This window comes from Pygocentrus nattereri, chromosome 23 (assembly GCF_015220715.1).
Source record: "Pygocentrus nattereri isolate fPygNat1 chromosome 23, fPygNat1.pri, whole genome shotgun sequence".
Classification (NCBI taxonomy): Eukaryota; Metazoa; Chordata; class Actinopteri; order Characiformes; family Serrasalmidae; genus Pygocentrus; species Pygocentrus nattereri.
The window spans coordinates 18,752,315-18,824,403 of record NC_051233.1 but is presented as its reverse complement, the minus strand read 5'-3'; the positions used below and the strand labels follow the sequence as shown (position 1 = coordinate 18,824,403).

Here is a 72,089-nt window from a genome sequence, read left to right as displayed (position 1 = left end):
CGTCAGGCCTGTTTTCTATTCGTTGGGATTCACAGCAGATAAAGGAAATATGAAGGAACCATTAAGGGCCTAAGCCACAGGGGGAAAAGATACAAAAACCAGGATTAAGAATCAAGAGTGCTACACCAAAAGAATTTCATAAACTGGAATGTGCACTTAACAACCTACACACACATGGATTTTCTCTCTCACAGGCATGTATAACTTTCCTTGCCAACACTAATAGCATCTTTAATTAACGCAGCTACAGTGCACTCAGGTTGTGTGGTTTGGATCTGGTTCCAACGCAGGACGTCTATAGCTCCACGGAAAGACGGGGCATGAGTGCCGTACATTTTGAGGTGAAGGGTTTCAGCTTGAGCTTATAAGAAAAGACAGAAGAGAAACAAGATTGAAACCCAGCCTCAGAAAAATACACTTGCAATACTTTTTTCAATTCCATACAAATGTCAATATTAATGAAAGGATCAAAGCAGAAACCTCACTGCACATGTACAAAAAACGGAGAACTGTCCCACTGACAGAACTACACTGAAAAAAAATGAACTTAAATTTTACATAATAAAATTGTGCTTTTGCTTCAACTAAATAATAATTAGCAATGTTGAAAACCAGTAAACATATGAAACCTGCTTAAAGTGAATTAGAAATAATTATGTGTCAAGGGGTAGAAACTACGCATGCTTTCCCCCGAGCTGACGGCAGCTATTTTCTATACCTCGTCTCTGGGAAGATTTCACTTACCTGAGGAAATTCTATCATCTTACATTTACAGGGTAGGATATTGTATATTGTCTGTTTGTCATTATGGCCATATAACACATTCATGACATTCACGCAGGAAAAACTGGCAAAAATGTAGAGTTAAGGGAGGAGCTAGCATGGCTTAAAATTCGCTAGCTTAGCTAACTTAGCTAGCTAGTCAGTTTAGTTTAGCATATTCAAAGTACACGTAACGTTACTCAGTCACTAAACTTACTAAAGCTGATCGCAGTGTTTTAATTTAATTTGTCCTTAATAAGTATCTATGTTCGAGTCCTCACTAAGTTTGCTCATGAACACAACCATTAGCTAACATTACTGTTGACCTAACAGCACCATTTTCTAGAGTTCACTGCAGACGACTGCCTTTTGCTGCTGTCATCGTACAACTGCGCTGTAAAATATTCTTCTGATGGTTGTAGACGCCGAACAGTACAGTGTTGGAGTGTCTTTGATGAAAACATACAGTTAAGGGACGACTGGCGTAGCGTAAGTTTGTGAGGGGCTCAATTCAACGCATATTCAAAGTGAACGGACCTAGTTGTGTCTCTTTGATGTGACCTCTAATAATCTTTTCCCAGCGAGGAGGGTATGTAAATGTAATTAGTTACTGTAGTTAAGTAGTTTTTTCGTGTATCTGTACTTTACTGAATATTTCCATTTTGGGCGGCTTTTTACTTTCACTCTACTACATTTCAAAGTCAAATATCTTACATTTTCACTCCACTACATTTTGAGAAATCTGTCGTTCCTTTTGGCTTTTGTGTGTATAAAAATGTAACATGTCAAAACAAAAGAAGCACAAAGCAAGAACACCAATCAGGGCACATCGGTCACTTTGTTCTGAGCTTGTTTTGATCTGTTGGTCATACCAACCCAGCACATGGTTCAACGTCAGCGCAGCAGCGTAAAACTACATACATCTACCTAAATGATGGAACTAACATAACTTTGTGTAAATAGGACACAATATAGAAATATGTACACATATGCAGTCATGACTGGCATGTTTCCTTTTCTCTGATTTCATACAAACACTTTCATTTCATAGTAAATTACTTTAGGTTAGTTTATGTTTATGAACAGAGACCTACAGATTAATACAGTAAAGGGAAACTTCTTTGTGACCCTGTGTTGAAAGCAAATTTTTTATTCAACTTGTAACTAATTTACAAAGTAATCTTAAACTGAAACTTTGTTTGTAAAAAGTGATTTCAGAGCCACTCGGTTCTACCTGATGGAAACTGCTTGCCTTCAGTGTTTTGTGCTTATGATCATTTTAATAGACATCAGCGTCACCTAACCCTAACCCTAACCCTAACCCTATTAAACAACTGGTTTACCAAGAGAAACACTGGAGGATTTTTACCTGAAATGAGTTCATGAAGCGAGTCTTGTTATAAAAATGATAACAGGACATCAGAGCCATAATTAATCTTTCAGTACTTTTACTTTCAATACTTAAGTACATTTGAAGGTAAATACTTTAGTACTTTTACTCAAGTGGAGGTCTAAAGGGAGGAAATTTTACTTTTACTGGAGGAATATTTTACCTTGGGTGTCTCTACTTTAACTCAAGTACATGATTTGTGTACATCATCTACCACTGACCATTTAACACTTAATGCTCTGATCTATGAACCCAGTGTGCAGTGTGGTGTTACAACATGGACTCTGATACCGTTAGCGCAGCTAGCTGGCTAATTTAGCTAGTAGGCTACAAGCACCATGAAGCAGGTTTAACACTAATTTCAGCTTTCTGTTTCTTCAACACCAATCGCTCGACTTTGCTCTATCAGAATTGTCAGTGAAGATATAGTTCAGCATAATCTGTTATCTTGTTAACTGTCAAGCTAATGGTAACTGTTCAGCTCTGTAGTAGAAAAGAGGTTTATGTTTGGCCATAACTGCTCACTATTATAATAAGAATATAATTTTGTATATAATATGGTGCACACACATGCTCACACATGTATTTTGCTCAGGTAACCACACTGTCATTGTTACCAAGATGGGGTTTACCTTATGTTTAGTCAAACTGCATTTATGTCAAGTGGTAGAAGTAATTATACAATTATACATTGATTTTGATGCTCAATAATGCACAAACCCTAGACAGGGAATCCTGATAGCCATATTGATTAAAAGAACCATGATGTAACTTAAATATCATAATTGGCTTCATACTAAAATAACACTCAAATGATTAAAAGAAATGGCTAAATATGAGTAAAATAGTACATATTATTGTAAGACTTAAATTTCAGCCAAAATAATGCACTGTTATGTCCTTCCACATGATGAGATAAAACAGCAAAAAAAAAAAAAAATCAGTAAAGCTTATGTCTAAGATAAAGTGTTAGCATGGTCTTTCATTAAATTTTATTGAAATGTCCTCTTTGTTTATATGTTGATGCCTAACAAGGCTGTTGAGTGCCATGTTTTAAAGGATTCTCTGGCATGTTCTCTGGTAAGTGCATTTTTATGATCCAGATTTGATATTTGTATTTAACTATGAGGCTATTTGTTTTGTAAAGCTACATAGCTACATTATGGAACAATATTACAATGAAGTTTAGTATTAGTAACAATATTTCATTTGTGGGACATTCATGGTGAAGACATATTGAGAGACCAGCACAGCACTGAAATGGACATTTATGTCATCAGGAGAGGGTGGAGCTCTTGGAGAAGATGAAGACGTTGACGCTGATGGAAAAGTTATTGTAGGAAACATCAAATCACTTGTACCAGACTGCAGTATTGCTTGGAGTAATCTATACACTGAATATGGCTCACAATGGGCGGAAATGCTGCTATGAATCTGTACATTCCTCATGCCAAAGGACGGTGCAAAACTTGTCCCCTAATATTCTAGTTAGTCAAAGTAGGCTGTCCATTCTGGAAATATATGGAACATTTCACATTCACTTCTACTTTGATTGAAAAGCAATGGACCTTTGAACAATGCAACAATGCTTAAGTCACAGGAAACAAGAATGGCTGTATTTGTCGACATCTCTTACAGTTCAATGACATTTCAATGATTTTCTATACAACATGTCAAGACCCTGGTCATGTTTCAGAACAATATGTCTTAAAACGGCATGCAGTTAAATTTTTAACCTTTTTTGCTAAGACTGTACAAAGTAGCCTTTTGAAAAATTTAAGCTCTATACATTTTCACCCCAAACTTGCCTAGTCTAACAAGCAAAATATGGTTGTGAAAACTAGAGGCAGTGCTTTGACAAGAAGTTTGTGCTCTGTAGGCACTATTTATGGGGCATTATTTTGATCATTGATGACAATTGGATGTTGTATAAAGTCATATAACATTAATACTGTGTTATTGTGCTGTTCTATTTAAATATCTGCTGTAGTAAAGTTGCACTTAAGGGTGGTGTTATCATTACATAATTACTGATTTTACAAATTCTGGGCCCTTACTTAAGACTTAAGTGATTGTGATTAAAGGCACACACATTTAGGTGAATGTGTTTATAATTGCAGTGTTCTGTTTGAAGCTTGTTGTTGTATGTGACGTTGCATTTTAGCTTGTGTTGCGTGCAAGACAAGCAATCATTTATTGATACCTGTACAATTTTAGAGAAGTATTTAGTCTGCGTTTTACTCCTGCGCTTTATTTTGTGTTTTATTACTTAATATTCACTGTTTTTCTACAGTGGTAAAGCAAATGTGTATGTTAGTTGATCCTAATATGCACGTGCATTTGATGTACCTTATTAAAGTCACTGTAATTTTTTATTGTCATGATAGTCATTGTCTTGACCATGTATTTAAATAGATGGAACATAAGTGTAGTTTGAAGTTTAATTTGTGAAAATTGAGATTTAAAATTGTACATATAAATAAATAATAAATGCTCTGTGATATAATTAAACGGATGTATCTAATAAACAATGAGAAACTATTTGGAAATACGCCAGAATTGAGTAGTTTTACTAAAAGGTTATTTAACAATCTACATAATTTAATGAAATAGTATGAACATGATTAAATTTAGTTAAAATTACACTTCAAGGAAATTTTACAAAATATAATTAAGCTGACAAAACTTAAGTAATGAGTGTCACCAGAAAGGCATCAAATTTGAGTTGATTTAACAACAAAAAAAGTATAACAATCTACATTGCTTAAGTAGAAAGAACATGATTAATTTTAGTTGCAATTACGTGAAGTAAATCCTGCAAGTTGACATTACTTATAGGTAATAAGTAAATGTTACTCAGATTATATCTCTGAATGTAGATAAATTAATTTCATGTAACACTGATGAAAAAAAAATGAAGTAAATTCAAAGTCATTTCTTGAGTGTAGCTAATTTCATTTTGTTAATAAATACTAAAAGACAATAATGAAAGTTGCTATCCTAGAAGAAAAAGAAGATGCTCTATTTGACAATGTCTTTGATAGAAATTTGTTGGTGATTGTTTACTTGTATTTCTATTGTTGAACATCCTAATTTCTGTACATGTATATTAATAAAAAATCTTTTGATAAGAAGTGAATTCAGTCAACTGCCAGGAAAAAATATTCACAATACCATCTCTTTGCATCAGCTTGGAGACATTTCACTGTAGCTAATGCAAACGTTTAACGCCCCCTACTGTTCTGAGCAGTGTAAAGGTTTCAAAGCCGTCTGTGCAATTCAATGAAGTCAAAACTGTTTGGCCTATCATCAAAAAGGAACAAAAGCAAAGCATATTAATAGCCAACAGCTTGGGAGACCAAGGAAGATTACTGAAGTGTAAAACTTATATAAATCTTTTCAGTTGGAAATAAATATTTGAATAAAAAAAAAAAACAAACAGTTGGTCAGTTGCAGTTGCAGAGACCTCCAAGACCACCACATAGAGGATTTTTACAGCCTCAGAAAATCGGTACAGGATGCAAACCATTAGTGCATCAAGAACAAACAGCCAAAGCTCAGGTGTGTTCAGAATACATATTCTGGGTGACCTGTTCTGCAATGGAAGACCAGTGTTACATAGCTAAACATTTCCATGATGAACAGTAATGAAAAATTTAAATTTAGTGAGGATAAAGCCTTGACCATATCAGGGGCATGATGCATTTGTATAACTGCCACTGGACTAGAGCAATGGATCTTTAGAGATGTGGTTTCACCAGGAATCAGTAGTAATTTTCAAAGTTCAGCTCACAATCTATTTGAATGGACCCAAAAGTAAAGTAATTCATTTTTCATGGGATATTTCTAATGAAATTAGACATGAACTAATCCACTTGCATATGGAAATAAGTTGGGGGGGGTGGGGGGTATACAGGAATTTATAGTAAAAGTTATAGTAAAAAAAAAAGTTATAGTAAAAAATAATTTAAAAGATCCAGAGAAAATGTGACTAAACAACCGTGCAAGACCTCGAGAGAGGACAAAATCAGCTCCACTACTGCTTCAGACCTGAAACAATCCACAGGGGTTTCTGTCCATCCTCCCACTATGAGTGGAGAACAACACTCTAGGTCTTGAACCTATGGGTAGCTGTTAAAGAGAATGTACTAAAAAGAAGAAAATTTGTAACTCAATCAAAGTAGCTGCTGGTGTTTTCGGAAAAATGGACCACCCAGAGCCCAGACCTCAACATCACTGAATCTGCTCAGGATTGGATTCTGCATCTTGAGAAGCAGAAAATGCAACCAACTTCTAAAATCACTGGAGGTGTGGAAAATATCTTCTTTGCATGATACACCTTTCACTTGCATTTGTGGATTGCATGGCAATTTGTGTTCACAAACAATGATTTCTGGAAGTGTTCCTGAGCACTTGCAGTGATTTCCAGTACAGAATCATGCCTGTTTTCAGTGCAGTGCTGCCTGAGGGCCCAAAGATCACAAGCATCCAATATTGATCGTTGGCCTTGTCGCTTGTATACAGAGATTCTTTAGATTCTGTATCTCTAGATGTGCTGTAGATAGTGGGATATCCAAAGTCTTTGCAGTTTTACATTGAGGAACACTTCTGAAATTGTTACAAAATTGTTAGATGCAGTTTTTCAGTTTAGTGAACCTCTACCCATGTTTGCTTCTAAGAGACTCTGCATCTGTAAAATACTCCTTTTATACCCAGTCATGTTAGTTAGTCCCAAATTGCTCCTCCAGCTGTTTTTTTATTAGTACCACTTTTCCAGCCTTCCATTGCCCTGTCCCAACTTTTTTGAGATGCACTGCTGCCAGTAAATATTAAATTAGTTAATATTTTTTAGGAAATGGACAAATGTTTCACTTTCAACATCTGATATGTGTTCCATGTTCTATTGTGAATAAAATACGGGTCTATGTGATTTGAAAATCGTGTGCTCCACGCTATATATATATATATATATATATATATATATATATATATATTGCTCAAAAAAATAAAGGGAACACTTAAACAACACAATATAACTCCAAGTAAATCAAACTTCTGTGAAATCAAACTGTCCACTTAGGAAGCAACACTGCTTGACAATCAGTTTCACAGCTGTTGTGCAAATGGAATAGACAACAGGTGGAAATCATTGGCAATTAGCAAGACACACTCAATAAAGGAGTGGTTCTGCAGGTGGGCACCACAGACCACTTCTCAGCACCTTTCTGCTTTCTGGCTGATGTTTTGGTCACTTTTGAATGGTGGTGGTGCTTTCACACTCGTGGTAGCATGAGACGGACTCTACAACCCACACAAGTGGCTCAGGTAGTGCAGCTCATCCAGGATGGCACATCAATGTGAGCTGTGGCAAGAAGGTTTGCTGTGTCTGTCAGCGTAGTGTCCAGAGGCTGGAGGCGCTACCAGGAGACAGGCCAGTACACCAGGAGACGTGGAGGAGGCCGTAGGAGGGCAACAACCCAGCAGCAGGACTGCTACCACCTTTGTGCAAGGGCGAACAGGAGGAGCACTGCCAGAGCCCTGCAAAATGATCTCCTGCAGGCCACAAATGTGCATGTCTGCACAAACGGTTAGAAACCGACTCCATGAGGATGGTATGAGGGCCCGACGTCCACAGATGGGGGTTGTGCTCACAGCCCAACACTGTGCAGGACGCTTGGCATTTGCCAGAGAACACCAGAATTGGCAAATTCACCACTGGCGCCCTGTGCTCTTCACAGGTTCACACTGAGCACGTGACAGACGTGACGGAGTCTGGAGACGCCGTGGAGAGCGATCTGCTGCCTGCAACGTCCTTCAGCATGACCGGTTTGGCAGTGGGTCAGTGATGGTGTGGGGTGGCATTTCTTTGGAGGGCCACACAGCCCTCCATGTGCTCGAGGTAGCCTGACTGCCATTAGGTACCAAGATGAGATCCTCAGACCCCTTGTGAGACCATATGCTGGTGCGGTTGGCCCTGGGTTCCTCCTAATGCAGGACAATGCTAGACCTCATGTGGCTGGAGTGTGTCAGCAGTTCCTGCAAGATGAAGGCATTGAAGCTATGGACTGGCCCACCCATTCCCCAGACCTGAATCCGATTGATCATCATGTCTCGCTCCATCCACCAACGCCACGTTGCACCACACACTGTCCAGGAGTTGGCCAATGCTTTAGTCCAGGTCTGGGAGGAGATCCCTCAGGAGACCATCCGCCACCTCATCAGGAGCATGCCCAGGCGTTGTAGGGAGGTCATGCAGGCACATGGAGGCCACACACAATACTGAGCCTCATTTTGACTTGTTTTAAGGACATTACATCAAAGCTGGATCAGCCTGTAGTGTGTTTTTCCACTTTAATTTTGTGTGTGACTCCAAATCCAGGCCTCCATTGGTTAATAAATTTGATTTCCATTGATGATTTTTGTGTGATTTTGTTATCAGCACATTCAACTTCAACAAATTCAACAAAGTATTCAATGAGAATATTTCACTCATTCAGATCTAGGATGTGTTTTGAGTGTTCTCTTTAGCTTTTTGAGCTGTGTGTGTGTATGTATGTGTGTATGTATGTGTGTATATATACACACAAAATTCCAGAAAAGATGTCCATTTCAACAAGATAAAGGTGATATCATTTAAGTGACACCTGAAAGTGTAAGTGAAAGAAAATTTAAGTGACCCCCCCCCCCCCAAACATTTAATCCTTAAACAGAAATGCAATTTTCTTATGTAGAATATGTAAGTATACCCCTACATATATCACTGTTTCAAATGAGTCAAACTGTAATCAGATGCACATGATGAAGTGCTAATGATTAGCACAATTAGAAAATATATTGGAGGAACCTCTCATTTTAATCCTCAGATATGTGGTCTGGTTTTCTCTTTATTACTGGAGTTTGGGATCTCATCATACCTAAATCAAAAGAGCTCTCTGAGGTCTTCAGAGAGAAGGTTGTAGAAGGTTATGAATATGGAAAGGGGTTTGAGAACTGCTTTCATAAATATTAGAAATCAATCCTATCCAAAAGATCATTTACAGGGTAGGGAAGAAGACCAATTCACTGCCATCATGTCCAGGCCATACCACCCCAGCAAATGTCTAAGAGTAGAGCATAAAGACTTTTTTCCTAAGTACCCCAAAATTTCAAGACAGTATCTGCAAGTAGACATTCAAACTATCTGTAAAGCATGATAATGGAAATGTTATGGTTTGGGGCTGCTTTGCTGCCTAGCCAACTTGCAAACTACTATGAATTCTGCATCATACCAGAGTGCTTGAGGAGAATGTGAGACCATCTGCCAAAAAGGTGAAGAAGTGGACCTTCCAGCAGGATAAAGATCACAAACATACAAATAAACCCTCCAAGGAATGGCTCAAAAAGAAACAAAGGGTTGTGGATTGGCCTAGTCTGGCTTACTGGGTGGACTATTCCCATTCTAGCCACGACACAGAATTGTTTAAAAATTCAGCACCAGTGCTGTGTCTGATATGCTAAGTGGAAGTGATCAAATGGACAAAGAATATGGAGACATTATAATGTACTATATTATTATATAGTATTAGTATATTATTATATAGACATATTGGATGTATAATAAAATGGCCATTTAGTGTATATTGTTCTCAGTCACCCAAACAGAGCTGTGCATTTCTTTACAAAGCTGAACAACTGTCCATCCTGTACAGTCTGTTGCTTCACCTGCCTTGATCAGGTGAACTCACATCTTGGCTCCTCTCAAGTTCTCTTCTTCTACTCTCTTCTTCCTCTTAGGGTTGTAAAAAAGTGCTACATAAAGAAACTGACTTTGACTATGACTATACAGGTGACACACCAGATGAACAATGACGTTCATGTTAAACTGCAGAAAAATAAATGGGTCAGCATCTACCCACAGCTACTTTCATTTATTTGAAAGACAGCATATAATTAAATACAACCAACAGACCAGGAATTTGCTAATTGTGAATGGATGGCATTATTGTCTACAGTGGCATAAATGACTGTTACAGTGAGGTCTACATTTGAAAGAAGTGATGTGCCAACTACGCAGATGAAGGTCAAAGCCAGAGTTCCAGCATTAAAGCCTTGATGACATCAATAAATGTGCCTTTGCACAGATACTTGATTTCATTCTGTGTCATGGCTTAAAGCTTCCCCAACCACCATAACCAAAAGAGCTTTCCATATTCGCAAGCTGATGTTAAGAGAAAACTGCAAAAGCACTAAAGAAAATGTGCCAAATCTTGGGCTGCTACCAAAAGACAGAAAAAGCTATAGGCAGGTGTTTTCTCATGATTCAAGCAAAAAAAAACTATATCTACGGGGACCTGCAGAACTACAGGGTTGGAAAATATATATTTAAAATTACAACTGTAGCCTTGCTTTTATTTTCTGCTGAATTAGAGCAACCTTATAAAATGAAGATGTAAAAAAAATTTTGAGCAATATTCTCATGAAACACTTTCAAGCAAATTAGCCTGTGTAAATAATATAGTAAATAGTACATTTAGTGGTGTTGGTTACATTGGGTTATAAAAATAATGAAAGTGTATAAAATAACGTACTTTTCTTACTGAAGTTAGGGGTTGTATTAATGGATTTCAAGATTTGTCACATACGTAAAAAAAATTTAAAAGGCACATGACTAATTTCAAGTGAATATTTAAAACAAAGATTCAGTGTTAGTGAAACATGATGATTTCCATACAAACCAAGCTGCAGTTTATCACACCAATGTAAATACCTAAAAAGAACACATACTGCTGATGTCTGGGATGCAAGCTAGAGCGTGTGCATGTGGCCATCTGCAAAATTCTCTTCTAAAAAGTAAAACAAATTAAGGCAACATTTCCCTGTACTCCAAAAGTAAATTTTTGACCAACAAATACATTTTTTGTTTAATGAAAAAATACTATACTCAGACAAATTACTTTGTAACTTTTTTTTTTGTTGCAAGAATTGTGATTGTACCGCAGTGGGACATATTACTTTTCAGTCAAGTGCTTGGTTCCCTGTTGTCTTGCTGTTTCTATTTCTCTACCAATCACTTGTATGCAAATAAAACTAAAAGCAGGTTGAACTCATATAGTCAAACCTTCTGTCCATTGCCATATCCACAGACTCCTCTGCTAGATGCATGATGTTTGAATGTGCAAATATGATTCTGTACATGACCAAGAGAGAGTGAGCGAGCCAGTTTGTTCTTGAACCTAAAAGCAAAGAGAGCAGAGAGAAAAAAAGAAAGAAAAAGAAAAACTTTGGTCCATGCAATATCTAACTTAGTTGGCTGCGAGTTTCAGAAATCAAGAGCACCCTTTTCTTATTTTCAAAGTCCCTACAGTCAATCATAGCTGGGGTGCAACTGATTTCTAGCCGTTCTCCTTCCACAGAACCAGATGAATGCTATGGTCAGGCATGCTGGTGGCAAACACCAGGCCTGCATCGTTCTTGCCATCGAATCCATTGAGCCACGAAGTGATTCCTGGCAGGAAGCTGGAGCCCCTTTTGGATTTACGGTAGGCCGGCAACGGCCAGCGGCCAGTGATGGCCTCAGTCCTCAAGTCCATGACGTATAAGTGGTGGTTATCGAACAGGAGGGCAAACACCTCTCCGAAGCTGAGCAAGGAAGGACTGGCTGGGTCTTGCTGTGGTTTGATGACTCTAAGTGGCAAGAAAGACATATTACATCCTGGGCGAATCAACATGAATTCTTCATATATGTAGTAAGACAGTTTAAGATGTTAATTCATACAATAGCATGTCAGACAGTGGCTTGAAAGATCTAAATGCAAGCTACTGTGTGGGATACTTGGCAGTAGTATGGCTCAGTGCCCAGTGCTAGATGCTACAGCGAAAGCTATAAAATGAAAACAGAAAACAAGTATCTCAACCTGTAGCTAAAGACTAAGAGGGTACATCAGGACTAACTGGTCTGTTTAACATTATAACTACACTAGCAATTTGGCTTTAGCTTGTTTTTCTACAGTCACCAAGTTCCCCATTTATTTTCAGCTCATGACCCATCAGGAAAACATTTTTTAACAACTTAACTCACAATATACAGTGAGGAAGAAGAATGTGGACCATTGGGGGGCCCTGATGACAGGGTTGGGAAACACTTGGCTAAATGGATACTTGTTCATAAACTCTTACTGATGCTTGAAAATTAAAAACTCTGAGGTTTTCTAGCCTAATACACCAGGGTTCTCTTGAACACATACTAAACACAGTCTTGGACAAAACTTAAATGTCTGTTTTACCACTGACAATCCTTAAAGCCTAGGTTTAGTAATCTCAGTCTGTGAAACAGGCCTTATATTTTTCTCCAGCAAGTCAGTGCTGCCCAAATCTGTGCACTTGCAGTGCAGTAATATTTTTTTCTTTATGAAAACAAACAGCAGACATACAATTAGACAATTCTGTTTTCTAATTAAAAACATTTTTCAGTGGAGGTCCACATTGATAGGTCTCTATGCATCAGTTGCATTATACCCTAATTCAGGCTCCCACAGGGTGATTCATCTGCTTACATGTCAAAACTTTACCTTAGGACATCAAAACTGGCAAAATCCCACTGGTAGACACCTAGGTCTGAACTGCAGACAATGTAGCGGCCATCAAACTGTAACCGGGGCTGCAGGCAGACACTACGGTCCTCAGACACAGATAGTGTCTTTAAACATTTGCAGTTGATCTCTCGTCCTATTGGCCACACCTGTTTTGAACACAGAGACAGTCAAAAAGTGACAGTGACTAAGATTAACCAACTATGCCTTTTACTATGTGATGTTACACACATGAAATGGCAGCAAACATAAAAGTTTAGCCTGCAAACTTGAGTATATGGTCCATGTCGATTAAATAAATCCTAAAAGCCTTAGAGAAAATTCAAATTTATAGCATTTAAATTACCTTGATTTCATATTTATCTGCGCTCAGTAAAATGTAGTCACCAGGACTGTGCATCATGGACTCCACTTGGCTTTTCTGTAGGAGTACCTGTAATTAGAAAACGTTCAGAGCTTTGGATGCATGTCTCTTCCCTTACAGAAGACCTTTCCTGTCACAGGTTTTGCAGCACCGGCATGGAAAACAAAAGCACTCCGTCGCCCCCCCCCCTTTATTAATGGTATTACAAATTTATTTTAGCATATGCTGATATGCTGTCATTGTGTAGAGGGAGGACCACAAACTGCAAACATACAAGCAAACAAAAATTACAAGGGAGAATAAAGAAGAAAAAAAAAATGAATGGTATAAATAAAGAAACAGAAATTGTAAAAACATACAAAATGAAAAAGAGAAGCTATAGCTATTTATAATACCTGACATTTATTTGTGTGTGTGTGTTAGTATGCGACCAGGAACATTTGGGTAGAGGCACCACAGGTAGGTATAAAAGCCGATGGAAGTTAAGGTGGTTGTAGAATGTTAAGTGTTGACCATGTTTCTTTGTATTCCTGAGATTTGTTTGTGATAGACGCTGAGATTTTTCCACTGCTGTTCAAGTTTTTCCACTGATTGATGGTAATCTTTTTCCTTGTTTTGTAGTTTGTCAGAATATTCTTTTAAGCGATGGTTAGTGTCACCAAAAGTGTTCTGTTTTCTTTCTTGGACTGATGGGTCACCTAACAGACAGAGTGATGGGGATGGGGAGAAGGGTTGTTGTTTTTTTTTTTTTTCAATGGACTTAGTTGATTTATAACAAGTTGCCAGACGTACTTGACTGGTGTGCAGTACCACAAGACATGTATGTAATTGTCGGGAGTGTTTAGGGAACAGTTTATACAGATTTCAGAGTCTATTATTCACATTTTATAGAGTCTTTGCCCAGTGCAGCATTCTGAATTACCTTATATTGAATGAGCTAGAGGTTAGTATTGTTTTTCATACTAAATGACAAGTGTTGACAAGGTGGCTATTCAATTTTTATGCGCATATGTAATTAGGTGGCAGGGTTAATGCTACATAGCTCTTTCTCAGCATCCGTACATGCGACCAAGCTGAAACTTTGCATTCAGCATCTATTCCCCATACTATAGGTGATATTTTAAGGACAATTTAATACACTGAAATTTATGCTCGCCATCGGCCAATCAGTATTAAGCAGGGTTTTGACAGGCTTAACATTGACCAATCATCATGAAACTTGAATGGTGTTTACATGTATCCACTTCCTAATAACCAGTCAAGTTTCAAAAGATTTGACCACTGGGGGGGGGGGCTATTCATAAAAATAAACCTATTATTACATGTCATTACTATATTATTACAAGGTTGATGGAAGTTAAATATGAATCCACTGTAGTACATCTTGCCAAACAATTTAAGTATATGTTTATTAAAATACTTCACCGTTTTTTTAGTAATCATTAACTGTTTGAAAACCATACTTTTCGAACTAGTCTCTGGATTTTGATCCAATCTTTTCAAATTTGGTCTAGAATAATTCTGGGGCCTCTCTAGGTAAATAATTATCAAAAACATGTTGAGTTTTTACTCAGTGTTGTGTGGATAAATCAATTAATTACTGTGGTGATGGCACTGCTAACTTGATTTGCTATAACTCAACAGTCATTGGCCAGATCATCTCCAAACTGGAAGGACATACTGAGACTCTAACGGAGTGTACCACTTCTGCTCTAGATTGGCCTTTAGGGGGCGCTTTCTTATTGCATGTCATGTCAAAAATTTTACTGCTTGTCTGGTATTTTGCCTTATTTGTTCAAAGATTTCACTGTACAAAGGCTTATTAGACAAAGGTCAAAAGGTCATTCTCAGCAAAACCTGGTGAACATCTATGGTTTTAGTCCTTGATCAATAGTGATATCATATTGAGGCCTTTTGACTAATTCTGACCCAGTTTCACTGAGCTGCTCTACAACTAAAGGGCCCCTTATGACTGCATTAGGCCTCACTATGGCCTACATCAAGTCAATGGATTAAATATAGAACCAGTCCACTGTGCAAGTGGTACTACGTGAGAAATGCTGCCATTAGTCATGTAATTCTGACTTCTAAAAACCAGTGTAGATCAGTACATATGAATGGAAACTTATAATGTGGCTAAAGGCCTCTACTTGTTGTTTAGGGCAACTGAAGGCCTTTTGATGAATCAACATCATTTCAGTTCTATTCACTCTGCCTTTGAATAAGATCCAAACACCTTGAGGCCTTTTTAGGCCCAATGAACCAAACCTGCGGAAGGGCCTGAGCTGCTGGCGTGTGCTAGAAACCACTCTTCGCCCCTTGCAGCTATATTTATGTATTGTAATTGATTTGCTAGGAAGTACTGTTGGAAATTGGTGGCTTCGAGGCCTCCCTGGGTTCTGTGCTTCTGTAATGTAACTAATTTGATCCTAGGTGGTTTATTTTCCCAGTAAAATTTGGAGATAATAGAGTCTAAGGTTTTGAACCAGGTACAGTAGGGTTAAATTGCAATCACTGAGGAAAAAAAGTTTACTTGGTAAACGGTCATTTTAATTGTAGATATTCTGCCAATAAGTGATAGTGGAAAGTTCATCCAGCGTAGGCAGCTCTGACAGCTTGGAGGAAATTTTAATGCCCAGACATGTGACATATTGGGGGCTGAAGGGGATATGAAGAGACTGTGCTGCTGTATCTGATAAGTTTGTGTTGATTGACAGTATGGTAGATTTAGTATAGTTAATAGTTAGAGTATTTTTCAATAATTTGTATGGTTTGAGGAATTGATGTGGGGGATTCTGCAAAAACAGTAGGATGTCATCTGCATATAAACTGATTTGGTGTTCTAAAATTTGAGTTTGGATATCTTATATGTTTGTGTTTTGTCATATAGCTGCTGCCAACGGTTCTATAAAAATTGAGAATACGAGGGCTGAGAGAGGGATCCTTGCCTATTATCTCTGTGCAGTGTGAAATTTGGTGATTAGTCCATTAGTATTAACTGTGGCCTTGGGTGCAGTGTAAAGAATTTTTATCCAGTTAATAAATGATTCTCCTAACCCTAATTTGTGCAATGTGGTGAACAAGAGTTTCCAATTTACTTTATCAAAAGCTTTCTTTGCATCTAATGCAACTATTGCAGTTTCTGATTTGTGAATCGATGTGTGATGTATCAAGTTAAGTAGTCTGCACGTTAGTGGTTGAATGTCTTCATTTGATGAAGCCAGTCTGATCGGAATGTGTAAGCGATGGGATAACTGTTTCTAATCTAGTTGCCAAGGTTTTGCTTATCATTTTTATGTCTGTGTTAATGAGTGATAGTGGACAGTAGCTGGAGGGTAGGGTGGGATCTTTGTTAAGTGATACCTTTTTAATCCCACAACCAGGGGAAATTCCACCTCTGCATTTAACCCATCCGAGAAGTGAAACACCACATACACACTAGTGAATACACACACACTAGGGGGCAGTGAGCACACTTGCCCAGAATGGTGGGCAGCCCTATCCACGGCGCCTGGGGAGCAATTGTGGGTTAGGTGTCTTGCTCAAGGACACCTCAGTCATGGACTGTCGGTGCTGGGGATTGAACCGGCAACCTTCCGGCCAGCTCCCTAACCTCCAGCCCACGACTGCCCCACGACTGTAAGGTTTAAGATGAAGTGAAGTTATAGTGGTATTCCTTTCAGATGGTAAAATCTTGTTATGCTTTATTTCAGCAGTCATTCTATTGAATAGTGGGGTGAGTATTGTCCAGAAGTGTTTATAAAATTCAGTGGGAAACAAAAGCACTACTTAATACAGCTGATGGCCTGTCAGGTTATTTAACATCCACAGTACATGAGTAACCACTTTGTAGACACCACCTGCTCTGCATAATTGTCTGCACTGTATACTATTTGAAGTTGGAAGAAGTTTATGGAGTTAATTTTGTACCAAAGTTTAAAATAAAATCCACAAGCAAAATATTAAGTATAAATGTTCAAAATAAGTTGCAAACACAAATATTAAACTTAATTCTTCAAAAAAGATTACTACTCATTTTCTCTTATTCTAATAGAAATGTATTACTCATTGATGGTTCTTGCTTAAATTTTTTTTAGCACTGAAACTCATTGCTAAGTCCAACATTTGTCATATTTATTATTGTAATACACACTCAGGGTTCTGTGTCACCATAGGTAAAATATATATTTTGGATATTGAAGGACATAAACTTATTTGCTGACTAAGGCTGCACCATCTTTCAGGTTTGTAGCTCCTAGTGCTAACTAGCCTAGCTGTACCTACTTAAAGGCTAACTAGGTTTGCAGCTATTTAAATCAGTGACTACACTGACTACAGAGCCCCCATGAGCTGAATCAGGTGAACTGGGTCAAAAATAGTTGAATCTACAGCGGTGTTGGTCAAGGGCTGTAGCTAAATATAGTAAAAAGTTGAAAATAGCACAGATTGTTGAGTTACTGCTGCAGTGAGATCATATTAATGTAATGTACTACTTCAGATATTAAGCAGTTTAGTTTCACTGACAGCATGACTAACCTAGTTAGCGTGAGAGGACACTGCTAAGCTAACTAGCTCTAGCAAAAACTGGCTAAACAAAATTATATCAAAATGGAAAAAAAAAAGTATGAGCCTTCTTGAAAAATTAAGTTGGTTTGACTTCTCTCTACATAAAATTAACTCAACAGAAGCTCAGCCTGCAATAACTACAGAGGAAACTCAATCAGCACTCATTACTCAATAATCTTTGCATGAGGACTTTGCACTAGTGGTTAGACTTCAATGAACATGAGGTGAAAAGAATCTCTTTGGCTACTGTGCTCTGTAGGATCCTTCATGTAGAAGACAATCTCATTGACTGGTAGGATCAATTTACCAGGGGTCAACATCCAGGCTGATCACTTATTCAAAATTGCCATTACAATCTGACAAGATAACACCGCCAATACAAATCTTACCTTAGTGACCCACTCTGTGTGTCCAGTGAGGGTGTTAAGACAGGCTCCAGCTGACAGGGCCCACACTTTGACAGTAAAATCTGCTGAACCACTGACCAGCGTGTCCAACTCATCATTGTAGTCTACACTGAACACTAAACATACAATACAAACCTTTAGAAACACATTATTGCTACCCACAGTACAAACAAAGGCAAAATGTAGTAGGATCGCACATACAGAAAAACATTAAATTAAGAGGTTATTTGTTCATGTTTGTGTGTGTATATCTATATATCTATATATCTATCTATATATATATATATATATATATATATATATATATATATATATATATATATATATATATATATATATATATATATATATACACACACACACACACACACAGATGACCATTCTGTACAATTGTGGTGAGGAGAAAAGCATCTCAGAATGCACAACATGACGAACCTTGAGGCAGATCGCCCACAACAACAAAGGAGAATTTCGGGTTCCATGTCAACCAGAAACAGAAAGCCAAGGCTGCAGTGGGCACAGTCAACAAAAGTGGGCAGTTTTTTTAGCCTGGTCTAATGAATCTCGATTTCTGCTAAGGCACACAGATGGTGCCGTCAAAATTTGGGCAACAGCTTGAACAAGTGGGCCTAACCTGGCTTGTATTAAAAGTCCAAGCTGGTAGAGGTGGTGTTATGGTGTGGGGCATGGTTTGACTGCTTGACTGAAAACATGACAATCCACTCAATACACAGACCACAGCAAAACAAACAAGAAAGTCCCAGCCAGCAGGCTACCATCAATTATAGCGTCATTATCTGAAATTATCAACTTAAATTTTAAACAGTGTCAAAGCACAAAGTATAACTAAAATGACTATCAAGAACATTGGATTTCATAGGCTTATTCCATAGGACACATACTGTAATATATTTAGCATGTTTATTTTAAGTAAATTGTTTTTATTTATTGTCAACTGATCTTGCCTAAAAACCCCAGGCTTATTACATACTAAGGTGTATTGTTCAGTATCTACAGACACTACGATTTAATAATAACTATTAATAATAATAATAACTAATTTCATAGAACTGTGTAATAAAATCTTGGCCTGCCAGCAGCCATTTAGGAAGTCAAAGAAATGTTTACAATAATGAAATCATATTTTCTTTATTCATTGTAGGTTTTAAGGTTAGTTAGCAGAAATTTATATTCATTAGACCAGGCTAAGTTTTTAAAATGTCCAGTTTTGTTCACTGTGCCCACTGCAGCCTCAGCTTTCTGTTTCTGGTTGACCGACATGGAACCTGAAATTGTCTTTTGCTGTTGTGGGCCATCTGCCTTTAATGCAGCCATTTAGGAAGTTAAAGAAATGTTTACAACAATGAAATCATATTTTCTTTATTCATTGTAGTTTTTAAGATTATTTAGCATAATTGAAATGGCAAAGGAGGGAAAACATTTCTTTTTTCCAGCCAAGTATGCCTTGAAATGCCAAGAATTTTCCTTTTGTAGCATCAAAACTGAAAATGAAACTTGGCAGTAGGCAACAACAAATTTATTGTACAGCAACAAGTCTTTATATATTGAGACATACTCCAACTCAGTGACAGAATGAGTCAGTCTGCTGATTCACTCTATGCTGTTCACTGACAAAGACATTGTCTGGCACTAACCTGCACCAGTGTGTCCACGGAACTGCTGAATTTTGGCACCTGTACTCCACTCCCAGCATGCAATGGTGTTGTCAAAAGACCCTGTCACCAGTTTCTGCTCATCAAACTTCACAGTTGCACAGGTGTGTGTTTGGATGCCGTAGATGCACTGGCCAGTGCGAACATCCCACAGTTTGGCTGACAGGTCATCAGAACCTGAAGGAAATGTTCAGTGATAAGTTAGCTGCACCACATTTAATATAGACCACCCATTGCTGCAGTATAATGGTTAACTACTACAAGAGTTATTCCATGACAAGAGGTACTGCCAACTTTGCAACTAACTTTAATTTTTTTATCGAATGCCATCACTGTGCTCAGAAGAGTCTTGGGTCTCGTTTATAATTTCTGTAATGTCCAAATAGCACACCAACTCACCGACTACCCTGTAATACACACAACTATGCAACTATTTTATAGAGCTATTATAGTGACAAAGACATGACACCTAAGCAAAGCCTGATTACAGCATGGCCAGTTAAACACATGGCGCACATGAAGGCTTCTCCTAAGATAATCAATCATTAATGACATGCATCAAACACTAATGATGAACACATGAGAGCTTTAGGTTAACTTATAAAAAACACTTCCAGTGTTACATTAAGCTAACCTGTTGAACTGCCACCATGTGAATGAGAAACCATGTGAAATATCTGAAAAGTGTTTGAAAAAAACTGTCTCAACACGCGAAATAAGGTCATATTAATATCGGCATCACATACAGCTTAAAGTGTATGCAGTTTTCCCTTAAAAATAAACATATTCAAAGCAAGCAAAAATATATATATCTGGATATTTCTTTAATGGAAAATATGCACATACCTGTGCAGAGGAGACCATCCTTGTAGTATAACGCATACACTCGGGCACTGTGCCCAATCAGGGAGCTGGTCTCAAAGGCATTTTCCTCCTTCAGCTGCTTCATGCGAAGCTTGGCCTTCAGGTACACCCGTTTCCAGTGCGCAGCATCCTGGATGGAGTCATCAATTCGCCATCCCAGGTCTCTACACACACCCTGCCATACTTCTGTACAAGTATTAATGACTTTGTTCCACTGCTTGCACACCAAACAGCAGGTAAGTAATGTCTGCGGGTCTAGCCAGCGGAGCAGGTAGAAGGCCAGCTCTAGCGGCAGCAGCCGCAGGAAGTCCCGCTTCAGCAGTGTCTCCAGGCCATTGGACAGGTGGCGAAGTTGGGCGGCACCGCTCAGCGAAATCAGGTGGTCCAGTGATTGATTGCGCTGCTGGTCATTCAGTGCCAGGAAGGAGGCGGAGACTGACTCCAGCCATCCCTCGAAGGCCTCCTTCTCCATGGGCACATGAGGGCGTCTACCTGTAAGGAGAAAGGTTTGGATACTGAAAAAGTTCAAATGGCAGTAGATAGCTTCATAGCTAACAAACAGCTATAACATCTTTAACCAAGCATTAAATAGAATATCGTAGAATTCATAGAATAAGGACAATAGGTCTTAGATTGAATCTTTTCATATTTTCTTAAATTACAGTTGAATAAAATGGAAAAATACACTCATTGTGACAGTGTTTAACATCAGACCGTTTGAAGGGCTGACTTTTTAGTATTTCTGTGCAAGACCAAGTAACTGAAATCAGACCAGCTGTTAGCACAACACACAAACCCAGGGGTCACAAACAAGGATACTTTTAATACTTGTCCAGTGTCACGAATTCAGCCCAGTTTTCTTAAATAACGCTGAAGAACATACTGCTGGTGAAGCATTTAAGTGTCGTCAGGTATAAGCCACCAAAACAACCGAGTTAGCTACAGCGTATTTAACGCTAGTTTATTTCATAGCAAGAGTGGGATGCCTTACAGAACTAAGGTGAAGTTACAACTCAAAGAAAGCAGTCGCCGTGCAGTGTTTGTACTCAAAACCAGCGCAGCAAGCTAAATACTTAGCTTCTTACCTAGCTAGCTTAAGCACGTAACCGCTCTTCACATTATGGTAGCAACACTTGGCTTCAAATGGACTGCCAGTTATCCGAATCTGGTCATCCGAGTTAACGTTAGCTAGATCACTTACTACTGTCCTCACGTTTAGCTATAAATAGCTGAGATGTTTTGGAAGTTGGTCACTTAGTCAGTTAGCTAAGCTAACGTTATGCCAGAACGCTTAGCTACAGCTGCCACCAGAAACGTTATACCACAAAAGGCTTAGAACTAATTATGTAGACACCAAGCTAACGAACACGCAACAGAGTAAGAAGCAGCAGCGTTTTCATACCAAAAAAAGTTTTCATACCAGCTAAAATATTTTTAGGCGACTCACCATTTCCAGTAGAATCAAATGGTTAGCAGGGTGTTAGCTAACTAGCTAGCTGCTTCAAAACCAGTTTCGTTCTTCAAATAAATTTCGAACCAGCGGTGTTACTGAGAGCAGCCCTACTGCAAGCTAACAACTAAGGTTATATTTTATAACTTGGTAGCAAAAAACATTATATAAATTCTGTTGCTCGGTAAAGTCTGACTAGCTTGTTGAGCTAACTAAGCTAGAAGCCGAATCGTTGGATAGCCAGAGAGCATATTTAGCTATGTGAAGCATAAAGATAAAATATAGAATAAATGCTATTTGACTGCATTAACATATAAATAAACATTCTGCTCATCGACACTGTCATGAATTAAGAATCAGACATGCTGAACGTTTTAATAAGCACCCGTTATAGAAATGGGCTAACGGCTAAAGCGGAGAGGACCCGTTAACCCAGCACAGCGACGAGTTCCGCCTGACACGAGCGGGACGAGCGGGAGGCGTGACCGGAACGGGGGGGGGGGGGGGGGGGGGGGGGGGGGGGGTGGTGAACTTAAAAAAGAGTCAGTCCATCAACCCGAAAACAAATAAATCAATAAATAAATAGTAATCAGAGTAGCCCCTTGTGTGTTTATATCCATAAAATGATTTTCCCTCGAAATGTAATAGCTACTCTTCTCATTTACATTTAAGGCGTAATGACTGACTCAGAGCGACTTACAGAAATCTAAAGGTATTTTAAATAGTACTTCGTGATACGTTGCATTAATGTTATGTATTTGGAATACTGAGATCTTGAATCCAAAATCGTTGTTGCAATATTTGCATGTACGTCCGTATATGGAAAAAAAATACTCAGGGGGCTCCAGTCTTATGCGCAAAGGGTCTGTGTAGGTGCAGCTTTTCATTCTAACAGAGCAGAAGCGCCGGGCGTTAGAAGACGAAATCAATGGTTTCTCCTGCTTTATTGGAGTGAAGCCTTGCAGCCACACCAGCCCTTTCGGATACAGGATTGGACACCCTGCCTTGTATGGTGGGCCTTTGTGCTAACAGCAACTCTTAGCAGATAAGACGCAGACTGTGCCTGAAATTCTTGTGCAAGTCAGATTTTAATAGGTGGTAGTTTTTATTTGTTACAGATAACGGAGTCTGTCCATGAATGTACCGAGTCTCTGTCAGCAGGTGTCGCACCTGCCCAACTGTGAACAGAAACTCAGTCCGATGGCCAGTCTGCGGACCTTTCCACGCCATTCGCTGAAAAGCCTCTTTTTACAAGCAAAACCTTTACAAACAATACAGTAAGATAAACCCTTCACTGAACTCAAGCATCTATTCGTGTTTGTATTATTCTATTCAACCCTGTTGTGCTCTTTCTGCCACTTGTAAAATGAAACCATTGATCTTCTATTTTGAGATTGCAAAATATTCTGGAATGATTTTTGAAAAAGTCTTAGAGGAAATAATGCTTTTTTGTTGCATCCACTAGAAAAGATAAGGAATTTATTGTGATAACAATAAATAACACATAACATTTTTTGATTCAATATATGATATGTTGTCTTTGTACCTTTTCAACTAAATACAGTGTTTAAATGATTTGCACATCATTGCATTCTGTTGTAATTTATATTTTGCATAATGTCCCAACTGTTTTTTGAAAATGGGGTTGTAATAATAATCATGATAGTATAATTTAAGATAAAAAAAATCAGAATAAACCGATAAAATAGCAAAATAACATAAATGACAAATCAAAAATAGATAAAAAAATGCGGATTATAAAATATATATAAAGATTGATTAATGTAAAGCAATAACTTAAACCTACCAAAATCATATAAACTGTTAATCACAATCGAATAAAACAGTTGCAGGCTGAGTGGAGGAGGTTTGAAGCTAAAAGTTTAAAATGTTCATGGGACACCAGTAAGTGAAGCTTTAGAGTTTCCTATAAAGAGTAACAGCTCCCTGGTGCACTGTAGCTAAAAGCAGTTTTTCTGGGTTCAGTAAGAACTGTTGGCACCTGAAGTGTGGTCCAATCACTTGTACCAATCTGATAAACATTATTTGGAGCATTTTTGTGATGTATGATGACATATGGCCAGTAAGTGCTTTACAGAAAGAAGAAGCCAGTGTGTCTCCTGACACACAGCCACAGATGACCAGCCAACCATTTCATGCAGAAGACAGAGATGTGTATTGAAGGGGTCAGTGGTAATGAATCTGAAAGCAGAGTGGTACATATTTAGCAGAGTCTATAGAGTAGTTACAGATGCAGATTTATAGATCATCACCTGAATAGACAATAACATAAAATATTCTGTTTTAATTAATACAGGAAGCCTATTTTTCACCTCAGTTTACATGTAAGCTTGTTAATATGGTATTTTTTGTGTAAGTGTATTTGTCATCCAACCATATGTCCAGGTGCTTGTATTCACTAACTCTTTCAATCTAATCTTTTCAGGGCTGTGATTTTAAAAGCATTATACTCAATGTTAGGAGCTCTGGAAAACAGTATAAATTTAGTTTAAGATTACTTTATAATTTGAAGGCTTTAAAAGTATACTGCACTTTTCCCACTGCAACACCAGTACAGTCAGCTGAGCAGTGCAGAAATGTGTTGTAAGCATATAAATGTACCTTGAAATCAACAATGGAGGTGGCAGTGTCATTAATGTAGATATTAAAAAAAAAAAAATAATAATAATGCATGAAACCTAAAATCTTGGATCAGGACATATGAGACTAATTGTGTTGTTTTTTTTAGTTATGTACTAGTTATCTACTAGATATTTACTGTTATCAATCTTTGTATTCATGTTATGTTTTTAATTTGAGCATGAATGTGTCTTCTATGCCTCAATTAGTCAGAAAACCTTACAATTGAGTAATTTAATGTTAAAACAAGCTGCATTAGAGTATCAGTGTGTATTATTCTCTTTCACTAAAAGATTGTCAAAAATTCAATTTCAATTACTTGATTGAGAATCATGCATGAGGCATATTTCAGAATGCACATTTTAATTGAATAGCATTGGCCTCAATGAAAGGACACTTTGATGTTCACTGCTCAAACTTGGGTGACCTTAGTTTCTTTAATTTAGTGTCTTTATCTTTCACTCAGTTGTCGTGCACCTGTGTGCATTTGGCTAACTAGGAAATCCAGTATAAGAAACTGCTAGGGTGTTCCTGGTTTTCTATCCTGTTCTCCGTATTCACTTTGGTTAACTGCTCTCTAGGAGCAGTAGCCCCACCCTTTCTCCTGCATTTATCCCTTTGGAATCCTGCATATCTGCTGCTTTCACGAACTGGTAGCATGGGCAGAATGTGTTTGTACCTTTTCTTTTGTTGTAAATTTGCCATAATGAGTTAGATGCATTGATATAAGTTAAATGTTTCTAATATTAATTTAGGTTCACTTGAATTTTTTTTGGTTTGTTTAGGATTTTGTATCACAGATTTCTTTCATGAATAGTTTGATTGATTGCCGCTTGGTTCATTTTCTGTTTCGTAGTGAATTTAAACCACCCAACGTGTGTACATCTAGACTGTGTGAATCTCCTCCTGTTTAAAGTACAAACCATCTATCTTGTTCAACAGATTCTTCAGCAAAGAAAGAATAGGTTCAAGCATAGTCTGTGTCCTTCATGTTTTCATCAAACACACCAAATTAATAATTTAATGAAAAATTCTGCTTTAGCTTTTCTGGTGCAAGTACATTTATTCCTCAGTGCCTCAATGTTAATCATGCTTTACAGTCAAACATGGTAGTAGTATTAGACTGTGGGGATGTTTGGCTGTTTCAGGGCCTGGGTGACTCCATATTTGAGCATATGTTCTCCTTGTCTCTTGTTATATTTTACATGAGGATCTGAAACCATTTACAGTGACACATATGCAACAAACAGAGGAAAACATTTCTTGGCACTGTATTTATCTGAAATATGCACATAGGTTGTTCTAACTATGTTTAAAATTTCACCTTATTTTACTTGGCATCAGTCACATGCATGGAGCTAAACAGTTTAATGAATTAGAAATAGTAGGCTACTAACACAGCACTGTAAGCCTACTCCTAAGAGAGAGCATGGTGTAATAACTTGTGGATTTAACATAATTACAAAGTAGCAGTTTATGGCTAAGGCATAATTACAAAGCATTTAAAATCTGATATATTGGAAGAGAGTTTGTGGAGAGCAGCTACTAGTTTAGCATGCACTTTGCAATGATGGATGAATGCAATAATCGCATTTTATCACATCTAACCACACCGAGTAGCAAATGAGTGTTTATCGGGTTGGTTGCCTCACTAATGTGAGAGAGATAATGGGGGAAAAAGCAGCCTATAGTGATTGATTCAGACACCAATTTGTGGCTACTAATGTCTTATATATAAACAAATACTGTAAAAAGGCTAAGTATTTAGTGTATTATAAAGTTTAACCCCTTATGAATAATCCCTGGCATATTACACATTATGGCTTGTTATTCATTAACTATGGGAACTTCAATGCAGAACTAGCTGGACTATTCTAAGGTTATGTGTGTAATAAAACTTTGGGCATGCTGGTGGGCCCTGGCCTTTTAATGAGTTAAAGTATTCGATCCATCCATCCATTTTCTAAGCCGCTTCTCTGTCAGGGTTGCGGGGGGATGCTGGAGCCTATCCCAGCAGTCTTCGGGCGGAAGGCAGGATCCTGGACAGGTCGCCAGTCCATCGCAGGGCAGACAGACAGACACAGACAGTCAATCACACACTCACACCTAGGGGCAATTTAGCATGTCCAATTGGCCTGACTGCACGTCTTTGGACTGTGGGATACCCACCACGCCACCGTGCCGCCCTAAAGTATTCTAGCGTGAAATTAAATTGAAAAATTCCATGTACAATAAGATTATTGGCCCCAAATGCATTTTACAGTCTCTCCTTAGTATTTTATATAAATGTGCATATTTCAACTGTACATCACAAATGAGCTTGCAGATATCATGATCAAATATACTCAAACATGCTAATAAGAGGATGTGACAGGGCACTGGCAAGAGCCATGATAGATGGCATGAGGCCAATGTCCTAGTCCCAAGCACCATTGACAGCCCTGAGAAGCAGCATAAGCCCACACTGCCTATGCCAAAACAACATCAGCTGGCTCTTAATCAGGGCAGCATGGGCACCTTGAACCAAGAGAACCTTGAACCTTGTTGCTCCACCCCCACTGCTTCAGACCTCACTTCCGGGGTTGAATATTGTGGTCCAGCAGCCATGCTGATAGATGTTAGCACTGAAGGCTAATGTTAGCTTAGAAAGAAGGCCTAAACAGTTTCACACCCCACCACACAGGTTCATTCTGGCTCATCGAAGCCTTACTAATTCAAGTGTAGAGAGTACAGACTCACCTCTGAGTGGGTAAACTTGTGTTTTTGTGCATAGAGCTGTTAGCTTAAGCTACATTTAATTCATACCCTTGATGGCACCAAAGGCTAATGTTATCTTGGTGCAAGGGCTAATCCACTAATTTTTAGTTGTTTCTAGGGGATATCAATAATACATAAAATATGTGACAATTTATTAGCATTTAACATTAATTTTTATGTTTTAATTAAAAATCTGTTACAACATCATCAAATGTTAATCCCGTTTTCCCCCTTTGTTTTCTTCCATGGATCTGAGCAAGTTTTACAGATGATGAGATTATTAAGAGAGGTGAACTGCTCTCTCCACTCTGTTCAAATGGAATATTAGTAGTACAGTTCCTGAAAATTTCTTATTTCCTATATTGCAGCATCTTTTAGGCCCTCCACAATCACTTCATCTTTGGTTGAGTTTTGAAGCTAGTAATTGTTAAATAATTGGATGAGGATTTAATGTGAGTGCCCCCAGCACTGCATACAATTTTTAAGGTTATTAAAAAGCTATTTTAATCCATAATTAATGTCTCAAAGGCTAGGAAACAGTAGAGTACCCGCCTCTGTCTCTGCCAATAACAGTGAATATGGTTAATATGAACAATAACCATAAAACAACAAATAAGAAACACCTAGAACTGCCAGAACAACACCTAGAAGAGCCAGTTTATGTGGGGTTTATGGAGGTAAGACTGTACTCCATCTCAGAGTCTGCAGATTTGTGAAGCTGTCCCGTAACAATGTCACACATTAAACCTGATGGGCTGTCAGTGAAAAGCACAGATGTAGTGGCCCACTTGGATGGTAATGTCTCGTCATATCAGACAGAAGACTTGTAAAACAGGGAAACAGACTGAGGGCTGTCACAAAGGGCTCTTTGAGTGATGCTACAAAGGAAACACTGGTTCCATAAAGAAGCATATTTGATATTTTAAAGGTTTAAAGAATCTTCACATAAGGTAAAGATTTATGCCAATTTAATGATTCTTCCTAGAACCTTTACACTATGTGGAGGTTCTTTAAACTTCAAAATGACAAAATGGCTCTATTAATGACTGTAGGAAGGATGTGTGCTGTTTTTGTAGGAAAAGTGAATGAAAACATTGGAAAAATGTAATAAAAGTCCAAAAAAATATATGACAACATAAAATTGACTTAAATTGTGACTAGAACACTGTGACATTATTAATGTTAAAAGCCCCATGTCTTGGAAAAACTGAATTCTCCTAACTTTTTTCCAAATAATATATAAAAATGTAGGATATATACATTGCTAAACACATACTGTTCACTGCCCACTTCAAACAGCAAAAACACCATTCACTTTTTTTTGTTATGTTGTGTAAACTATCACACTTACATCTATACATCTTTTCGTCCTACAGTAGTTGAGCTCCAGTAGTGGTTAACACCTCTTCCTTCTACACTGTAGACTGGGGTTCAATCCCCACCTGGGCAAACACCCTGCACTATGCCAATAAGAGTCCTTGGGCAAGACTCCTAACACCGCCTTAGCCTACCTATGTAAAATGATCAAGTTGTAAGTCGCTCTGGATAAGAGCGTCAGCCAAATGCCATAAATGTAATGGCCGCTCCATTGTATAGGATCACGCCTGAAACATGTCTAATACATCCTTCATTTGTGAGAAATGTCATGCAGCACCCGAATTTGCAATAAAATGTAGTAAAGTGTAAATTTTTATTTAACAATTTTAAATAGAAGATTTAAATGTGTCACGCTGCTTATTGTCGTGTGATGTGATGTGTCAGTAGGCTTTAGCCTGCTCAGGCCATCTCAAATGTGCATGAGTGAACACTGAAGAGGATCCTTCATATGCCAGTGCTAGGAAGGTCTCTCCTACCTTAAACTTAGCTTTGAGACATGGCTAGAGTTTCAACTTGGGCTGCTTTTCAATGAGGCACAGCTACAGGGCAGCCAGAGCTCTTTGGCATATACCAGTCTTACAGGAAGTGACAATAATAAATTTGTTTAATTCTAAGAGATAAAAGGAAATTGGAAAATGGCTATGTAAAAATCAGATTTGTTTTTGGTACATAAAACCACACAAACAAGTGGGAAAAAAAGAAAATAAATACAAGAACAATGCAGGACATGGACCCTTTAAATAACTTAAGCCATCCTAGCTTATACTGTACACATGATGCTGACACATTCAGTGCATTAGCTCTGGCAAACAGCAGAAAATAGCTTCTCAAATTGCTGGTGCATTGTGATATTTTAGAAGTGGGCTATATTTAGCACATTTGATGGAAATCATGGGAAAACAAAAGAAAAGAAATTTGTCTTTTAAATTATCTGATGAATTGAGCTTAATCCAAACCAGGAACATGAACTAGCAAGGGAATACAGTTCAATTTGGATTTTAAATTTGATTTTAACACTACTTAATCAGCTTTGCCCTAAACACAAACATTTGAAGGACAGCGGTGTCCAATATTATCAGCAAAGGGTTGGCGTGACTGCAGGTTTTCACTCCAAAAGAGGCTGAAGTACACCTGATTCTGCTTGTTTAATTAGTTGGTCTTAGTCTTCAAACATTTCTTTAGGTGACCTCCTGCTGTGTTGTAGTGAAAACCTGCAGCCACAACGGCCCTTTGCAGGTAACTGGACACCCTTGTTGTAAGACATTCAGGTGACACATACTTTATTTAGCATACTGTAGTTTTATATTCAGTAAATACTTCAAATTTAACCTAAACAGAGGAGCCTGTTGCACTGTAAGCTGTCTGCCTCAATCTAGCTGTTAAAGAGATGACAGTCCCTCACTACAAACAAAAGTTCTTTTGCATTCTTGCCATTTGTACGTTGCACTTGATTTGTTTCTAAATAGAGGCTCCTGGCTCTTATATATATGTCCACTACACCATGAGAGGGTGAGAAATGATGAGGCATTTAATTACCCATGTGGGAGTGGAGAGTAAATGGAATTTTGATGGTGTTGGTTCACCTCATTTTACTCTGCTAAAGCAGGATTTCAAGGTGCAAAGAGAGGATCTGTCCAGCAGTTTAAAAAGAGTTAACCCACACAGATGCATGCAAGTCTGTTTAAAGAGCTTTATAGTAGATGTGGGCAATACGGCCCTTTTCCAGCCAAGATCAGCCATTTATAAATGTATTAATTTATTCATGTCCAGTTACTAATTTTTCTGTGCCAGAAAATGAGGAGGAAACATCTTAACAACCTAATTTTTCCAAAAAATCTTCTTAAATTTGACACCCCCCCCAATTATTTTGGAGCATTTTTTATGGTTCCATTCAGCATAAGTAAGCAATAGTAGATTTAAAGTAAAAGTAAACCATCTATGGGTCTGAAAGGATGTGTAGCTATTGGTAAACCATTACTGAGAAAAGGAAATAGACAAAATAGGAAAAAAATGTGATTCAAAGAAAGAGTCTGCTGGTGCTCACAGAACAATTGACTGACCACCAGTGTTTGCAATTACTTAGATCATGAGAAATGAAAATGAAAAACAACTTTTAAGACTGAACTTTAGAGGTCTGGAAAAATATCCCTGCAGATTTCTTTGAAAAACTGAAAAAAATGCCAGTCTCCTGAAAAGAAGGCAAAGGGTTTCCACACTGAAAAAAACTATATGATGTTAAGTTGTTGTTGCTGCTGTGTTATATTCTGTTAAATATAAATGTTTTCTGCTTTTTTACTGTTTTTACCAGAAATAAAATAAATAGTCTCAATAGAAGTAGAACAACGTAACATATGTACTCAGTTTTTATTTATGTCTTATGCTTAACATATTGGGGAAAAATAATATATAAAATGTGGCATGCTCCCTGACCTTTGAATTTGCCACATTTTGCATTTTATTTTTTCCAATATGTTAAATTAAGCATGTAAATACTAACTGTGCACTAAATTTTACAGAAGGGTGCACACTGTACAGAATGTATTCATTTTTCTGAGTCTAGGCATAGAAAATCAACAAATCATGTAACTTTTGCATAAGACTAAATAACTATATTTTTTTCCAGGGCTCCAAGTGTTATTCATATTTAAAGCGATGCATTAATGCATATAGTAATTACTGACATCAAATAAAGTGGAAAAATATACCACGGCAAGAAGTTAGCCCAACTTATTTCAGCTCTCTGATAAAAATTCCTTGATTTCTCCCCTCATTCATACTGGCTCCCACTGTAACAGACCCAGAGTGATGTATTGAGTGGTGTTTTGATTTATTGAGGAACCTCAGTAAACACATGCCACTACAAAAGTTGCATTGTGATTCTATGCACAATATTGCTATTACCTAAGTGACTGTGATAGCAATACAAATGCCAGTAGTGAGTTCTCACACAGCAAAAGCAGAAATCCAAGTCATTCTCCCACTGTGAGTTGAGATGAAGTTTTTATAGGTTACTGGAAAATTCCTTCAACAATGTTTTATTTTGACAAACTGGGTATCTCAGATTAAAAAAAAGACTACTGTAATGTTAGGTATGAGCACCAAGTAATGAAAATCAAATTATTACCTAACTGCCACGTTAACAGAAACTTGAACAATTCAAGCATACAACACTTCAGGGTTTCATGCTGTACAACGGGCTGTATAAGCAACGTACAAAGAAAACTTCTGAAGTGGTTCATTAGTTCAAGCTGGAAAAGGAATACAACAAGACCGCAGGAAGGGACCCGATTTGCCCCACACATGTTAAATAAATGCAAAACACAAGGGCCAATATGATCACAACAGCATCACAGAACCGTCGCATTTTACAACACAAAAATCAGTGTTATTATCACTGTGCAACAAAATTTCTTAAACAGCTAAAAACAATGAAATAAATAGGCAAATAAATAAATACTGGATGCTTTTCTGCATACTTGAAAGTAAATATAGTACAATGTCACTTCTTAACACCTTAGGAAAGACTGGCTTGCCAGTTCCTCATTTACCGGCTTCAATACCGTTGAATTTTCTTGGCCGCAACCTTTACTCCAATAGTTTATCACTTAATGGTTATTGGTGCATTTGCATGGACAGGCTGTTGTATTATGGCGTACGTACGACACTGTTGCTTGTTAGATGCTCCATAGAATGCGACTCATTTTGTATGTCTAAACAAAATCACAACCAGGCAGGTCCACCAGTATTCAGTAGTATCCAGATTTTTATACATGTGCACTGCATTTACAGAAGGCAAACAGTTCAGTAACAGCTCTCGTGTAGGTGTTCCGTGCTCTCCTTCAAAGGAAATTCATTCAATTCACTGGATTTGCTAGAGTTCAAAAAATGGCCCACTTCAAAACAGAAGATGGAGGAATTCATGTTATCATCTTGACCTGTTTTTTTCCCTTTTTTTTCCCCTATCGAAATGAGTAGTTGAGTGGTGCCTTTCCACAAATGATCCCCATAATGCACTAGTGCAGTGCCTAGTCCAAGCAAGCATGGAAAGCAAGGGACACATCGGCTTCCCTCCCACACAGAAAGCAGGATGGCAAAAATGGACTGTCATGATGGCCTGCAATCAGAAAAAAAATGTTAAAAAAAACAAAGAAAATATGCAATTTATAAATATAAAATTATATATATTTATATTAAATAAAATATAATTACGCAATTATGAGAGGGAGTACCATGTTCACACCAACTCTTGAAATTCTTGTGACTATACCACAGTTTCATTATGAATATTTATACTCAGCTTCTGAGACAATGATGACACAAAATTGGTAAAGAAAAAAAGTCAGTTAAATGATCCATTTGCTAGTGGCCATTGCTATGTAACAGGTATATAAGGTGGAGTGATGCTTAAAGAGGTTTAAAAGTGCAGTGCTGGGAGATATGCCTCACAGAACCCCTCTCAGTCAATCACACTGAAAAATATATTGAAGATGAACTCTGATTTATACTATTTGGTACTGCAAAATATTGTAGAAAACCTCTTTTTACAATTATTTTAATTTATTTAATTGTTGGAAAATGTCAGCTGACATATGTGAACATTTCATGGTGTGTTTTAAAAATAATGCAAACTATTCCAGTTTTTCCGATTTACATTAATAAATGATAAGAATGTTTTAATATTGCTGCTATGTTTCCTTACAAAAGCAACCATACACAGTTTTGCAGTACAATGCTTTGAAAGCTTTTGTCTATGCAACAGTTGGAGCTTTTATGCTGGTCAGAACATTGTTACAAAGCTGTGAGATCCTAGTGATCAGTGAAGAGCAGAAGGATGCTTTCTACTCACTGAATGCCGTATTGGGCATGACTACACAAGGCCATCGTAGAGTGACAGTGCTTGAACAATAGACGGATCTGCTTTGGAGCCTTCTTGGAACTCCTGCAGCGTCAGCATCCCATCTGCGTTCTGGTGAAAGCAATGAAGAACATTCAAATCTGTGAAACCACTGAGGAAATGCTGTAAGTCAACCTTATTCTCACCCAGCACTGGGCAAACAGCTTTTTATCAAGTTGTCTTTAATAGCTAATAATATACAACACCATTTCAACACGTTCCAAAAAAGTTGGGATGGGGGCATGTTTACCACTGTGTTTCATCACTTTGTAAGCGTTTGGGAACTGAGGAGACCAACTGCTGCAGTTCTGAAAGTAAAAATATTTTCCACGTCTTGTTTGATATCGGATTTCTGCTCAACAGTTATGTCAAAAGTTTCCTTTGTCATATTTTTCGTTTCATAATGCGCCAAATGTTCTCAATGGATGACAGGACTGGACAGCAGGCAGGTCAGTTTAGCACCTGGACTCTTTTAATACGGAACTATGCTGTCATAATACATGCAGAATATAGTGTGAGATTGCCTTGCTGAAATAATTGAGACCTTCCCTGAAAAAGACGTCATCTGGGTGGCTGCATATGTTGCCAAACCATGTCTAAATCATTCAGGATTAATAGTGCCTTCATAGATGTGCAGGTCACCCATGCCATGAGCACTAATGCACCCCTATACCATCATGAATACTGGCTTTTGAACTGTGCATTGATAACAAGCTGGGTGGTCTTTAGCCTGGAGGATGCAGTGTCCATGATTTCGAAAAACAATATCAAATGTTGATTTGTCAGACCACAAGACCCTTTTCCACCTCGCCTCATTACATTTTAAATGAGTTCGGGTCCACAGAAGGTGGCAGCATTTCTGGATCTTGTTTATGCATGGGTTCCTCTTTGCCTTTTAAAGTTTTAACTTGCATTTATGAATGCAGCGACAAACTGTTTTCATAGACAGTGGTTTTCAGAAGTGTTCCTGAGCCCACGCAGTGATTTCTGCTACAGAATCATGTCTGCTCTTAATGCAGTGCCGTCTGAGGGCCCAAAGATCATGACCAGCAAATACGGTTTCTTGGCCATGTCCCTTGCATACAAAGATTTCTCCAGATTCTCAGAATCTTTTAATGATATAATGCACAGAAGATGATGAAAAGCAAAAGTTTTTTGCTATTTTACATTGAGAAACATTTATCTTCAATTGTTGCACTATTTGATCATGCAGTCTTTCACAGCGTGATGAACACTCTGAAAAACTCGGCCTTTCTGGGATGCTTTTTTAATATCCAATCATGTTATTGACCCATTGTCAATCAACGACCAGGTGTTTTTTTTAGCATTACACAACTTTACCAGGCTTTGTTGCCCCCATCCAACTTTTTTTTTCAATGAAATATAGGGTTAAAATGATTTGCACATCATTGCAATAAAGCCGAATAACTTGGGTTATTTGCTGAATATATTACATTTAGCAAACAAACAATAATTGTGTATTAGAATGTGCAGGGGTGAGTTCTCTGCAGAAGAAGTGACCTTATTTTTCACTCACATCAACAAAACATGTGACTGTATACACATATGCACAATTTCTAAATTCAGGCCAGATAGTAACCAGGCCTGGGGACAGTGACATGGATGTGTGTAGTGGTGATAACTGTTACCAATTAATCAAGGACTTAAAACTCCTTCAATTTAAAAATTGATTTTAAATTTATTTGCAGAGCTCTGCCCATCCGTGAAGCAACACAGGGATTAAGTCATTCATTATGAGCACTAAGTGAGTATCAACATAGGCAGCTATTTAGACAGCTAATAAATGACCACAAATGGAAAGATAAAGTGTGAGATAGCATACCCACATTCTCAATAATGCCATTTGTAGGCCATGGACACACTGATGCAGGCAATTCATGATAGTTGGGAGGCTTTCATTTATAGTGCTGTTAAAAATTCCTTTTTTTGGATATTTGTCAGACTAAATAGTTTCAGCTCCTCATATAAAATGTAACATAAGACAAGTAGAACATGTGGAAACACAAAATGCAGTTTTTCTTATATTGAAAGAAAAAAGTTTTGCAACACCTATATCATCTATATGAAAAATGTCCCCTAAACTTAATGACTGCTTGTGTCACCTTTAACAGCAACAACTGCTGCCAAAAGCTGTCATTGCTTTTTTACAGCAAGGTATGATAATGAGGATTTCCCTGTTCCTTCCTATTTATTTTCCTAACCCTAACCCTATTTATATTTGAGTGAAATCATTGTGATTTTTTGTGAGCACATCTATGTTTAAGCCTATTTACAGCCCTTTCTTATGTCCTGGACTATATTTTTTTCCAAAGGAGAATCTCCATTCAGACTGTTGTGTAATTTAGGACTAGGCTTAATCCTTTTCTGGGAGACTGACATGTTATGTTCAAAAGCTTGGTGATACCTACCAATGTTTATTCCAAAATTAAGGGCATTCGTGATCTGTTTGTCCCCCTATTTGCTGCAATAACAGTCTCTACTGTCTTGGAAGGCTTCATACTTGATGGTGGAACACTGTTGTGAAGAATTGACTGCATTTAGCGAAAAGAGCAGTACTGAAGCAGCATACTGATGCTGGACGATTAGTTCCAGATCACCAATTTACCCCAAAGGTATTGGATGGAGCTACATCACTCCAGAAATCACACTTCTACTGCTCCGCTAAGAGCTTTATACCCTCATTTAGGATTGAGCATGGTGACCTTAGGCTCATGTGCAGCTGCTCCAGAGTGTCTGGGGTGTATGGACATTACACAAACTGTGTGTCTGCAACTGACACTTGTGTTACTAATGGGTGTACCTTAAATAGCTAATTTCTAAAAAGAGAAGGGATTTCTAGATACTGATACGCATATAGTGTATGAATAATGATAAAATGGGGGCAGTATCGAAGAGCTCCTGTAGCCTTTTAAGCATTGATAAAATTGGAGCTGTTTTCTCTCTTTAGCCATTATGAAATGCATAAAAAATCAGTGCTACCTGGCAGTATTTCAGGAAAACCCAGAAGAGAATTTGCTGAATGACCTCACTGAGTAGGACTGATGTAATATGTTTATGTAAGTAGGCTCTATACGTGTATGCACCTCACCTTATCCATCATGGCGAAGATACGGTCCACTCTTTTTTCTGGTGTGTTTTCTTCCTCTGGTAACTCCACTGTGTTTCCCTGCAATCACAAGACACTGAAGCCTAAGATTAATACAGCTGCACTTCATATGTATGTGTGCTCCTAATTCAATATAAGCAACATTCAAGTTCACAAACATGCACATACACTCAGATAAATGCAAATAAAAATCTGTATTTTCACAGGTAGATCTGCATTTTGAAGCGCTTATGAACAGAAACTGAAGCTCCTATGAACAGAACCTGAATAGAACCTTAACCATCAGTGCAGAGAGACAGAGAGAGAGAGAGAGAAAGAGGCAGAGAGAGAGAGAGAGAGCGCTGCATGGAAATATGTGAACTCACCACCATCTGATAGATAGCATCCACAATGTTTAGCATCTCATCTCGAGTTATGTAGCCATCATTGTCAAGATCATACAGTTTAAAGGCCCCTGCAACACAAACACCATGCAAAGATATTAAGAAACTCATGTACAATTGTTATTATATACCTACATAAAAAGGCAGAAACTGATGCAATATTTATACATTTTTATTCAGGTGTCTAATAGATCAAATGAGTTATGAATAATTGGTTTGAAATTCAAGTTAGGAATGAGCATGGCTATTTGAATATACAAATATTTAAACACATCTGATTTGCTTACTTTGGTTAAGGGAATATGTCCTCTGTATTTCTGAATAAAAATTATGTGTTATTTTCTCATTTTAAAATATGCTTTATTGAATTTTATTTATATTTACTAAGTTTGCAACACAGAACTGCAGAGGATATTGGACATAAGCAGCTAATAAGCAGCAGTCTAAAGTTAGGCAAAATGTCCTAACTAGTTAAACATGAAAATATTTCAAACACAAAGATCACAATTTTAGTGTTATATTAAATATGCTTAAAACTAAATATGAATTATTAGAATTGGTCAAGATCAAAATCAGCAATCAGGCAATTTTATATTTTTACCAAGATGTCCAGCATAATTATGCATGAGTCACTGTTGGAAACAGCCAGCTGCCTCTTACTGTGATTTTGTTTCATGTAAATATTAGCCTGGGGGTCTTCTTTCCCCAAGTTAGCCTACATTTTGCAGGCCTGAGTATGTGCATCCTCTGGCCGATTACTGCTTTAATCTCAGTTTTCACAGTCAATAGGATTCTTTGAATAATTTTGAGTCATGCTATTTAAATAAGCTTCTGATTTTTATTGACAAACTTAAAATGCCAGTTTGGCTCATTAAAGAGCAAATCGCATTAATTATATTGACCCTCTGGGAATTAAGTAAGTACTGGAAATATGCTTGTATGTTTTATGTGTTCATTTATTCCACATTGTAAACTTTAGTTTAACATGCATTTCATTCAGTGCATCTTTACTTAAAACGGAAAGATAAATCATTATTTTTTTTATTCCTACAATGCAAAAATGTTTTCTCATTGGGATATTTCAGACATATTCATTTTAAAATGTCAATATTTGAATAGTAGAAATTTAGAACTTAAAATCACCCACCCCCCCATATATAAAAAAAGGATCCAAACACAGAGGTGTGAGAGTAGTGGAAATGGATGCATTGGCAGACTTTTGCTCTTACATCTTAGTTTCTCATCCAGTGTTCCTCTGGAGGTGACAGACAAAGCCTGTATGAATTCTGAGAACTCAATGCGTCCATCCTGCAGAGAGAGAGAGAGAGAGAGAGAGAGAGAGAGAGAGAGAGAGAGAGAGAGAGAGAGAGAGAGATGTATACAGATACACAGAAAGAAAATCACAAGTAATGTCCCTTTTATGTCTCATCACAAGGACTATTCAACATTTACTTCACTATAAGGTGGATTAGAGAACTCAACTGCTTTCATCCTACCTTGTCTCTTTAGTCAAAAAGGCCTGATTTTCAGGCTATTTAACTGTTACAGTCACTTGTATACATCAGAGTAGCTATATCAGTACTTGAGAAAGATTTTTCTTTTACCACAAAGGCTTTTCTAATGTAAAGGGATTTGACTAAAACAAGAAAAAGTATCTGTGGAACATGGAGCAAGACTACTAAAAGTGAGAGAGCTCTGGTTTCAGCCAATTATATTCACTCTGCTATTGCAACAATTATGGTCACTGCATATTGAAGCTGGATTAAAACCACAGATCTTGTTGGTAATCATGCTACAGCACCTCCCCAGGTGAAACTAATCCAGCTCAGAAAGAACTAATGACTGTAGAGCCAACAACAAATTTTAAATTGTTGTAGTAAATTAACTGTTGAGCCAAAAGCATGAGTTTTTATTAGTTTGAGGCTATTAAACATTGCAAACAGAAAACTGAGAGACAGTTTATTCATATTTATCATGTCAATATGGAGGTGTGAATGAAGTTCTGGCTTTCGCCAAGAAGTCTGCTGACAAGATGTTTTTGCTAAGGTGTCAGCAGGCATGGAAAGCGAATGCACACTCCACACACACACACACACACACACACACACACAGACACACACACACACACACACACACACACACACATACATAATAGAGATGGAACAGTTACCATTTTTAATGATACACCAACAAGTTATCCAGACAGATTAGACAGTCATTCCCTATCAAATTTAAATAATGTCAATTAATAAATATGCTTACCATAAAGAGATAGGTAGATAGAACTTTCATAAGTAAGTATGTAGCCTACAACAGTTATAAATTACATAGATGCAATCTCTCTACAAAGCCTAGACAACATATGTCTGCATATTATTCATAATCTGAACAGTAAACAGTAGCAGTGAGGGTGATACTTTAGTATTTATTTGTGTAGTAAATATGAAATGAACTGAATTATCAAAAATAACTGGTTTTTGGTGTCACTAAGAAATGTGAGAGGTTTTTGGTATATTTCACCAACTGTGTTTTAACAATATTACCTGTGATAATAAAGAAAACTGTGTTTGTTTTAGTCAGTAAGTATGTACTGCACAGATAAATAAAAACAAGCAAATACAATCAACCCTCACTCAATCAATCAACCAGTGTTCCTGTCACTGACTACATGCCCTATTTCATGGTCATAGTAACCATATTTTCCTGCCCTGCCACCAGAACTGGACTTGACCTCTCATTACCTTGTTCTCATCAAAGACATTGAAGACGAACGTAGCAAACTTGGTGGGGTCACCGAAAGGAAAGAACTGTTTGTAGATCTTCTGAAAGCCAGCTGAGTCCAGCTGCCCACTGGGGCAATCCTTAATGAAGCCCTTATACCTGAAAAAGAAAAGGAAAGAATCATGTTGGCAAGAGAAGTTGGGGATGTTGGCCAATGATTTGATAAAATCATGGCCCATAATTTGATAATAAGCATGCTTCCCTATACTTAGAAAATAATAGAAAACCCACTGACTTGAAACACACTTGGAACAGAAGAATTTGTGGTAATTCTTTACCAGTGTAGTAGTGAGGGTGCAGTTTTGACAGGTTCCTGTCTGAATATTTATTTAAAAACTTTTTTTTTACTTTTTACTATGTTGCTTCAGTGCTCAACAGTTGGATAAAACTTCATAAGAATAATGTTGGTAAAACATTTCCCCTAGATTTGCATTGTTTAAGTGCAATGGTTGTAGATACATATTTCTGTCAGATTCTCACATATGTCCAGCGCTTAATCTAGAAATTTAGCAAGTGGCCAATGGCTTATAATTTAGACTTCTATTGAAAGTGTCAGCAGGTTTTCTCTTCGTTTTTAAGCACACAGACATGCATCAAAATAACTGTCCATGGGAATCAAATAAATACAATAGATGCAACATATAGAGATCAGGTAAAAAAAAAATGGAACAAATGTTTAATAGGCCCATCACAATTATAACATAATAGCCTGTTACAATTACCAGAGCTAATTGAAATTATTTAAGCGGTCCAACTTAATTTTCCATAGTTGTTAGCTTTCACAATTGAATGTTTACATGTAAATAAAAGAAAGAAGTGAACAAATTTCTTAAGACACATCATGAGCATTACAAGACGAGCAAAAGTATGATTTAAAGTTCTAACACCTTTAGAGGGCAGCAGTCAGTAATGTTTGTTTATTTGAGCTGAAGCTGTGTCTGTCATTAGTTGGTAGCTACTAACTATCAACAGTGAGGTACCTAAAGAGCTACTAAATGAAACTGTTAATTGCAATTTTAAAGGATACATTTTAATTGATCATTTATTATTGCTTAACTGTTAGCAAAATGTAATCATTGTGACAGTTCTATCCTTTAAAAATATAAGCTTTGGATTAACAACGCCATCCTGCCGCTCGCATGCGGTCACTCAGGTTTGTGGATGGTGAAGCGGAGGGATGCCTGTCCGGCCAGACACTGATGGATGGACAACTGACTGTCAAGCTCTTCAGCTCCCCTCTTCAGACCAGCTGCCCACACCCCAGCTACTGCCAATTGCCTTGGACTAGCTGCCCACCCTACATTGAAGTTTTCATAGACTCCAAGCTATTACTACTACTAATACTACTGCTATTAATATTAGTATTATAATAATTTTGTAGTTAGTTTGACCAGAGGAGGATGGGTCCCCACTTGTGAGCTTTGGTTGCTCCCAAGGTTTCTTCCTCAGCTCTGAGGGAGTTTTTCCTTGCCACTGTTGCCCCTGGCTTGCTCACCTGGGAGTTTTTACATTCATGTCAAAACTTTGTCTTACTGGAATTCTGTGAAGCTGCTTTGTGACAACATCAGTTGTAAAAAGTGCTATACAAATACATTTGATTTGATTTGAACAACATACTGTACTGTGCGAAAGTCTTTGGCACATTAGACATTTTCAAAATCGATTTATTTGTATAGTATGTATATGGGTATATGGTATATAGTATATAGAACTCTCTCTCTCTCTCTCTATATATATATATATATATATATATATATATATATATATATATATATATATATATGCGTATATATAAAATAGTGATTTTCTGCATGTCAGTGTGTTTGTTTAACCAATTTCAAACCTCTTCTCGAGGAAGCCCAGTATTATATGTAGTTAAAAAGCAACTCCTGGTTTGACCATTCAGTGCTTCAGTAAATTGTGCTCATGATGTAACTGATGATATTAACAAGACTCTGTAGCAGCTGTGAATGTGTCAAGGAAAAATATGGACCCAAGAAATTCTTATTTTTTATTGTTTTTATATTTATTTGAATTATGAATATGACTTTATTCTAATGTATATTGTGATAAACTCACTGCTGAGGTAAACTGTTTAAAATGTGTTTAGATGCCTAAAACTTTTGCACAGTACTGTAGTTCAAACTTCAATTTCTCTGGTTCTCACAGTCAAAGTCTACACTGCCTGTCAAACATTTGTGGAAATCTAGCTTCAATAAATAAATGAGAATGCTTTCTTTGTGGGTTTGAAATAACTTGACATGTTCATTTTTTCTGATCTTCACATTTTGTAATATTGAAAGCAGATACAGCATGTTCATTAAATCTATTAATATACAAATTCTAAATGCATGAAACATGAATTGAAAATTGTACATAAAAATGAGCAAACTGATCTGACATTTTATCTGAAATTTTGGGTAAGAACAGCTGAAATAAAATGATAAAAGCGGAAGCGCCTCTCCAGGGCACACATTTAAAGTGAAGAGAGAGAGAGAGAGAGAGAGAGAGAGAGAGAGAGAGAGAGAGAAATCAGTTACTACGCGATCAGAAATGGAAGAGACTATAGGGTGTGTTCACAGAAAATGAGTAAATATGCAAATATGCAGCAGAAAGAAAATTCCTATTTGCAGAGGCAAAGGAATCAGAGCAGTAATCCGCAACTACAAAGCAGAGACATGAAAACTCTCCCTGCAGTGCAAACGACTGGCAGCAAAAGGTTTCATACTCGTGCAGTTTCGCTTTGGCACTTCAAGTGTGTCATACAGATAAAGTACAAATCATCTCTGAGTCTATGCAGTCGTTTAAGTGGGGAGACTCTATTCCTTCTACAGTCCATGAGCCTATTTTTGAATAAAAATACAGCAAACACAGCAGTACTATGATTACAATTCAACCTGACAGACTTTACTTAAAAATGTATATTACTCGATTCAAAAAGTTACATTTTACATTTACGGCATTTAACAGACGCACTTATCCATTTACAGAACCAGGGCTCTTGTAACTGAATGCAACCAAATTCTGATAGCAATGTTCCAACGTGTAAAGGTTTCCCAGAAGTGTAGAGGCTGTTACTATAGCAAAACAAACTTTATATTAATACACTTGAATTCGGTAGAAACGTTGGATGAGCAGACGTGTATAAACTTTTGGACACACAGTGTACACTCATTGGTCATTTTACTGACTACTGATAAAGTGCCAGTGGACAGTTCAGTTGAATTGTGTGGAAAATTAATGAGTTATAACCTCTAAGGGCACTTGCACAACTACCTTTTCTTTGCTGTGGTCCAACCAATGTTTTTGCATAGTTCATTTTGACAGGTGTGAACACTCTACCTACACTGAGGTGTTCACTGAAAACTGACTGCCAAAAAGCAATGAACTCAGCCCACTTCCAAGTGAACACTTGTTCAGATCTTGGCTGGTGGAGATGCTTTTTTATTATGGTCTAGGGTACGGAATTTCAGAGCGTGGCTTCCTGGCACAGTGGCATGTCAGCTCTGCATATCACTAACTTAATTTAAATAATTGTAACTGTTTTATACCTGATGTTTCATATTACTATCACAATCACCGCCACCTTACTATATTCTTAAGTACTTAAATCTGGTGTACATACTGTAAATTCTCTATATTGTCTTAAATTATTAGTGAAGTGTTTATTTTTACAAAAATGGCTGCAACAATTGCAATTTCCCCCTGGGATCAATAAAGGAATCTGAAATCTGAAATCTGAAATATCCACATAATCTGCCCTTTTTAACCCTCTATTGCAAGATCTTGCCTCAGGGCAACAAACTCCTTTTCCTCACTTTACAATAACATACATATTTAAAGACAATAATAGGGTTAGCAACAAAGGGAAGAGTTTGAATCAATAATCAATCAAGTCAATAAAAAGCATGTGCTTGGTCATACTATCTTTTAGTGGGCACATCTGAACCTCTTTTTAATGTGTCATATCAAATTTGTCATGTTATTGTTATGAGAACTTGCAGAAATATGTTGCCCAGAAGCAACATTGTGCGACAGTGGAATGAATTTAACCAAAGCCAGGTCTCACCACTTCAGGGAACATGACTCTATATAATTTTTCTCCATTGTCTCACAATATTGCCTCAAGGCAACATACCCTAAATGATCCCTGCACAATTTTAACAAATGTTAAATGGTAAATTTAATGACCGGTACAGATTATGAATAATCATTTTATATTATTTTATAATGATACATTTTAATAATCAAAGACCATCATTTTATGCAAGAAAGTGATTGCTTTCATAATGCATGCAGTAGAGGGTTAACATTTCTGTTACGTTTTTGACTCTTGACAGATGCTAATGTTGTTCATGCAACATAAGACTTCTGCTAATAAAGGCAGACAATAATTAAAGATAGATAATTTGCCTCATGGACAGCAGAGTATATTTTTGATGGGGGCAGGCATAAGTGGCGTGATTGGTTAAAATAAAAACAGCACAGAATTAAACCAATCACATATGGAAACAGAGGTTTAAGAGTTTTTGTACTGCTTTGATTGTGATCTCGATATACCAAATAAGTCACATTAAACAATAAGTCACTTTTTAACATGAAACGGGCAGAAAAACTATGCAGAACATGTTTGCGTTTGTTCATTTCATTGTTTTTTTAATTTCCTTTTTCTGTGTTTTATCTGATTTCATCCTTACATTATACTATTTATCAACATGCTATTCAACTTAAAATAAAACTTTTAAGGTACAGCCACAGCCCAGGTAGCCACAGCCCCTTACCAAATTTCTGACCAACTAAAAAACACCCATGTGTTTGCATTTAGCTTTTATTTCTTATTTTTCTTAATCTCAGGAATTCAATTTCCATATGTAAAATTAAATTTCAGCTAGTAAATATTTTAACTGTTGATATCAGCAATTTGACTTGCACCTGTGAATATTTAATACAGCACTACAACAGCAGTTAGAAGGTTTGCCGTCCTGCTCCGTCCAAACAGATCAAAGTGTTTTTATTGAATATATATTGATTAATCAGCTGTATGCGGGGTTCTTAGACCATGGGTAATGATAGACCTGACTAGGGAACCCTCTAAATACCTCAGAAATAAATTGATAAAAAAAATAGTTTCTAACTTTAAAACTCTGTTATTATAAAACTAAACTATATACAGAAATACACTGCATTTATTTCTTTTCCTTTAAGGTGCAGAGGCCTGGGCACATTACTGTGCTTTGGGCCCAAATTTTGGTCCAACATTTAAACCTTTTGAGTCAGTTAAACAACAGTTTAACTGAATCAAGCAACAGAAAGAATCTGAATAAGAATCTGTGTCTTATGCCCTGTAAACTTATTATTTGATATCCAGTTCCAAACTGCAAAGCAGTTTTTTTACAGCGTTGTTCATGAGTAAGCAAATGTGTTACCATGCATTTGTGTTTACCATCATGGTAAATCTGGCACTGTGTTTTATAAATCTGGCCCAATGTTACAAAATCAAAAAACTGTGCGAAAACCTACAAAGTGTACTGGTGTGGCAACAGTGTATGAAAAATCAGGAATACTGCTGAGCTTGATACATTTATACCAGCACAACACACAGTAACATGCTACTACCATGTCAGAGTCACTGCTGTGCTGAGAAAAAATATCTCACTCAGAAATAATATCTGGCCAGCAGTGGTCCATTGTTTGTGCTTTCCACTGATGGACAAGGCAGAAGGAGGCTAATGGTAGGCGCCCTTTGACTTTTGCCTCACCTTATCCTATTCATATCACTGGACAGCTCTGCAACATTGTACTATGCATGAAGGGTGGCGATGTGATGAAAATTTCTAAACGATATAAAAACAGAGCAACAGACTTTCTAACACTTGTGAAAAACACTAATTGGTAAACATGCAAAAAGATCAACACCTTTTGTTATTCTGAGCCAATTACATAGCACTGGGCACTGTTTCAGCAACCACTGACTGAAGCTTTAATGTGTGCCTTTGTGTTCACAGTTACATTGCATTAATCATCCACGACCAAACAAATTTATGAAAATTGTATCAGACGTTTGGGCTTGTAGGCTTTGGTCATTCTCATTAGAGCTATATTTCCATCCATTAGTATAAATATTTCCTCTTGCTTCATTTATGTGCATAAGTGTTTTTGCTTTACTTATGTAGCTGGCATGCTGCATGAACAAGCAGGCTATTTTAATCAGGGCAGCAGCCTATTGTAATCAGTGGAGGAGACAGCTGAAGAGATGGTGGGAAGAGATGCTCTTCAGATTGAAGACACATTTATGGGCAGCTGATTGTCTTGTCTAATAAACAACATGAGGGCAGGAGCAGAATGCTAAGAGTTTGACACAGATAAAATGTGTTTTAAGTATCTGCATGTGATGTATGTGAAATACATCATTTAAAAAGCATTCTCACAGTCAGAACACAGAGCTCTTCCTGAATGTAACTTTAACATGTATAATAACATGTTGGCATTGCACTATCAAAGTAAACAAATGCACTGAGCGGAACCAAAGTCTGGACAAAACCAGCACAACTTACAGAACATTCAACTTTTTTATTTATTAAACTTTCAACCTTCTGAAATGGTTGTAGTCAAGGTACAATTGCAAATTATAAAGTATGCAATTGAGGTGAACTGTGCCTAACATGGCTTCAGTTTGGACCATTAATGTCAAAACTCTATCAAAAAGACCTCTACAATAATGCTCATTTTGTTTGGGCTGGTACGGTTTCGAAAACTATGTTAGTACTACACTGACAGTGATTGACATTTTTGGCTGTTCTTAATTAAATGCAGACATCTGAAGCTTGTAAAGGACATCACATGTTTTATCTGAAACTTGTAACAGACATATTAACATACCCTTTCATTAAAGAGCCCTGGCACAGATCAGCCACTGTTTTCCACAACTAACTGAAACTCAATGGTCAAGCTACCACTCTTACTTACAGTCGGTGACATATCTGGGACTTCCAGATGGCCTGGAGATTTTTCTAACAAAACTGGTCAGACAAATTGGAAATCAAAATGTTATTGTTTAATTCCACTGTGAACTTCTAATGATGTTCATTTCTTATTTATGTTAATTGAATCTAATTATGTGACGCATTAGGCCTTTAGTTCAGGTCCTGAATTCCTAACCAATGAGAAAGACTAGATTAGTTGTATATAACACAGAGAAAAAATAAAAATCATGTTCTATTTGGATCATTTTCCGTTGGGCGATTCAAAAAGTTAACAGTGTTGTTTCAATGAAAGCACTTGTTCCAATGACAGCAGAGAACTGTGCAAAAGTCTTATTTTTTTTATTTCATAGAGATCATTAGCCATATTTGAAGGGCCTGTAAGGCCCTTAGGGTTCCCCACTGGATGCAACAATGAGTCATCATATGCATAATTTATTATTGATTGTTTTCTCTGTTGCATCTGTAAGCTTTGTGAATCTTTTACATTGACTCACATCATGTTATTTGCTTAATTTATCCTTATACAGCAAAATTAAACACAAACACACCTAATTATCTGTATGATCCCTTAGACTGGTGTAGCTAGTTACCTTGATCAAAAAAATACATAATTGGTTACAGTGCATCATTTTTAGAAACAATAAACAACTTTGCATCCCTATATCAGGTACATGGCATCAGTCATGGATTAACCATTAGAAATTGCAGTTTATTTTCATTATTTTCACACTTGTGGCTCATTGACACCACCAGAGGAATTATGTGTGGATTCTAAAATTTCAGTTGATATCAATTGACATCAGTTCATAAGTACCACAGAACATATTTTATTATGATACGTTGGATATTATTGGGGTTTTTTGTAGTTATTTGATCTCTTTACAGTCAGACTAATGCCTAGATGGTCACATCATTAGGAATCCAAAAATTACTGTTGCCTGTCTCATTTTGGGAGACTAACCTTTTGTGGCGTTTTAGGCATTTTTTGCTAAAAAAAAACTTTTTGCTACAGAACGGCAACTAAAATTAAACAAAATTGGTGACATATCTATATCAACACTACACGAGTAGTACAGTAAAAAATCCTGAAATAAAATGATGAAAAAATAAAACATTGAAAGTTATGTTTATGCATAAGTATCATTAACACGCAATAGCAATGACAAAGTTGACGGATGTCAATCAGTTTTTGATTATCCATCAACTACGGATGGTCACACCCAAGATTGGTGTGTTGACAATAAATATTGTTTTTCTAAAAATAATCTTTTTGAGCATAAAAAGTTCAATGGTTTTCCACTAAAAGTGTATAACATTTTAACTATTGCTCCCCTTAACTGTACTAAGTGAAGTGTCTGGAACAAAGTTTCAGAAGTTTCTTCAGTGTTCCCTCTGAGGACTAAACAGGTATGGCTCTGAGGCAACTCTTTATCTACAAAACTGTTCTGAATTCAATGAACCACTCGGAGAAACTGAACCCTAGGGAAAACTGTGTACCCAAAGGGGCCCGTAATTGTGTATGACAAGTGTACCTATGGCTGCCACTGTGGTGTGTGATCAGGGCTCCTGAGTGCCTCTCCAGGGAACCCTAATCCACCTTACACAATCATCCCTCTCTCCGGAGACCATGACAGAGCTGTCTACTCCTTTCCACATTTCACAGTAACAGGGGTGTAAAACATCTATGAAGATATTAAAATTCTCAGGTTACTTTCAAAAGCAAAACTAAATTAACAAAACATATATATTCTACTACTGTATAAATAGTTTATTCAGTCACAATTGTGAATTTATTGTTCTGATTCAAACAAAAAAACTGAATCATTGTGAAATTTAAGATTTAAATTTACAAAAAAAAGATTTACAAAGAATCATAATGCGATTAATGTCAGAGATTGTAACCTAACTGCTTTAAAATCAGAGATCATCTCGGGTAGTAAATAGATTGCAATAAGAAACCAAAACCATGACATATTTCACATTCTTCAAAGTGTTTTTCATTTGTAGCTTTGCATTATTTTAGCATTCCGTCAAGCTTGGCTGTTGAGAATTACATGTTATTTTCAAAACTATTTATGTTTTAATTAATTAATCAACTGAATCTGTGAATTTTATCCAGTACAAATCTTTATCTGTAGTTTTACACAGTCGTAACTGTGGACTGAATGGCCTTGTAATTGGCTGAACCCAGATTTCTGGGTTCAGCCAATTACAAGGCCATTCAGTCCACAGTTATGACTGCAAAACAAGACCTATGCTGCTCAAGTGGAGCATGACTTGACACAGTTTCTCTATACAGGTCTAACATCAGCTACAGCATATGTGTCTTTTCTGTTTTCACTGTCATGCTTGCTGTATACTGTTTGTTACTATTACTGAGTAGGGCACCTGGTTACACCCTTTTTAAAACCTTTAAATTTTAAGAGTTAACATTGAACTCTTACGCCCAAGTTTACATGTTTACGAGAATCCTAACATAAGGCGGGTCTGGTAGCACAGGCCTGATACCATATGGATGCATTAAAATTTGGAATGAAAGCAAATTTCAAAACTTAAAACTTGGTTTGCTACGACAAGGTAAGATGTACCTTTATGTATGGTTCCTTGAGAGCCTTGTGGCTGAAAATGTAGCATGAACTAGAAAACAGCCACTAAGAAAACCTATTAAGCCTTGTGGTTACTGAATGATAGGCCTTTGTATGTAATAAACATGGAAGGGTAAAGGGGTTAAGTTATAGGCTTAACTGACAGTGCTAAGTAAAAGTAAATTGCCATCAAGCCAGCCACAATGCAGAAGATTAATTTTGCACCATTTCTATCTTAATTAATATCAGTTAAAAATGAATAATGTGAAGTATTGAGCAAAAGTAGGAAACATATATTTAGCAAAAAGTACAGAAAATGTCTCCAACAAGCCTAATATCAAATCTATAGCATTTAATTACATCTATATAAAACGAGTTTCCAAATCATATATAAAAAAGAGTTTCCAAAATTACAATTCAGATGATTATTTAAAGATATAGAGAAATTGGGACTCTTAACAACAGTGCGGCATATGGTAGACCACCATCAGATAAACAACTTAAAGCCTTCAAGACAGCATAAAAAATAAGCTCCACTTTTGTGTAACATTTGAAAAAATCCTCAGGTGTTTCTGACCATCCTCTCATTGTGAGAAGACAATACTATGAGTCTGAAGGCACATATAGCTGTCAAGAGGCTATTACTACGAATAAGAAATAGAAAAGGAAAATATGCACCAGAACACCGAAACTTGGTGTTGTGGGTCAGTGTGAGTGAATTTGTTATTGGGACTATGACTGCGAGAAGTATAAAGCATAAAAGGCAACCAGCCTGTAAGACTGAACTTTTGAGGTGTGGAAAAATATCCCTGCAGATTTCTTTGAGAAACTGAAAGTTTATGAAAATATTGGAAGCTGTAATAACAGCAAAGCATGGACACACTAAATAGGGAAAATTCTGACATTATATTTAGTTGTTGAGGCTTCTGTGAGATTTCCCTTTAACTTATGCTTTCTGCTTTTTTCCTGATGCTGAAAAATAAATATCTTAATAAAGAATGGAAATTAAGTTAAAAAATGGGTGGTCTCTGACTTCTGCACAGTACTTTAGGCTCATAAACATTAGCAGTCCATGTGTCAAATGACAAGTGGAGAACACTAATGTCAGAAAAAAAAATTAATTAATAGATTATAGGCTATTAAAGAAAAAAAATCTGTAGTATAAAGGTGTGCAATCCCATTTATTTTTAATGCACCCATAATGATTTTGTTCTTGAACCTGGCCTTTGATCACTATGCTGCCTGGCAACTATAGCTGTTAATGAAATACACTGCTTGGTGGAAGAACTGTTATTAGTATAAAATACTACAGTATTTTAGCATACTGAATTTTTTAGCTGTTTTATAAAGAAAGCTATTTATGTCAAGCCTAACAACAAACGCACTGTAAGACGTGGCCTCTCGTGGCTCACTGCTTCATTAGAAACAAATTTCAAGCATTTACCCAGAAGCCCGTCTTGAGCAGGCACCAGAAGAAACATCAAAAGCCGCTGTGTGAGGCCCAGCTGAGTTGCTCACAAGCTTTCTACAAGAAAGAACAGTGTCTCTTTACTCTTATGGGAATCTGTGAAGGGCTAAAGTGAAGAAGAAATGTGTGAGCGGCTCTTCTTCTTTCACTCATGTCAAAATAATGAGTAAGGCTTTGTTACAAGACACTCTTGTACAGTCAACCAAGCCACTCAACATTTTTTTTTATTACTAGGATGTTGTCTGTGTCCCAATCAAATAGAAAAAAGTCCTTTGTCTTTTGTTCCACACTTCCATTTCTTTTCTTTTTTTTCTTTCTATTTTATCAGCTTTCACTTCATTCTATTTTTTTTTTTACCTCATATGTTTTTTGTTTGCTTTCTCTCACACATGTTTTGGTGGCTCTGTCTTAGACATTCATATCTCTCCCTCTCTTCTCTTCCTTTTCCTTCTCTCTCTCTCTCCTTCCCTTCTTCTCTCTTTCTCCCGCAAGCACTCAGTCCAGTGTCAATCGCTCTCCATCTGCCGTGTGTGGCATACAGCAGGCGGGCAAAGCAAGGCTCTTGGCACATGCTTTAAGGGATTCAGGGAGAGAGAGAAAGGGAGAGTGGGGGTGTAAAAGAAAGAGAGAGAGAAAGAGAGAGAGAGAGAGAGAGAGAAGGAAAAAGGGAGAGGAGAATGACTCAACATAGTCTAAATTTGCCGGCTGAGGAAGCACTGCAAGAGGCATACAGATGTGGGCTTTTTGTACGAATCCACAATCATCCAAAACAGATAGTAAAGCACTCAGCTAATAGTCTTGCATATGAAAATATGAAAGAAACATTCTTGATTTTGTAGCTTCGAGAACAGACTTGCTTTCTGTTCACTGGCCCTGGTTGTTTGGTCCAATACAAGTCATTTGCTTCGGTAGTTTGATACTACCATGAGTCATGAGGCTGATGTAGCTAGCACGCAATGGAATTCAATTATAGAACCCAGTTTCTAAATCATTACACCACATCAAGATATCTCAAATAGACATATTTATGTGGCTTCCACCACAACATGGAAAAAGTGAGAGAAAGTTTCTTGAAAATAATGGAAGCTGTAATAAGGGAAAAGTGTAGACTCACTAAATACCATCACATAAATTACAATCACATTTAGTTGTTTAGGTTTCTGTGAAATTTTCTTTTAACTTTGCTTTCTGCTTCTTTCCCGACACTAGAAAATAAATATTTCAATTAAAGTCAGATAAGTGAATGTGTACAACCCCATTTATTTCTAATGCACTAATTAACACATACAAATTTTGTTTTACTTAATAGCCAGATTTGCCTAGTAGCCTAACAGAAATTAAGTTTTAATTTGTTGAAAGAAACATTGTGTACTGGCCACACTTTCTTCTTTCCCCAATTAACCAATCATGGAAATTATTGCTACGTGCAGTCCTACACCTGATTGCCTTCAGAAGTAACTCAGTCCATTGTAAGTTGAATTAGATATGCTAGATTTAGATTAATTAAATGCACTGAAAGCCATATAGGCTCTCTGTTTACTGGCAGTACCAAAATGAAGGCATGAGTTAAAAATTCATGAAGTATCTTCCACTAGACCACATCAAGTTGCAAAAACATGAAGCAAATTTCATATCTGTATTTCCATCCACTCATTTCACCAAGAATACAATACCACACAGTGTCCATGGTAACTGCAGGGGCCAATAAGTTGTTGTCAGGTAACTGCATTTCTCAACACAGTCCTGAGCACTGCAGCACCACAATTGTTTGTGTTTAGATACACAATTTCACCTCTCACAGCACAAAGCATCCTCAACTGATCCAGTAAAGTCCTTTATTAATCTGAGCTGAAAGGGTCTTTTATGTTAAGGATAAAATAGTAAAAGCATGAGGAAAATAATGACTTGTAAATTAGAAGAAGGAAGAAAAGAGAACAAAACTCACCACTGCTGTACTTCTTTTTCAGTGACTGCAGAGAATGACAGAAGAAAAGAGATTGTTATTACAGAAATCAAAAACTGGATGAAACATAACTCTCTAATGCTAAACATTGAAAAGACTTGACTCATTCTCATCGGTTCTAAATCTGCACTCAGTAAAACTGGCCCCATCACTCTCTCAATTGATGATGTTGTTTCGTCTGCCTCCTCTGTGGTCCGTAATCTGGGTGTCATCCTCAACACCTCACTTATACTCAACACTTATGTCAGCTCCCTTGTTAAAACCTCTTTCTTCCACTTACACAATATAGCCCGGCGCCTCTGGAACGCTCTCCCTTCTCATATTAAGCAGTCTAATTCTCTGTCCTCATTTAAATCCAACCTTAAAAACACATCTGTTCTGTCTTGCATACAATCTTCCCCCATCCTAAACTATTATAGCTCATGTCAGCTCATCATCTTTACTGTGAATATGTTTCTCTGTCTCTGCTGTGTCTTGGGTCATATAAAAGCACTATATAAATGTCATGTATTATTATTATTATTATCACTATTATTTGTAAGGACAAGAACTATATGGGGAATGTGAATGAATGAAATATTCTACTAATATTGAATACTTTGTTCTGTACAAAGTTGAATGTGCTGACAACAAAATCACACAAAAATCATCAATGGAAACCAATGGAGGCCTGGATTTGGAGTCACACACAAAATTAAAGTGGAAAAACACACTACAGGCTGATCCAACTTTGATGTAATGTCCTTAAAACAAGTCAAAATGAGACTCAGTGTTGTGTGTGGCCTCCACATGCCTGTATGACCTCCCTACAATGCCCTGGGCATACTCCTGATGAGGTGGTGGGTGGTCTCCTGAGGGATCTCCTCCCAGACCTGGACTAAAGCATCCGCCAACTCCTGGACAGTGTGTGGTGCAACGTGGCGTTGGTGGATGGAGCGAGACATGATGTCCCAGATGTGCTCAATCGGATTCAGGTCTGGGGAACGGGTGGGCCAGTCCATAGCTTCAAATTTTCTATAAACTGTTTGCACACATTCCAAATTTGATACCTGGAACATTTTCCAAAAATGCAGTATATAAGTCATACAAGTCTTCGAATGTGCTACATACACAGTCTTTGTTGTCGTATTTTGGGCTTAATATTACGCAGACCAGTCTAGCACCCACAAGCTCTAATTGCACAGCGTTGCTGTTGTTACACATGCAAAAATGTTGATGTTGTCGTGTTGAAATTAGCATGGGCCTCCCTGAAAAAGACGTTGTGCAGAAGACAGCATATCTTGCTCCAAAATGTGTTCAGAGTTCATGGTTTCTCCATAAATCTGCAAGTTCTCCACCGATACACCCAAATAACCATGACCATGACTGACCCTGGCTTTTGAATTTTGCACTGGTAACAATCTGGATGGACCTTTTCTTCTTTGGCCCAGGGAGCACAATGTCCATTGCCATATTAAATATTGCCATATTTAAGTTTGTTTCCTGTATAACTTCACTTTTTTACTTAGAAAATCCACAAATTATGTACTTATACCATTCAACACCATTCTCTTCTACCATTCTAACTCCATATAAGTTACCATTAAACACATTCGTTTTTAGACCAACAGCGTAACTACCTTTCAGAACTACAAAGCCTAGTTTTGTGTCTTAGTTTTACATGTGTATAGAGGTGTGCTGTAAGACTGACAGCACAGTCTGAAGAGGAGGATAACTGGAGCCGTGACTAGCAAAGAGCTGGAGCTGTCGCCTCTCGGGTTAGAGTCGTGTCAACTCAGCCATGTACTGACAGACTCTGAACCGTTACAGACACAACACATTTCTATCTTACACACACACACACACACACACACACACACACACACACACACACACACACACACGCTAAAGGCATGCTTAAAGTTAAAGGAACAGTTTAGCAAAAAATCAAAACTGACACATTTTTCCCCATCAGCATGTTTGGTGTCCTAAATTTACTTCTTTAGTTCTGCACTGGAGCTGCAAGTCTAATGTAGTCGATATCTCCCCAATTAGCACTGTGTAAGCTGCATGTCTTAATCACCACACAGCTGCCTCAAACTATGAGTTGTTATATACATACTTGCTTATGTGGTTTCTTTTATCTATGGCCAGATGTATGGTAAGAAATTATAGTAGCAGCTATCTTGAAGCCTGATTTTTATCCACACTTTTGTTCATTATAATAAAGAGGCAAGCTTTGGACATCAAACGTCTTGGGTTAAGGAGAAAACTGCTCATTGCTCACAATTTAGATGTGTTGACTGTAGCCTACTATTGACACCATGGAAAAGAACAAAGGTGGTGTGGTCTCACCTGGCAACATATCAACAGCCATGTTAATAATTTCTCATGCTCTAGTTGTCCCTCTGAACAGCAGCCAGCCTTAACATACCACTTGTTCGGCAAACTTAACATGAAGCAAAACACATAATGCCAAATTCACTGAAGCACTACATATGTAATGTGAACAGAGAAGCAAATGTTGTTGGAAACAGCTAGTACAGTTTATCTGTGAATGATCTGGTCTAGTACATGAATATGAGCACTCCACAAAGGCTGGTGCCTTTTGAGTGAGCCACTGGAGCTTGCGTACTGTGGCCTATTATCTTAATGCTTTGCATTGCTAAGGGAACTATGTTTCCCTGGCTGTGTCTGTGGTAACCCCACTGTGTTATTACCGATACTCTCTTTCTCTCTCACTCTCTCTCTTACACACACACACACACACACACACACACACACACACACACACACACACACACACACACACCCAGACACACACACACACACACACGCACACACACACTCCAAGCCCTTTGTCTGGGGCAGTGGCGTAGTCATTACAAAGGTCAGTGGAGTGTATCCAAGCGGACAGAATGGAGAGAGCAGGAGAGGGGATAAAGAGAAGGAGAGTTACAAGTAGTGGAGGATGAAGGGTAAGACCAGTGAAGAAGAGAGACAAAGGGACATCAGATGAGGATCTGACTCTGTTTCATTGATATTTTGTGGGCAAAAAAAGTCATAAAGATGGCTCTGTAGCAACAATAATGATGTTCAGCTAACTACAAATCCTCAACACTAGAATAAAACAAGAAAAAGACCCTAATATAATTTTGCCAACACTCTTGTGGATTTTTAACACTGACCATCAGATCAGGAGAAAAACGACAATCACAACATGAATGAAATTTTACCAAGAGATGGAAATCAACACAGAGCTATCAGAGGCAAGAAATTATTAAGGATGCACCAAAACCAATTTTCCCTAATGCTGAAACTGACACCTGACCCTTAAGCATCAGCAGATACTGATACTAATTATCTAACCTAACTATCCCATAAGTCCTTGAATTTATACAATTCTTTTCTTTAAAACTCTATTTTGGTAAAAGCTGTGCTCTGCATCACAAATAAAATATAATATTTATATAATATTTATTTATTATATATCCATAGCATTTGTTACTTTATAATTTGAAGTAAGGACCATATTAAACAACTCAAGTAAATTAGAAATGTTATTATTGTGTAATATATAGATGAACCTATGGTGTGTAGTGAATGCATACAGAAGCTTCTCTGGCTCAGCAAAAATGATGCTAAATTGCTGTTTCACATCCAAATAGCTCAAGGCATTTGCCTCATATTTGCCTCCTGTACACTTGTGCTTACATCTTCAAGAGTCAGACTCTAGAGAGTCAAAGTAAATTAGTTCAGAAAATACAAATGTATCAGTTTAATTGTTTTTATAAATATGTTCTCATACTAAAATTGACATTTGCAAAAAACATTCCACTGTATTAAAAATTAGCATGCTTCTGCGATGGATATCATCACAGGAATACTTTGACAAAGCATTGTCAATAAACACTGTTCGCTACTGCATCCACAAATGCAAGATAAGGCTGTACTGTGCACAGTGGAGGCTATACGGCAACAATGGTCGAAATGCTGCTGACTTCTCTGGGTTTGAGCTTTAAAAGCCATGTGTCTATAACTCTGAAACACATTTTGGACACAAACGCTGACTTTTAGAGGTTTTTAGGGAAGTCCACGGTTCTATTTAACATGACAACAGCAAGAAACATGCTGCATGTGTTACAACAGCATGGCTGTAATCAGAGAGTGCAGGTACTAGACTGGCCTGTCTATCACATATTGAAAATGTGTGTTGCATTATGAAGCCCAAACTATGACAACGAACACTCCATACAGCTGCACAGCTGAAGACATGTATAACTAAAGAATGTCCAAAAATTCAGCTTGCAAAACTGGATCAGGTTGTGTCTTCAGTCCCCAAACAATTATTAAGTGTTGTTCAAAGGAAAGATGACATAACACAAAGATCCTGGTTTAACTTTTTGGAATGTGTTGTAGGCTTCAAATTTAGAATGAGCATATATTTACCAAAAAAAAGGTAATAAGATATAGCATCAAATATTGTGTTTTTTTTTTTTTTACTGTTTTCAATCTAATCCCTGCTTTCTGTTTTCATTAGCATTACACATACAGTCCAACTTTTTCTGGAATTAGGGCTGTATTACAGTAATTTATGCTGTCAGTAGCAGATGTGTTTAGCACAACTATCAGTTCAACAGACCACTACACCACGCCAATGTGGCTAGTGGACACACTGCTAAGGTTAAACCATTACCCCAAAAGACTGGTGGTTCCTTCCATACATCTCTCTAATGTTCACTCGCTAACAAAATTGACTAACATTAACACAGATTCAATCATTCATCAGTTCAGCTATTCAAGTAAGGGAACTCCATTAGCATGTCTTACACTGTGTACATTGTTTATTGGGTTATTTGTGGCATACTGGTGAAACAAAAAGGGAAGAATTCCAACTGGTATATCTCCACTACCATTGTCTACCCACTAAATACTGGCATTTAACATATTGCCATGAGCATTTTTACTGCTTTTTGGCAACCCATGCTGATATGTCACACAGCAGCGCATATGCATGTCAGATATTGCTTTGTGGTATCTGTCAAGGGTAAACACATCCTCAATACCAATACTTCATTTAAGTCTGTGGTGATTCTCATGTGGTATCGGTATAGATGTATTAGCGCCACTGTGATCATTTCACATTTTTTCTTGAAAAAAAATCAGGATCAATGATTATACTGCACTTGCTAGCTCACACAAGCATAACTGGTCCACTGCAGCTTTGACCTACATTCCATACACCTTTTTGCTTATTTGCTTTTTTTAATGAAAATGTTAAAAAATCATAAGTTTGCTGATATAATGAAAAGTTAACAAAAATCACACATTAAATAATGTAATACTGTGTACCTCAACTTCAACATAACCTATTTCAAAGCTCATTTTGAAAGTGACTAACAACTGCAAGCATGCATTTGTGAGCTTCTGCTGGTATGGGTTCATGGCTGTTTATTTTCTTTAAAAATAGCTTCGCCTGCTGGAGAAACTTCAGACTGCTAAACTAGAAGCAGTGCACTCCAAATTTCTATATACTTAAACAAAATAGGTGTTTTCTGTCAAAACAGTGGATGCACTCTAGTATTTGGCTACAAATATACTTGGGAAACCGTGTATTATATTTTTTTTCAGAATTTTATAACTTATCCAAACCACCAGGCTATTTAAGCTGTATGGGTAATTTACAGCACAGACAGTAGAAAATGCACTCTACTGTTTCCAAACAACTTTACAATGTCCCATAATAATCTGATATTTAAACAACACAGTTATTATCACAGTATCGCTGAAACCTAAAAATAAGTTAAAACTATGTATTGAATATTGAATGTCTATCATCACATTCAAAGAAGAGAAGCTGGGCATATCTTCCGTCACTCATTTCATGCAGATGAGTCAGGGAAGAATCTCAAAAGACACCTTATCAATTTGGCTAGTTTCCTGTGCACTATGAACCATCCCTATAAACCTACACAAACCAGAATCAAACACTAAAGTAAGCCATCTGTCCTGAAGGATATATGTGTTAGCCTGCTTAACACTCTCAGCCTCTCTGGGTAATCACTGTACAGGCCCTAGTACACCAAACCGCTTGGGAGAATCTGGAATATGTTCTCCCTGTTCACTCTGGTTCACTCAGCTTCATTAGAATGTTCATCTTTGTTTATATTTTTCTGGATGGTGTGGTCTGACGTTAGAAAGGGATATGCAAATGTATAAAACTATGTTTTACACATCTTAAACAGATTTCTATATAGCTACAATATCGTCAATGACCACCAAAAGGTCAAAAAGGTCACCAAAGCTTTTTGTATAATCTAAATATCCAGACTCTGGTCTCTTGGCCTCTAGTCTTACAGATGTTGTCGTTACATTCTGTGAATTTCACTTAAGTATTCAATGTTATCACATTGGATCTGTGAGACTGCAAGCATATAAAATCATTAAAAAGACATTTATCCAACATTTATTCTTCTTTAATATGATAAAGAGATAGCACTTTAGCTTGAGCCAATTCCATGGTTGATATTGACACTGTAATCTAGGATTGTAGTACTTAAGTTCGGTCTCAGTAAATTAAAAGTCTCTGTCTCGACATCATTTAGACACAGTCTTCAGTTGGCCTTGGGGTAAAATGGATTTGGAAACCAGCTGAGTGCAGTGCCTCCATTTGAGATAACTGGATATTATAGTTGGGAGCTCGGTTTTACAACCAAATTTCTCAAGTCATTTGTCTAATATGTGTCTCTTGCACTCAAGCTTTCATCTACCACCATCAGACAACTCTGGATTTTGGTAAATATTAAAAGCTATTCACGCTATCAGCATTAAATGAGAAGCTATGTAGTATCTCAGCTTGTAGTGAAGACAAGGCCAGAGGCCGCAGCATCACCTGAAAACCTAGCTGAGCGAGGGACAACGTAGGTGGTGTGTGTGGAAAGCCTACTGGTCTCCCTGCTAGGCTAAAGGCTAATAGGTAACTCCAAGAAACCGGCTTTTCCTTCAACCCTCTTTTCCACCTTTAACTCAATACAGTCTGATGCCTGCTCTTTTGACAACAAGCTGGACTAACTTACCTCAGACTGCAACACAATACACAGGAGATGGAAGGCTTAGCATGGTCTGCACCATATGTACATTTCTTTCATATAGATAATGGAATTATGCAGAAATTCTTACAAAAATCAGTGCAATTCTCATTTAAGATAAAGAACTAAATAAAGCTTCCGTTTAAGGTGTTAAAATAGTGTGTGTGTGTGTGTGTGTGTGTGTGTGTGTGTGTGTGTGTGTGTGTGTGTCTGTGTGCATGCATTTTACACAAAAATACAATAATGTGCACACACAGAGATGCCATATTATGCACCTACACACACAAACACAAAATACACACTCTCATATCTTCCCCATGTGACCTCAAAAGGACACTTGACTGAACAGAAAGAACTTCAACAGAAGGAATCATCACTGCAGGAACAGAGCCCACCAACAAGCCATCATGTTCTAGCAGGTGCAGACACACAAACACACATACAGACTGACACACACTTGATTGAGCTACTATCCCCTGCCTGTGTGAGTGGGCTCCTGCAGCAGACCCCCACATTACAATCAACATCACTCTGTTCCACACCCCACAAAGGCTTTTGATTAGGCTTATTTGTGTAAATAAAGTTAATATGAAGAATATGATGAGGGTGGCTGGGAACATCCACCCTCATCAGGAATAAGGGGAGTTATCAATTCTGAATCAGAGCTGATCTTTCTAATGTACAATGTAGGTCCAACCGTTTGCAGATACCTGTTCATCCAATGTTTACTCAAGGGTGTTAAGGGTATTCCCCTTCTGGGAGGGCTTTTCAGACTAGATGTTGGAACACTGCTATGAGGATTAATTGGATACAAGGGTAGCACTAATGTTAAGTAATTAGCTCTGGATTATAAACATCACCCATCCCAGAAGTCATGGCAATACATCATTCCAGAGAATGCAGTTCCAGAGAATCCACAGCCCAATTCTGTAGGGCTTTACAGTGCTCTAGCCAACGTCTGGCATTGGGCATATTGATCTGCTCACATGCAGCTGCTCCAGTGCACCCTGTTCTATTGGAAGAGCTTGTCTATAAAAACTGTATAAGAGGTGTCGATACAATGAAATGCCTGTGTCAGGAATGGGTGCAACTTAAAGTAACTGAATTCTGAGTGATATGAATGTTACAAAGCATTACACAGCACTTTTGTTTATGGTGACGGCACTGTGACTGAGCAAAATGAGAGATGGAGAAAAGAGAAAATGGTTTGATTAAACAATTATTCAAATTATTTAGGAAAAATTATTAGTTGTGGCTTCACCTTAAAGAAGCAGCACTGCTGGTGTCAGACCTGTTTATGTGAGTGAAATCAGCACTCAGAAACAGGAAAAAACTGATCTAGGATCAGCACTCCACCACTGAGGCTGAAAAACCCAGGCTGATGAAGCCAACAGTCATGCTTCCTCTGCATCTCACTGCATCTACTCAGCTCTATAGAAAAGCCTACACACAGAACACAAACACAAAGCTACTCAGTGTGGGTGAGAACAGCATGGAGGAGAGGGGACAGATTAAGAGCTTACAAAAACAGAAATGAAATTTATTAAAATTTGTAGTCATTTTCAAGCTGAATGAGAGACACTGAAAACACTGTAATGGTATAGATCTACAATCAGCATTAGGGACACAAAATCTAACAAGACTGGAAACTTTATGCGTTTTTATTTTGGCCAATCTGTGTTGTAATTTTATGACAAATAATGTGCGTCAGGAAAATGCACTCACACTGTTTTGAATGCTCCTGCTACACCTCTACCAAAATGTCACAGCATGATTACTATGCATGATTCATTGTGCTAAACAGCCAGTTACCTCTTACTTTTGGAGTAGCACTTTATTTGATTCATGTTATTCAAACAGGCAACTCATTTAAAACTGAACTGAAAAGAGCAAATAATGTTGTTTATATGTTTATATCAGAAGTTTGGTTAATAAAAAGTACTGAAAACCTGCTAGAGTGTTTGTGTTCATTTACCCCACACAATGTGAACTACTAATCAGCCAAAAAAAAAAAAATGCATTGGCCAATTTGGCTGTAAGCAAATTGAAATCATACATAAAAATGTATTGATCTGAGCTCTACATGTCCTCTGTTATGTCCTCTATACTTACCCCGAATGCTGAATTTACATAATATATTTTATACTTTCAAAATATGCATAATATAGCAATTAGTACTACAGCCCTAGTTCTGAATTTAAGTTTATTTTAGGTTTTGATTTGATGAATGCATTTTGTTGTACATAAACATCAGCTGCATATAACAGCAGCTCAATCACTGCATAAGTATAATTTATACGTATGCAGTGAGAAGAAGCATTGCTTTGCAGAATAAGCTACTGTAGTGGACGTTGAACAAGAGCTCTAAACATGAAGGCCACTACATTTAAGTTGCTGAGGAAAAGCTGTAAAGAATGATTATGTGGATGCATGAATACATCTTATCTCAATGGACAACACAAAGCACAAGTATGCAAAAGATAACAGTTTGAGAGATGTAAGGACACAGGAGAGTGTGAGTGTGACTGAACTGGGTGAGATAATGTGACAGTCTGTGTGTAGTATAAATTGCCTCATTTTAGCTATTGTAACTATTAAACACACATAAACACACCTATTTTCAAACAATGTCATGACATGGGGTCATACATTTCATTGCTGTCTGAACAAAACCTTGTATCTCCAAAAGAGTAGCTTTACAGGAGATGGAAAAACCATTCTTAAGCATCCAGAATAAATACAAGCCAGGCTAAATACAAGCTAAATACAGCTTTAACCTCCAGAATCAAAACCTCAGCTTTTTGCTCTTTTTTTAAATAAACCACACAATCCTTTTCATGGTGATCAGCCAAAAGTTTTCACTATGTTAAAATGTTTTTGCCTGATACTATCCTGGGGACATGTGGTCCCCACAAAGTGCTAAATACACACATACATATTCATATGTTCTCAAAGGGGGGGACCACAAAGCATCTGTCACTTTGCCTCTAAGGCAAAGATAAAACCTGGGGTTACATTTCAAAATCAGGGAAAAGGGAGAAGAAATGATGCATGGAGCCATGGTTGAGAGAAAGAGAGAAAGAGAATGAGATAAAGGAGAAGAGACCCAACCAGGGAGAAAAGACAGAGCATACAGAGAGATAGTGGAGGAGAAGAATAAGAAAAGACAGGTGGCAGCCAGGTTACTATAACTATAAACTATAAAAAATCTAGCATGAAATATCACAGAATTGCTTGCAGTAGAAATATAAAACAAAGTATAGCAGGAAGGCATTCATAAATTACATTTAATGTTTTGTAAAACATTTTTATGCAACTTTAAATGCAAGAAATTAGGAATTGACATTTCTTTGAAAATATAAAGACCAACTTCAAATCAGACCCAATTCTGTTTAACGTGCAGCAGTTTTGCTCATATGTGAGATTAATTGAGTATTTTATACTTTACAAATATTACAAAACTTGTACTGTTATGTGAGAACATTTCCAAGTATGTGATTAAAAGGAAAGAACTCGTACCAACTTAATTTGGCCAAGGCTGCTTTCACAAGGACATTTTGTCAAAAACAGGCCATTGATTTTAAAATAAAAAACACGACAGCAGACGCCAATGCATGGGAATGTGTAAAAATGAGTAGAATTTTGGCATATGCTGAAATATTCGTGCTTCAGCCAATAGGAGAAGACGTGGGGCGGGGCAACTGTACCCTAATCTCAGAATTTGTGAAATGAATGGCATTCTAAAGAGACAAGCATGTTTAAGGAAACTCTGTGTTTGCTATGTATTTCTTCACGTAGGGTAGCAGAGTGTTCTTTTGAGCAGTTTGATGAAGACAATCTATTTAAAATAGCTTATTTTACTACAAATGTATGCAAAACACTGTAATACAGTAATACTCTATACTCTGCCTTCATCATTTCTTATGAATCTTCATAATGAAGCCCCTTCCATGTGTGTTGCTTACTTTAATGAGTGGGAGCCGGAAGGTCCTTTGAGCAATGCCAGGCCCAACCTAATTATAGGCCACTCCATCCACTGGCCCACCAGTGGTAATTACAAGCTATGGCTAAGGCGGAGACTGAGAAAGGAAGCTACACACGTAATAGCGCTGTAAATGTCTTCCTCCAAACACAAAAGGGGAAGAGGCAGCTACTGTTGTAGATGAGAAAATGCAGATGATTATGAGGGGAAACTAAAAACTGTTTGGCCTTAATATGTCTATAACACATTCCTGATTGACATAATGAGCATTTTATCACATTCACTTCTATTTTTCAGTAGAACTGTGTTTTTTTCATTTCCGAACATGTTAACACAGGGCAGGTGATGTCTGATTCAATAAGGGTCTGGGGACATATACATACCACTATTAGAAGACCTACACCATCCTGTACATATAGCAGGATACAGAACAAACACAACCTGAAACAAGACCATGGCCGACCATGCCTTGCTATCAAGCAAATACTCAGAATAATTTCTCTCTTCAAACATGCCATCAAGCAAAGAAGAAACTAAATCAATGCCTTATGTTGGAGCCAGTCATCTTGCATAGCTTATTAACTATTAAAAGGCTTGCTACAGAAAATAGTGACAGCAAGGGCCTTTGATGTCTGGTTGGTTTTTTAAAGCATAGTCTCTGGATCTGTTAAGAGATGCACGCATGAGAACACACACACATATACATGCACACATGCTGAGTGAACTTCGCAGCATGAAAGTGGTAATTTAGACTCCATGCTGACAGCTTCGGTCGCCCACTCCAACACAATTGGGCACAAACTGAGCATGACCTCTGTGCTTCCGGGATCTCTCAACACACACACACACACACACACACACACACACACACACACACACACACCAGTTTCAAGTGGTGCATATTCTCAAATTTGTTTGAGACAGCAAGATGTGGAAATGTTAGTGGAATTGAAAGCTGAGCAAATGTCTTACACTATTAAATATCACAATACTGATGCAGAGAAATTATTATGATTTCTCTCATTCTGGCCAGGATGTCTTCTGTTATTGTCATAAACAATGCTGATCTATGCTTTAAAAAACCAACCAAACATCAAAGGCCCCTTGCTGTCACTATTTCCTGTAGCAAGCCTTTTTTCAGTTTTAGCGACATTAATAACTAAGAAAAAATTTATTAATTGCATTGTGTCTCATAAAAGAACATTAAAAACGTTTTCAGAAGAAAACATACATTTCATAGAAAACACATATTCAAACGGAGTTATGGAATAAATGAAGTTCTGGGGGAGGTACGTGTCTGAAACCCCTCCTTTTCCAATCTAGCGCCCTATATATTCACATCCTTACTGCTCCCTTTCACAAAGTTCTAAGCATTCTACCCCTCCCACATTTGGTTGTCTCTGTTCTTGACAGCTACACATCCTTTCAGACGCGTTGAGCTGTCTTCTCAAAGTGGAAGGATGCACAGAACTGGTGTATTTTTTCAGATCTGAAGCAAGAGAGGAGCTTGATTTTCCCCTGCCTCACAAAGATAAAACCTGTAAGTAATGTTTATCTGACGGGGAGAGTTTTGGTGGTCTACCAAGTACTTGGTTGTTAGAAGTCTCATTCTCTCTACATGTCTTAATATTTTTTTCCACTTCCTTGTGTAAGTGGAAATGTAACTTCCTTATAATAAATGATAGGTCTCTTTTTGGGCACTGTATTCTGTACTCTTAAAAATGTGTTAAAAACGGTTCTTTAGAGTGATGCTGCCGAAGAACCACGTTTCAAATGTGTGGGTGTGAAGAACTTTTTTCAAAGTTTAAAGAACCTCCACGTAATGTAAAGGTTACAATTAATATGATTGGTAGACAAACTCAAGCCAAGTCTAAGCCAAGAACCAGTGATGAACTTTTATCTTTAGAAGTGCATTTACAAAATACTGTTATATTGAATTTTCTTTATAAATAATCCAGCACTACTCCCAGCTGGTTGAATGAGCCAGGTTGACTCGTGTAATCATTATGCTGGCAAACAGTATACTTAGCTAATGGTTTAACTCTCATATACAAATTCCTGCCTAATTTCATGAATTGTTTAAAATATAATACTAGTCATGTGAACAAATTTACAAATGAGACTTAATGTTAATCCAAACTGGTGAATGAACAGCACCTAATCAATGCTATGCAGGGGTGAACTTTTACAGTTAACTGTGCCCAGCAGTTGTCAGCTAGTATACAAGGCTCCAGTGACACAAATGCCAAATGGCAGACAAGCAATCTTAGCAGGCTTATAAATAACAACAAAAGAGTAAATAGTTTGATTTTAATTGATAACAAGAACCCCATCCACAGTTACGCAATAGCCAGTGATCCATTATGTACAGAAACCCAGCAGTTAGAGATTGAATAATTACTCAAATTATAAATGTAGCTGTAATTAATCAAATTCCCCTGGTCAGTTAATGAGGCAGATAAATATACTGTTAATTTCCCTGTGCTTAGTAAAAGAAGACACTTTGATTCACCAACTCAGAAAACACTTAGAAGCCAGTGGGCAGGTGCTGAAGCTGAAGCATCTGCTTGTTGGCCTCCAGTATAAGTGTGTTTACTGAATTTTCTTTTCTTTTCCAGGGAATTATGTCAAACGTGTCCACAGTCAAACATAAGCTACAGATCCAACAGATAGAGATTAGGTTGAAAAATGCTGGAAATATTACTGTAAACTGCCATTCTATATAGTTAGAATTTAGAATTAGACTAGAGAGCATTTCCACATCTTTTTTTCTGTGTAAATTAGTAGACAGGCTTTGACAACACATGCTTAAAAACCTGTATGCTGTCTGCAAAAAATGTGCAAATAGCAATAGCAAAAACCACCTGCTTCAAAACAAGGCAATCACCCCCCAACCCCCACCGCGGCTCAATCATTATCCAGGATCGACATCTAGGAGCCTAATCTCATTTGAATCATTTAACTCTATCGAGGTGATTTTCTCCATGACCTGCAGTGATGCTATTTGTTTTCTTTGTTAAGGGTGAGAACTTGCACAGCATGTAACACAACAGTCAGTGGCAAAGCATTATGCATTCAAGGAGAGATGGCAATGGCTCAAATAGGACCAATAGCTAATTCCAACAGAAATCCAATCCAATCAAAAAATGATTAAAGGGTTATTAGAACAGGGGAAGCGCATGGAACTTAGTAAAATGCGGAACGTTCACATTTTATATAACGCTTCAAATAACACCTTCAAGGTATCATAAACATCAATTCATGACACATGTTCCCTCTTCTAAGCACTGTCTCAGCATTTTTGGATGGTATTCGACTGGCATAGGTTCTCAGGTAATGTTTAGAGGTAATGTTTTCCTCACTTCTTTGAAATTGATGTAGCATGCAAATACTTAAAAGTTTCAAAATGTATGACTCAGTCCACATATGTCAACTAAGCTGCAAAAATGAAAACCAACATTTACATTTATGCACGTATTCAGCCGACAGCAGAGCAGCCCTGCCCAGTCATGCTAGAATTATACTTAGTGTTTCAGCTGGAATTGTTTTCTGAATTAAGTAGAAAACAGAGCAGCCAATCACTTACATTTACATATACCAGTCTTAAAGGCATAGCTTGTTTATTTCTAAAGGGGTAAAACATTTGAAAGTGATAACTGTTTCTTGTCCATAAAACTGTAGAAATATTATAAAAACCTCAAAAATAAAATAAATAAAAATAAAACAAAAGAAAAACGAATTATATGAGCCTTTTAGGTGTGTTACGGACTAAAAAAACCAATCAGTGCATTCATACATTCTGTACATTGTATCTGAAACATGATATTTATATCTATGAATTTTAATGTTTCAGTATAATTTCATACAGGACTTCAAAGAGGGAAGTCATTCACGTCCACACATTCATCTCCAAGTCAATACAAGTGTGTTATGGCCATCAACAGACACAGCTCTGCAGAAATGCCAGCACAACGCAGAGGAAACTGACACTGAACGATATTCATAATAACTGGGGGTTGAGGACATTCTAGCTAACTAGCTCTTGACATTAACACTGAGTGCCTGCGTGTGTGTGTGTGTGTGTGAGAGAGAGAGAGAGAGAGAGAGAGAGATGCCTCAGGCATGGCAGTACTCACAGTAGGTTTTTCTGGTCAGTTCCTCCACCACCTCAGGCTTGAGTTTGCTGTTGGATTTGCCCATCTCTCTTCTCTCTCTCCCCTCGTTTGTCCCTGAATGTGTCCCCCGCCCCCACGGACCCTCTTTTCCCACTCACATTTAACGCGAGAGAGGAAAGAAAAGAAAGAAAAAGAATATAAAGACACAATGCCAGGAGGAATGGAGCAAAGGAGAGTGAAGAAACGCGATTTAAAGGCGCAGTGTTCTTCCTCAGGCAAAGAGAGAGAGACAGTAATCTTTTCACTCGCGTCCCTTGTTTCCTCCGCGTCTCCTCCTCCCGAGATTTCTGCCAACCGCGGAGCCCGAGGCCGCGAGAGGCGCTCCTGTCCTGGGCTCCTGCCCGCGGTGCTGGCGGAAGACTTGGTTCGCTGTCGGGCTAAACGCTGTCTTTGCTCGCGTCTGTATGAGTGTGTGAGTGAAAAAGGGAGAGAGAGAAAGAAAGAGAAAGAAAGAGAAAGACGGAGAGCCCGTGTGGGAGGGTGTTGGTGGGTGTGGCTACTCGCCACGCGCTGTGTTGGTGCCGTAGTCCATGACAACGCTTGCTCCACCCCTTTGCTTAAAACACACCTCTTTCTCTGTCATTCTTTTCACTTGAAATCTGAAATCCTCATAACAATGCAGCACAATATGACTGTAATACTGATAACAGACAACGACGACATTAAAAATTAATCAATTGTTATTATTATTATTATTATTAGTAGTAGTAGTAGTAGTAGTATTGTCACTTCTGAGATAAGGCCAGTTTGGACAGTGCATATGTGCCTTTGTCTGCCAGGGGCCTTTGGAGCCTTCAGACCACAAGTCCCAAGTGGGATGAGTGAAACATCTTCATAGTGAAACATGAAAATATGTGATAAAATTTGATTTTGGAAGCAGGAAAGAAACAGGATTTCTATCTTCATAAGTGTTCAAGTAAGTCAACATTTATGAAAGTCATGTAAAAAAAAAAGTCAAGAGGCATTTATTGTCATTCCATCTATGTACAAGCGGAAGTGTGTTTTTACTGTGTCCCGAATGCTACACTATATGGAAGTATGTAGACTCAATTATTGATTTCAGGTGTTTCAGCCACAGCCACTGCTAAATGGTGTATAAAATCAAGCAACAAGCCATGCAGTCTTCCTAGACAGACACTGGCAATATAATGGATTGTACTGACGGCCAATGAGTGCCTAAGCATTGTATGTGGTTGGTATGGTGTAGTGCCTTCAGCACCTTTGCCTTCTGTGCTGTAGACTGGGGTTCAATCCCCACCAGTGTCAGCATCCTACACTATACCAATAAGAGTTCTTGTGCAAGACTCCTAATGCTACCTTTGCCTACCTATGCAAAACTTTATGTTGCTCTGGATAAGAGCATGTGCCAAATGCTGTGAACGTATGTGATAAGGTGATGTGGAGAAGCATGAACAGCAAGGGCTTCTTGCTCTTCCTTTTTCACCCTTAATTGCTCACCAAAGAGTCACAGCATTTCACAGAGTCAACTGTTCATTAAAAATATCAATTTCCACCAGGCTGACAGAATGGCCAGTAGAGAGCCTGCAGAAAGATTAAACCTAGAAACCAGAAAAAATTCAACTAAGAAGTGACAATGATGTCTTAAGAAAGCATGAAATACATGATGTGCTTGTAGCAGCACCACACACACTACACAGCACCATTTTAGTGCTTAAATACTAAATACTATACTACAGAGAAAGACAGTGAGACAGAAAAACAAAAAGAGAGGGACAGACTAGAAAAAAGACAGCAGTTCAGCCAAAGAGAGAGAGAGAGAGAGAGAGAGAGAGAGAGAGAAATATAGACAGAGTGACAGACAGAAAGTAAGAGAAAAAGAGAGAGAAAGAAAAAGTGAAAGAGACAATGCTTATGAGATAGAGTTGAATTTAAAAGTAAAGCAGTGAAGAATAATGCTGAGTCAACACCATGCTGGCCTAGAAGCAGCCTGCAGTCTTTTGCCAGAAGCATCACCTGCTGTGTCACTCTATACCCCCACCCCCCACCCCTCAGAGAACACACCATATTGAGCTGGCAGACTATGGCTACCCTAGATTAGAATAGCTCTTTCTCGGGCCAGTTTAAAAGTAGGCTACTTCTCCTGATATGTCCCCTTTTCCCTGCAATGAAAGATTGTTTTTTCCTTTCCTTCCTACTTTATCCTCCAATCCGCTCTGCATCGTGGTCCAAAGGTGTTGCACAAGACTTTATGTAAAAAAAAAGAAAACGCATTGTTACATCACCATTTTCAGACCTATACTTAAATCTAAAGAGAACTTATTTTGTTGTTAAAGTGCCTTTAAGACTGACATATACAACTAACCTCTGTGCTGACTGGTTAACCTGTATTGTGCTTGTATTGTCTCCTTAAAATGCATCCTGAAAAATTCTTTGTCATTTCAATATGAGTGAGCAGAGGTAAACTCTTAAAGATTGAATAAGCAGATATGTTATATGGCCAAAAAGTATGTGGTCACCTCTTCTAATTATTGAGTTCAGAACTAATCTGCCAGAATGCATAATGCCATCAGTAAAGTTTGGCAGAGGAAGGATAATGATCTGGGGCTATTTTTTTAGGGTGGTGGGGTGGACTCTTAAGTTGCAGTGAGGGGGTAGCCCCCATGGTTGAAAGAGCTTTGCTAAAGTGCCCTCTAAAGTGACAAAAATGACAAGAAGTGCCCTATTGACTGCCCATCAAATGGAAAAAAAATGTTCAAGTGCCTTCTAGAGTGCATCTTCATACAGTAATTTATGATAATGTGACCTATAGTGCAAGGAAAGTTGATAACATGATGTTTTCTATCAGTGCCCTAACAGTGAAGTGCCAATCTACACTGCTCCTACATGACCTGTCCTGAAGGCTGCACAACCAGTGAACAAAATGACGCAGTGCTGAAAAGGGTGTTCTTACATGTGTGAGAATGTGGGAAAGTTTATCAGTGGATGTCTCTCCAGTGGAGAAAATATGATGTGGTGACATATAGGTGCCCTCACAATGGGATTATCTTAACGTTCACTACAGTTGAAAAAACTCATGAAGGGCCTTCTAAGTTGACCTTCCAAGTCAGAAAACACAAGGAAGTGCCCTCACACAGGAGAGCAAAGACAATTCCAATGAAGAAAATGCAAAGCAGTGCCCATCAGTCTCCTCTCAATGTGCCCTCTAGCCTCATGGCAGGCCTTCCCAAAGTGGGTGCCATGACAACAGTCTAGAGGTGCTGCCAAATACATTGATAAGATTTTGAATTTATCTCTCAAACCCTGCTTACATTCAAAGCACATTGTATGGCTGCTCACAAACCTTTCTCAAGGGCCTGATTAGTTGCAGTCTAATGCAGTCTCATCTGCACTGTTTTTTATTTTTATTTTTCAGTTCACCCTTCCCATTAACTCTTAACTGAATAGTAAGAGACTAAGAAAACTGTTGCCAACAATGACACATATGTTCAGATGTCAGATGGGGGCTTTAAACAGCTGTAACCCTGATAATGTGTGATAGAGGTAATACAGCAACCTTTCATTGAGGTTGAAAAGAGTTTTACCAATGATGTGTTAGTAAATACTAATGTATGTACTAATATGCACTAATGTATGTTAGCAGATTCTGTGCTAACCTGTGACCTCATTTTGGAAATCAAGCAGAAGCAAACATCCTTCCATAAGGGAATTACAGTTAAGCCCAGAAATATTTGGACTGTGAAACAAGTTTTGGTATTTTAGCTGTTTACCAAAACATATTCAAGATACAGTTGTATAATCAACATGAGCTTGAAGTGCAGACTCTCTGTTTTAATTTGAAGGTATTCACATCCCAATTGGAGGAAGGGTTTAGGAATTACGGCTCTTTAATATGTAGCTGCCTC

At 37.6% G+C, this 72,089-nt stretch overlaps 2 protein-coding genes across 4 annotated transcripts; both read right to left on the bottom strand.

Annotated features, from left to right (window-relative positions):
- Positions 1–10,040: 10,040 nt before the first annotated feature.
- On the bottom strand, positions 10,041–22,492 carry fbxw2 (F-box and WD repeat domain containing 2). 2 transcript variants are annotated; one of them, XM_017697957.2, is made up of 7 exons: positions 22,042–22,492; positions 20,577–21,086; positions 19,713–19,907; positions 18,040–18,173; positions 13,067–13,153; positions 12,700–12,869; positions 10,041–11,815 (listed from the first exon to the last, which is right to left on the bottom strand). In XM_017697957.2, the coding sequence occupies exons 2-7, from the start codon at positions 21,064–21,066 to the stop codon at positions 11,524–11,526; spliced, it is 1,368 nt and encodes a 455-aa protein (XP_017553446.1). In that variant the 5' UTR covers positions 21,067–21,086; positions 22,042–22,492; the 3' UTR covers positions 10,041–11,523. The 2 variants fall into 2 exon arrangements, with proteins under 2 accessions (XP_017553446.1, XP_017553455.1); XM_017697966.2 differs by lacking the exon at positions 22,042–22,492 and adding an exon at positions 21,680–21,967.
- A 9,134-nt stretch (positions 22,493–31,626) lies between these two features.
- ncs1a (neuronal calcium sensor 1a) lies at positions 31,627–68,725 on the bottom strand. Of its 2 annotated transcripts, XR_005129517.1 has the most exons (9): positions 68,188–68,725; positions 52,985–53,009; positions 39,964–40,102; positions 38,452–38,530; positions 37,205–37,293; positions 36,822–36,899; positions 33,665–33,784; positions 33,028–33,118; positions 31,627–32,932 (listed from the first exon to the last, which is right to left on the bottom strand). XR_005129517.1 is itself a non-coding variant. In XM_017697943.2 (8 exons), exons 1-7 carry the CDS (start codon positions 68,249–68,251, stop codon positions 33,686–33,688), a joined length of 573 nt encoding a protein of 190 aa, XP_017553432.1. In that variant the 5' UTR covers positions 68,252–68,723; the 3' UTR covers positions 31,627–32,932; positions 33,665–33,685. The 2 variants fall into 2 exon arrangements, 1 of the variants encoding a protein (XP_017553432.1); XM_017697943.2 differs by lacking the exon at positions 33,028–33,118 and having other exon boundaries at positions 68,188–68,723.
- Positions 68,726–72,089: the final 3,364 nt, after the last annotated feature.

Excerpts from the sequence above, each read along its gene's own strand:
- fbxw2 (XM_017697957.2), bottom strand. The coding sequence starts at position 21,066 with ATGGAGAAGGAGGCCTTCGAGGGATGGCTGGAGTCAGTCTCCGCCTCC. Across the intron at positions 19,908-20,576 it reads GGATGGTCTCCTCTGCACAG|GTTCTGATGACCTGTCAGCC; the intron begins GTATGTGCATAT and ends CATTTCCTTCAG. Across the intron at positions 13,154-18,039 it reads ACACAGAGTGGGTCACTAAG|GTACTCCTACAGAAAAGCCA; the intron begins GTAAGATTTGTA and ends TTCTAATTACAG.
- ncs1a (XM_017697943.2), bottom strand. The coding sequence starts at position 68,251 with ATGGGCAAATCCAACAGCAAACTCAAGCCTGAGGTGGTGGAGGAACTG. Across the intron at positions 53,010-68,187 it reads ACTGACCAGAAAAACCTACT|TCACTGAAAAAGAAGTACAG; the intron begins GTGAGTACTGCC and ends CATTCTCTGCAG. Across the intron at positions 40,103-52,984 it reads GAAAAAGAAGTACAGCAGTG|GTATAAGGGCTTCATTAAGG; the intron begins GTGAGTTTTGTT and ends TTTCTTTTTCAG.